The sequence below is a fragment of the Trifolium pratense genome, linkage group LG3 (genome assembly GCF_020283565.1).
Source record: "Trifolium pratense cultivar HEN17-A07 linkage group LG3, ARS_RC_1.1, whole genome shotgun sequence".
NCBI classification, from domain to species: Eukaryota; Viridiplantae; Streptophyta; class Magnoliopsida; order Fabales; family Fabaceae; genus Trifolium; species Trifolium pratense.
In genome coordinates, this window is record NC_060061.1 from 31,776,773 (window position 1) to 31,848,861 (window position 72,089).

Here is a 72,089-nt window from a genome sequence, read left to right on the forward strand (position 1 = left end):
TTATTAGTAGTATATCATATATAATTAAAAAATTTGTTAATATTGTAACAAAAAAAAAAATTGTTAATATATTTTTTTTGAGAATAATATTATTAATATATAATAATAATGTATGCATTACGATATTGTGATTATGACTGCTCTCTTCTTAATTATTTTTATTTCGAAGAGAAAGTTCCATTTTGTCACTCATGCCGTCAATTTGCGACTTTTTTCATTGTAATTTTTAACAACCAACTGGTTTTCTAAAAAAAATAAAATAAAAACTGGTCATATAAGTCTAGGCTTAAAATAATTATTATTGTGACCAACTATTGAAACTAATTTATTTTCTTTTAATGAGAAAATAAATTGGCATGCACTCTTTTAAACTATTACGTTTGATCTAGTGATGAGTGATTTTAATAGTATGTACGATATCTTAAGTTCGATTTGCAATTCCATTATAAATAAAAAAATGTTATAAACTTATGCTATGTTTGGCACAAAAAAATATTAAAAAAGCAGTAATTTAGTAGCAAATTTACAATTAGTGTATGACAAACTACTCATTATAGTAATAAGAAAAAATTACACAGAATAAAATTTGACAATGTTTTATTTGAGTTTAAAATGTTTTGCACCAACCATCAATAAGAATTCTAATTTAGACATAAAGTTGATGTCGAAGATTTAGGGCTCGTTTGGTCCAGCTTTTTTTAGAGCTTATGCAAACAGCTTATGCAATTTTTATATATTATTATAAGTTTGTCAAGGTAGTTTATGATAAAATAGCTTATAAAGTTACAATTTTCACAAGTGTGAACTTCTAAAATAGCATAAAACTTAATTTATATTGCATAAGCTGTTTGCATAAGCTCTAAAAAAAGCTGGGTCAAACGAGCCCTAAATCTATACATGTTTTTTGAATTTTTATTTTTAATAAAGATTAATTTACAAAGAAAAAAAATAATTGTTAATTAGGACTTGTAGAAAGATTTTATAAATTATTAGAAAGCTACATACACTCTGTACCAAAAAAAGAAAGCTAGCTACTCCTTGTAGTTAATGGAAGGCGTCCTTCGACTCAGATTCATTAAATAATTTTAATTAAAAAAAGTTAATTAGATTCTTATAGTTAGGATAATAAAAACTCTAATGCAATCCTCACCGTTTCAAAAGAATTTAATTTAAATAAATTCTATTTTTTGGTAAATAATTTAAATAAATTCTAAACCCCCAACCATAGTTGACTTAAATTAAATTATACCTCTTTCATATTATAATAAGTTGCATACTAGAATATTATTTTACAGAAATTAACTAATTAAAAAGAACTTATAAATAATTTGTTTTACCTTGAAGAATAATTGTTTTTTAAAGTATGTCGATATAGTTGTACATATTTTTTAAGTTTGAAGCAGATTAACTTAATTAATTATAAATAGCTGAAACACAAAATAACTTGTGAGTGTAATTCAGATGATATAGTTGAAAAAAAAATTTGGACACATATGTGAACATGGAATTACCAACTTATGTCAAAGTTTGTGCAAAAACTTAATGAAATTATAAATTTAATTTATATGCACACACATTGTTAGTGCAAAATTTTTTTACTCTTCCAATCAATTTTTTATGAACAGCAAATAATTTATTATTAATAGTCAGGTCTCTGTACAAGATGAACAACTTTTAATCAACTTTAATGGTTAGAGCATTAAAAATATTTGATGTTAATTAAAACACCTTTTAAAATCAAGATATTATGATTTATTATGACTGATGAGGTGTATTGAAATTTAACTTCCGAGATTTTTTATTTTATTATTTTTGGATTTCATAAAGAATAATGTTGTTGCTTATCACGAAGGATGCATCCGTGAAAAAATAACAATGTGTATTTTTCTAAAAATTTCAACACCACTCTCCCATGTTTTCTGCCAAACATGGGTTTAAAGTTTGGCTAATCTTATAAAAACATGACACGTATGCTTTCAATGGATCTCGTTAAACTAGCATTCGTTATATATATACATATATATATATATGTTATATATATATATATATATATCATTGCTCTTTGATGAATAAGTGATAAATACCACCGAGGCTCATACTGTTAAGTTTTGAATCGATATCAATATTATATGTTTTAATTGGCATGCATAATTTAACAAAAAATAACAAATTTGAATTAATGACTTTTTTTAACTAAAAATAAATTATATTTATTCACATTTTCTCTAAATAGATAGAACAGAAAGAACTCCTTTGGTGAGGTTGAGGTGTTTCTTGTAGTGGTGAAGAGCTTCAGGCATGCATGAAGGGGAAATTTACCTACAAAAATATTAACACTCCGACGCTCAAGTCAATATTTTACTCAAGGGGAATATGTGTATGAATTTGGTGAATCGTGTGTACCTTGAGTGTTGATGCATAGGCGTATTTATAGACAAGTTTACGCATAGATATGCATGAAGAGTGACACCTTCACTATGCGTGTGAGTGAGATTTTTTGGTATAATAGAGGGCTAAAGCCCGAAAAAGAATTATCTAATAACTGATAAATTTTCAAAACAAAATATTATAAAAAAAATTCAAAATAAAATTAAAAATGAATTACAAGGTCAGCATTGTGAACGAGCGGTAGGCTGGTGTCTTTTTCAAAGAATTATTGATATCATCATTCAAGATTGAGTGGTTCGAATTTCTCATACATATAGAGAAGCTAATTCTTGTGCTGATGCATTAACCAATATATATATATATATATATATATATATATATATATATATATATATATATATATATATATATATATATATATATATATATATATATATATAGGATGTATATTATGAGAATGACATATTTATATGAGAATATGAGAATGAATAGGTACCATCAGATTAAAAAAGAACGGTTGAGATTAAAACATCCTTACGTGTGTCTTTCTCATTCATGTGCATATTCAACTTCTTCCTTCTATGTGGACTGCAGCTATCTTTCTTTCTGTCGATCATCTCTCCGTTCCGGCGGCCCTGTCATATTAGTGCTATTGATTTCCGGTGTTTTTATTTCCAATGGTTCTTTTATAATAGATTGAAATTGGTTTGTTTTGCCATGAGATCTCAAATCTCAAGTTCTTGGATTAAAACCAGTTTCATAATTTGGGGATTTAAAAATAATTACAGGTTTCAATTTGAATAAGTGAATTAAAATTATCTTCATGTGACTGGCAACGAGGAATTAAGATTATCTTCTAGATTAAGAGAATTGCAATTAAGACGATGAGGAAGATGTCATGGAATTGAAACGAAGCCGAATTTTTTTCCAGGTTTATTGAAAAAGCGAACTTCAAGGTAATTTTAGCCTCCGTTGTATTCCAGATTCACGCCAGCGAATGACGTCGACCCTGTGAACACGCCGGTGAACAAAGGCGACAGCAATAGGAATGAAGAGGAGAAGCCAAAACTAGTGGTGGAACACAGAGAAGAAGAGCTGTCGGAAATGGGTAAGAGCCAGAATGACAAAATACTGTGTGTGTGTGTGTGTGTGTGAGAGAGAGAGAGAGAGAGAGAGAGAGAGAGAGAGAGAGAGAGAGAGAGAGAGAGAGAGAGAGTGGAACATGGTGGGAGGTGGAGACCGGGGCAGAGGTGGTTCGACGGTACTTTGATCGGTGGGTGAAAACGTGAAAAAGAATTTGTTGCGTTTTGCTGGCTACGTGGAAGAAGAAGAAAAGATGTGGTACATAGGTAAAAGAGAGGCACACGTTAATCTAAGCCGTTAATTTTAATCCAAAGGCTGAAAATTCATTGTCACATTCTCATATAAATATATCATTCTCATGTGATACATCCTCTATATATATATATATATATATATATATATATATATATATATATATATATATAGGGGAGGGATCAAATTACACCGGTGTAACATTTGAGTAATGTTACACCGCTCAATAATGATTTAACGAATACAAATTTTACAAAATCCACCGTTGGATTGAAAGCTTATATCGTATAGATCATCCATGTTGAATTTTACAAAAATCTAAAATCGTTTGATATGTTATTGAGACCGATGAAGATTAATGGTTTATGCGTTTTTATTGAATACCGTTAATCTTGATCTATCTCAAAAACATATCAAACGATTTTAGATTTTTATACAATTCAACATAAATGATCTATACGATATAAGTTTTCAATCCAACGGTGAATTTTATAAAATTTGTATTCGTTAAATCGTTATTGAGCGGTGTAACATTACTCAAATGTTACACCGGTGTAATTTGATCCCTCCCCATATATATATATATATATATATATATATATATATATATATATATATATATATATATATATATATATATATATATATATATATATATATATATATATATCATGTGATGATGATATTACTTTGATTTTATACGAACAATGTCCTACTCAGAATCAGGGGCGATTATGCCGCCAAGCATGCCCGACATGTGCCTGGGCTCCCAATTATATATATATATATATATATATATATATATATATATATATATATATATATATATATATATATATATATATATATATATATATATATATTTAGGGTTCTTACTTTAATCTGAAAATTTGAATGTTTGAGTAAAAATTAATAAAATTTAAATGTATATTCACAATCCTCATGAAATTCTAAGCAAAATGGTATATTTACTTGTCCAATTTAGTACAAGAATGAAAAATGCATTTTTTTATTTTGATTTAGAGGTTGAAGATGATGAACAGTTATTTTAATATAAAGCCATTTTAATGAAGCATTGTTTTAAACAAAATGTGCAACCTGGCCTTGGTTTGTTTCTCACATAGGGGACTTATGTTCAACTCTCACATCCCTCATTTATTTTTTTTCCCTTTGTTTTTTTTATTAAAATTAATTATTTTTATTATAATTTCAGTATATAAATAATATATATATTTTATTAGTTAAAAACGGTCCGATCTGATTGAATCCTGATCAGAAAACTTTAAACCAATAAACATTCGTGCATTTGCGGATAAAATTGTGCCCAGACTTAATATTATTTCTTGAGTCGCCACTGCTCAGAATAGTTCGATTTTCTTAGCAGACCTTGTTGGTCACTCAATTTCGCGTCTAGTGGTGCGGTAATTATTGCTTTTCTAAGTTTCGACCCTCTTGTAATAAAAAAATAAAGAGATTAATATTTATATTTGCATGCGAAAGAAATTTTTAATGTTAGAAACAAAATGATTTATTGTGTATAACTAATAAATTTTCAAAAAAAAAAAAATTACCAAAAAGAAAATTCCAAATAAAATTAAAAAATGAATTACAAGTTCTTTTTGTAACAACCACAACCACAAGATGAATTTCCATTGCAATTAACTAGGTTTGCCTTAAACGTTTACTTTCAATAAATGCGCGTGAGTAAACGCACTGGTCCATGCGTGTTTTATTCATTTGAACGCAATAGTAACTTCCACGCGCACCTGTGTCTAAAAAAACAAAAAAGTTCCACGCGCAGACACGTGTTCATCAACAGGTAGATACATATATATCCAACCTCTTCCATTTGTTTCAAACACAACAAACATTACACATTCAATCCTCTTTTTATGTCTGTTATTGTTACTTCTTCTTCTTCTTCATCTCAAAATAATTTTCTTCTTATTCTCTCTTTTCTTTTTCTCATCAACAAAAAAAACAACAACCAAAACAAAAGAATTGTAATGGGTCTCTTACTTTCAAGGACTTTGGCTTCCAAATTCTTTTACCCTTTACTTTTTTCTAAGAAAGTTCATAATTCTGATTTTTTCCATCAACAATTGGAAAACATGATGTGTTTGGTCTCTCCTAGAACAGGAAGACATTTACAACGATATGAGAAAGGCTGTCGCCAAGTTGTGGGGTGTGTTTCTCTCTCTTTTTCTTTTTTCTTCTGGATTTCTTAAAAATTGGATTTTTAATGTTTGGACTTGAGGATGATGAATAATTTTTGAAATTTTAAGGTTTTTTTCAATTGGGGTTTCTTAATGTTTTGACTTTTGATTTTTTAATGTTTGGAATTGAAGATAATGGACAAAATTTGAAATTTTTATGGTTTTTCTCAATTGGGGTTTCTTAAAAATTTGATTTTTAACATTTGGGATTGAAGATGATAAATAATTTTAAAAATTTCTAAGGTTTTCTCAAATGGGGTTTCTTAAAGTTTGGATTTTTAATGATTGGAATTGAAGATGATTGACAATTTTTGAAATTTTTTAGACAAAATTGGGGCTTTTTTCTAAATGATTTATAACTATGCCCTTTTATTTGATTATTGAATCATTGGAAGGAAAAGGGAAAAATGTAATTTTTTATTTATTTTTAAACAAAATTGCATACTTTTTTTGAATTTAATCTAAATTTGACTTTATTGTTTGATGTATTTGGATTTAAATTAATCGTTAATCTGACTTTTTTTGTTGGGTTTTGAATTGAACAGATGCATACCTTACAGATACAAAGTCAACGGAACCAAAGAAAATGAAATTGAAGTTCTTTTGATTAGTGCTCAAAAGGGTAGTGGAATGCAATTCCCAAAGGTATTTTTTTTTTTTCTCTACAATGTTAAATTTTGTTTAATTTTTCAAAATTTCAATCTTTTTGTTCTTTGTTTCTAACATGTTCTTTGTTGTTTTGGTCTCAGGGTGGTTGGGAAAGTGATGAATCCATGGAACAAGCTGCTTTGAGAGAAACCATAGAGGAAGCTGGAGTTCTTGGAAGTGTTGAAGTAAGTATTTGCAAATTGGAATCACTTTTTTTGATTTATTTCATTTTTCATTTTTCATCAAATAATAATTAATAATTGGTATTGTGATTCTTACTTGGTGTATTATTATGTATGGTTGTTTTGTTGCAGAGTAATTTGGGTAAATGGTATTATAAAAGCAAACGCCAACCCACTATGCATGAAGGATACATGTTCCCTTTGCTTGTTAGCAAGGAGTTGGATAATTGGCCAGAAATGAACTTAAGAAAAAGAAAATGGGTAAGTGTATATTACCTATTAATCATGCTTTTTCGCAATTGTAACACGGTACTTGCTATTACGGATAATTACGGTCAAATACAGCTATTGCAACCTCAATTGTAGTTGTGTAGAGAGCAATGATAGATATTTAGACACAAAACATTGACTTTATACAGACACCGTATAAAATACAGTTCGATTCAAGTATCGATTTGATCGAAAGAGACAACATAAAAATTAATAAAAGAAAATTGTACAATATACGGTGCTGGTGTCAACTTTGTGTCGAAATATAACATTTGTTGTGTAGACATAAAAAATCTTGATGTTGCGGCTCAGATTGCGGTTGCATACCGTATTTTCAAAACCTAATCCTAACCAAGTAGCATTTATATATATTTTTGTGTCCTTTTCAAATGTCAATTTATCTTTCAAATTGCACTATCTTAATTATTTATTTATTTTGTCCTAAAGTTTCTGTCATTTGTGTATCATGCAGTTGACTGTGGATGAAGCAAAAGAAATATGCCCATATGCATGGATGAAGGAAGCTTTAGATGAATTGGTCAGTAGACAAACAACCAATTCAATCTAAGTTTTTAGGTTTTACATTATAGGCCTTCTCTCTTGCTTTTGGAGTCTACAAAGTGGTAGAACCAGAAGCACTCAAAAGAGATATTATTATTAGGACATAGAAAATGAAATCAAAATCTCATGTCTTCAATTTGCTTGAGTTAGCAATAGATTATGAATTCATAGAGTGTAGTTGAGGTCTAACCATAGAAGGGATCCACTTTAGATGTACAAAGTCATTCATTCATTATTTCATTCAATTCATTCTTTGGTAATGTATCTAATAAGCTATAAGCTATGCGTAATATACACTCTTCTTCTAGAGTTTCTGGCTGAAGATTATACTTGGTATATATTATCTCACTGTTGATCATTAAATGTGTTCTTTTGTTTAAAGTTAAGATTTAATTCATGACAATGTAATTCTAAACTGTATATATATGTCATAAAACTTGAGGAAATTAACATAATCACCACATATTCTCTATTTTCTGTAAAATTAGTTTAAGTTTATATTGGTGGTGCATATCTTTTTCATTTTCTAAACTTTTTATATTGATTATGTATCAAAACCAAAGTAGCGTTTCTCATTATTACATATGTTGGTGAGTCCTTAAGAACGCTCCCAATGTTCCTCCAAATTCCTCGACAAAATGTCTAATTTTTTTTCTTTTCGATGTCAATATATATGATAATTACATATGAACAAAAGTAGAGAGAGAATAAGTTGCGCCGTTAAACTTTTATGTATAGCAAAATTCAATTTTTGAAAACTACATTCATTGATTTAGGTGACGAAACATTACTATGCATACTCTTTGAACTCTTTTCAGAAGGTTTATAGCCTCTCGTGATAGAAAGTCAATAATATCAAATGCAAACGATATAAAACGTGTTGATTGTCAAAGTATGCTTTATCATGTTTTGACAATTTTGCTTAAGCAGCTTTGAGAGCTACTCGTCCCACAGTAAAATCTATAACATCCCACAAGTGGAGAAATTTTGGTCAAATCTATACAAGCATGTTTCCCTCCCACACATCTATTAACCAAAACATTTGCAACAGTGTCGACCTCCGGTCTGATTTGGTTTGGATAAGGAGCAAGAACGGGGTTTTTTGGTGTTTGGATCAAATATAAGATGCAAGCGACTCACATAATAAGATTATTAATTCAAGTGTGGTTAATTAATTTGATACAGACTATGAATGAACAAAATATCAACATGTTCTACCAATCGTTTGTTAGTTCAGTGGTGATTGACGCTAAACTTGGTAGAGAGGTTCACGCTTCGATCCCCGCAACTGCGATCGGGAGGGGGCTGAAACCACTTGATACCAGAACTGATCCCCGAACCAGATTAAACTGGTCGTGAAAGTAATATATATATATCATATAAGATATACATATTGTATCTTATATAATTTGTGTATTATAATTTATAATTATACTTGTTATTTATCATTTATATTATATAAATAAGTATTTAATTGATATGCATTTATAGTGTAAAAATATTTATATTGTTGAAGAATTATAAGTGTTGGATTATTAAAAATATAACCTTTTAATTAAAAATAAGTTGGTCATAGTGGTAAGAGTTTTGAAGCATTTAAATAACTGGTCAAAATTTGTCAAAAAAAAAAAAAATAACTGGTCAAAAGTTCAATATTTAACACTTGCGTATGAATAAAATTCAATTGAGAGAGAATAACTCATTTTTTGTGCTACACGGATTCCTCGAAGACGATTAGCCAGTCACTGCTAACCGAACAAAGATGAAAACGTCGTAAATATAATATGATAATTAACATAATTTTTTTTTACATGGACGGTGAAAACAAAAATAATCTCTATCAATAAATAAATAAATTTTTATTATTTTACTATTTTTCGGCCCCCGATATGATAAGTTTCTGGATCTGTCGCTTTATATATATCAACATGTTCTTAAAGCATTTGGTCGGTTGTTGATCACAATGTTTGTGTGAACAACTCTAACAACATCATATGTCGAATTTTGATATTTTTAAGTTTCACAAGCATAAGTGTTTCCAGTACTTTTCCAAAGTGAAGAAAAGACAAGGTTATTGTTAAGAGAACTAACTTGTATACTAATTTTTGCATTAGCAATCATGAACTTATTGAAACAATTTTTTTAACTACTACTAAATAAAGTATACAAAAGCCACTTTGCCCCCTGGAAAAAGGGAAAAGAAATAAGCATGATGAGCCGCTTATGCCTTATTGTGCACAATTTTGATGCTATCAAACTATCAATATGCGGCCATGTTAGGTGAGTCGTACTGTTCTCACAGAAGAAAATGATCGAGTAAAGAAGATATATTTAATCTGTCTTGCTAACAAGTGACGCAATATGGTTTTTTTATTTGGGAAATTTAGAATTTAATGAAAATTGAAAATTTCAATTTTGGAGTTTAGTATAAGAATGATGTAAATAAAATGCATAGATTCATATAGTGTTGATGTTTATTTGGATATACTTTGTTATTGTTTAATAAAGAAGATTAAGAAGATAACTATTTTGGAGTCAATAACGTTGCAAAGTGTACGTTGATGAAATTTTTTTTGCTAGAGCGGACTCATATTGAATTGAATGGACTCACACTTGAGGAAGAGATTGTTCTGTAGCAAAATGTGAGGTTGGAAGTCCTATATTACTTGAAAAAGTGAAGGTTGATCAACATATAAGTCAGATGGTCTATAAATTCAATGTCTTAAGAATTTAGATAAAAATATTGTGCGAAGTTACTCTTGGCTAGGGGTGTCTCCGAGTTTTTGGAGGCTCTATGCAAAATATAAAAGTGACCCTTAATATATAAAATAAAAATTATTCTTATTGTTGTAAACATATAAATTATCAATATTAAACTAATTACATTAAATCAAATGAGACAATAAATACAAAATAATTATTTTTGTATATAACGTCAAAAAAGAACATCCTAATCTAAAATTAAATTTTATGAAAAGATTAAAATCAACTAGAACTATATTTAAGAGTATAGATAACTAATCTATTGATACTCATATGATATTTTATGAACATTAACAATATATAACTATTATTTTAGGGCCTAAAAATTAATCTATTAATATACATTTGATATTTTATAGGTATAAATAATATATAAATAATATTTGCATGATGCCGCAAGCTTTCCACATGACCTAATAGTGATATGAGTTGATGATTTAACGAATAATTTAACCAGCTTCTTGTGTCAAAATTGTTCCTAACAATAATGGTTAGGCAGCGTGTGTTTCATTAAGGTGGCAATAACAATGGTAGAGCATGTGGACAAAAAAAGCTTCCATTTGGGGGGAAGAATAATGAATTGAATGGACTCAAAGTCTCACACTTGAGGGGAATATTATTCTTTAGCAAGTGTGAGTTTTGAAGTCTCACAATACTTGAAAAGTAAATATTGATGGTAATTTTTTTAATCTCTACAAAATTTTAATCTCTATAATATTGCAATTTGTAAGAATAATACCTATTTTGAAAACTTGTTACAAAAAATGGATACTTTTGGTTAGCAAAATAGTCACTATAAAATGCTAATAGGGATAAAAATGAATAATATTTTTTTACAGAGTAAATTTAAAAACTTTTGATTTTATAAAGACTAAAAATGCATGAGAAATGTTAAACAGTGCCCCTGAACAATGATTAATGTAGGAATGATAAAAAGGGTCAATCTGCCCCGCCCCACCTCGTCATTAATCCTTTTAAAAAGGGACGGTGCGAGGCTGGCCAACTAGTCGTGGTGTATTGAAAATCTCACCACCCCCATTTTCTCGGCGGATAGCGGGAGTGCCCTGTCAATAAAATAAAAATAAATAAATCGATAAATTTGCAAAAATGTCGTAAAAATTTGTAAATAAAATTAAAAACCCGCCCAACCCCGACGTCGTCCCGTGATTTTGCGGGTTAGGTGGGACGAGGCCCGCTACTTTTGTGGATTGAAAATGTCAACCCACCCCGCCCAAAATGGCGGGTTAAACGGACCGACCCGACAGCTTGACCCGTTTTGCCATCTCTAGGTTAATGAAATAAAAATGGTAATACTCCCTCCGTCATTTTTACTTGTCGTTTTGATAATTTAAGGTTATATTTTGTCTATTATATACCCTCACGTAAATTCCAAATATTTAGAAATAGTTGTTGAAACCGTAACAAATTTAATATATATATTTGGAAAACTAAAAGCTCTGTAAGTGCTCAGAATCGCAATCAAGTAATAAAGTGATAAGTTATCGTTCTCCACAAGGATTGTGCCAAAATTACTAGTTTCACTTAGGAATTTAGATAGTTTTGAATTTGCTTTGTTTGTTTAGAGATAATTGTGTGGGTAAAAATAAATTGCACGAAAATAAATGACTATAAAAGTAAAATGGAGCGTGTGTCCACGCGAGGTGGTTAAGTGTTTTCGAATCCATCCCTTACCCCTGCTTGGTGGTGAATTTCTCTTGTTCCCCTCTATTAGGATTAGTCTTATAAAATAGGTTCATGAACACTCTTTGCCTATTTCTATTACAAACTGGTTAGAGCCTAGTTTAGGTTGCCTAAACTGCTTATTTGTACACTAAAACCGCAGATACTGAATTTAATGGTCTCATATAAGTTCTAGCGTATCGTCCTTCGATCGGGACAATTATTTTCGTTTCCTATCCGATATCCAATAATTTCCTTAGAGTTTATTCTAATGTGATTAAAATAAAGAATAAAAACCGTACAATAAAAGGGTTTATATAAGAACAATTGAATTTAAACCCAAATTATACAAAACCAAGTATTCGTAAGGGAGTTCATCGACTCCACCTAACCTAGGAAAAATAAATTACAAAGACAATAAAGAAAAGAACCTTATTGGCCTTGGAGTTCCTTGACCCTCTTTGCCTCCTCCTTAGAGTTCTCCTAACTCTAGAGTGAATATTGAATATGCTTCAATATTTCTGAATGAATAATAGTGAAAGAGGAAGACTTTATTTATAGTTTTTCAGCTGCGTTCTGGGCTTTTCTGCGCGTCCATCGCACCCATTGTGACCACGATGGTGTGTAATTTTACCTTATCGTGGCCACGATGGATCATATCGTGGTACAATGGAAGATCTTCTCCAGATTTTCTGCTTTCTTCAACCGCCTTTCATCGTGCCACATTGACAAGTCATCGTGGTACGATGGGAAAGATTTGTTGCAGATTTTCTTCAATTTAAACCGTCTTCTTATCGTGTCACGCTGAATCTCATCGTAGGTACGATGGATTGCACTGTTTATTACGTTTTTGCCATTTTTTGCTGTTTTTTCCACTTTTCTTGCTTCTGGGCCAAGTAACTTCACTTTTCCAAGTATTTGCTTGTTTTTGGGCTTCAGTTGCTATTAAAACTATTCTAAATTACTACTAAAAAATCATATAATTGATTGTCATCACATACATAACATTTTTTAGGGTACATATTATATTAAATTTATTGGAAAGAGAAAGTGTGTGCAAAAAGAAAGAAGAAATTTATTGGTGAATTAAAATAAGGGTATAATAGGAAGATAATGTGCTAAAATACACTTTCTTAATTTATTATTTTTTTTCTAAAATGACAAGTAAAAAAAACGGAGCGAGTATAATATTGAAAGTAATGCATTTAGCCTAACGACTTCCCTTGTATAAAAAAAAATGTCTTAAAATTTTTAAAAAAACTTTTTTCTACACTACTTTTACTTTTTTTTTGAGTACAACTACTACTTTTACTTTTATTTTCATTTTTATTTCCTTAACAATTGCCCAAAAACACCGTTTAACATAACTAACATATATTTTAGTTATGACAAGTAATATGAGACTCATGTTCAAGGTTAGAGTCAATCTCAAATGGTATTACGATGGATTATTTTTATTTACTTATGTTTAGAAAATGTGGAAATAATAACCACCAACCTTTAAACACATACACGATATGAGTAAATGTTTTATAAAATATAACTATCAAATAAGTGAAATACTTCCTCTCGTAAGCTTTTAGCTAAAAATCTGATTATAATTACTTGTTTATTCATGGTTTAAAGTGAGAAAATGACATTTCTATTTTAAAGGAAAAAAATCAATAGAATTTTAAATCATTAAAAAATATGATTGCAATAGACAGAAACTTCCCTTTGAGTAAAGTACAACATAAAAATTATAAAACCGTGGCTGATTTTCAAACAGATTAAAAATTACTGTGTTTTGTTTTTGGGTTCTTCCTCCTTTTTCATTGAAAAATAAATTACTGAAATTTTATTTTATGAAAAAATTACATACAGTGTTTGAAATGAGACATGCTATCTATTTATTACGAAAGAATTAAAAGAAGTAATATAAGAATAAACAATTCGCAATATCTCGAAGATGATATCACTTTAATCTTATTTGCTATTGAAAATTATGGGGATATTGAATGTAAACAAGGGTTCAGATTTATTGCTTGACCCTTGGGGAAACCTTAAAGCTTCACCTTAAATTGTTTGGTTATTGACAACATTCTACTATATGAAATTTTTTGATTCAATGTGTATATGTATAAAATTCTATTTCAATTTTGGCAATTAATTTATATTAATTGATATACTTTTAATTGAAACTAAATTTAATAATATATTTTATAATATATTCAATTTATAATTCAAACATGTGTTTCATTTAAATATAATAAGATGAAAATTCATAAATTTATATTTACTGTTGTTTATACAATGTAATAATAATAATACCACATCCGTTCCTAATTATAAGAATCTGTTTGATAAAAATGTACTATTCATTTATCTTGTTTTGACCGTATTTTTTTTAATAATATATAAATGTAAATATTAGCATATAAGATCTTGTTCAATTTGTTTTAATGAGTATTTTCAAAATATTACTCCCTCCGGTCCTTAATATAAGAGACATTTTGTTTTTTGGATTCATTGCACATTTAATGTATCTAGTCAATAATATAAACTAGATACATTAGATTCTCAATGAATCTAGAAAGTCAAATTTCTCTTATATTAAGGACCAGAGAGAGTAAATTTTTATAATTTTTACTAATAGACAATTAAAAATATTAGTAATTAAAATTGTGGATTGACATACATGCCGTGATCAAACACAGTCATATAATTAGGGATGAAAGTACGTAGTAGTAGTAGTAGTAGTACTAAGAGTAGTGCTAGGTAATAATAATAATAATAATAATAATAGTATAAAAACAAAAAACAGAGCCAGAGAATGGGTCAACCACTTAAGATGATAATAATTGATAAGGTAATATTATTAAATGATTCTTATTGGTTAAAGAAAAAAGTTGATGGTGATGTCCCAATTCCCATATGTATGTATCCCTATCTCTGTGGATCGCCCGGGGTTTCAAGCCAATGGTGTTGCTATTACTTTTTCTTTATTGTTAAATCATCAATCATGTTTTCTACGTCCCTATCTAATGATGTGGAAAAACATCAATTATGGTGGTATATATGGTTCTCATAGTATATCATAGGTGTGGTGAACAAGAGAGTTTACAATTTTTGAATTAACTAGTATTTTGGCTGTGAATATAATTTAACCGGTAGCAATATTCTTATTATATGTTGGAGTAAGTTTTAATCTTGAGATTTATTAAAATATAATGACACTATTTTTAGAATATATGTAGTTAGATTTTATTATGATGAAGTGAGATAATAGTAAAATATAGAGATTTTTATGGAGCTGGACCTCCAATTCATGTGGGTCTCAAAAAATTTATTATATAAATATTAGAAAAAAAAAGTTTATTATATAAATATGCTTCATCCAATGGTTGTGGTAATATATAGTAAGAGATAGTTCAACTCTTGCTTTTTGCTATTTATTATTTTTAAAAGAATGTGTTAGTAATTTTATTGTTTTTGTCAAGTAGTATAATGACTAAAATTTCACCTTTAAACGTGAATAAGTGGGAGTGTCAGGGTTCGAATCCCCGTTCCGCAATAATTAATGTTACTGCCAATTGAACTATGTTCACGGGAACGTTTGTATTTTAACGTTATGCTTGGACCATTATTTTTGTTTTATTTATTAGGTAAAACCAAAAAAATGTGTTTGCATTTTTACAATTTCTCTACAAATATGGACACTCTAAAGATAGAAAAAAAATGAGGTAATAAAATGAGCTAATTTTAAAATTAGACGGGACCTCTAAATTTCTTGGGTCGGCCCTGTCGATGACCACATCTCACGGGATATCAAGTCTACACGTATATATAAATATTAGGAGTAATACTACATAGTGTGTTATGTAAATGTCGTAAGTTATTCTTGTTGTGATAGTGGTGTACCATTCTTCGACGTGAAACCACTATGAACCAAGATGAGTCGAGTGCTTTGTTACCGTTAAAGGTATATCCATATGAGGATGGCTATAAAGTCGGTTAATGAGTACTCCACAAATAATGTTGAGGGACACGACCTAGATGAGATTTTCTCTCTTACATAGCAAGAGTAATATCGTGGGCGCCCATCGATAGAGTGTGACTGTAAAAATGCATGGTCATGCTGAAATAAGTCAATATGAGATATTGAACTTATTTGTTGTTGCGGAGTGAACTCGAGTATCAAAGAATATAATATTCGACTATACACCTATAATATCATGTGTCCAATATAGTTATAAGAGCAAGGAGGTAATTACTTATGATCACTGTCACAGAAATGTTACGTAAAATCATTGACATTCTTGTTACTTGGGTAACACAGATATGTTAACGTTACAAAATACTACTATCTATTTATAATATTAAATAAATCTTAAAAACATAACCAACATAGCTAATAAGTGAGGACTAAAATAACGCGGTTAAAATACTTTTTTTAATAGATAAACGAAATGACGAAGTCATGTAAACTTACAAATAAACGAAAAAATTAAAATTTAAACTTTGATCATAAAATCTATAACCTAATAATTTCGGAATTTTTTTCTTTCGGTTGAGCCGTTATAAACTCACGCGATTGGAATACATTATAATAAGTACTACGATTATGTCCAAAGAAAAATTAGTGAGTGCCACAACATTATTTAGAATCGTCCATGGTGAAAAAAAATGTAGAATCTAGAAGAACACTTTCAATAGTTTGTTTTGTTTTGAGAGACGACCAGTAACAGTGAGTCACCGGATAATGATGAGATTTATCATTTGGAATTATATGAAATGCCGGGTTAAATACGTGGGAGGAGACTTGAGATATACTTGGGTACCGTTTGGCCTAACTTTTTTATGGTCTAAAAGCTACTTTAAAATAAAGTTTAAAATAAGTGCTTTATAAATAAAGTTAAAGTTGTTTGGTGATTTCATTTTTAAAAAACTTAAAATAAATTATAATTTAAAATTTGTTTGTTAAAATATTTTATGAAATTTATAATAATATTAAAAATTATTATAAACAAATAAAATAATTAAAAAATATAATTAACAAATATTAACATTTTGTGTGCAATAATTTAAAAATATAATAAACAAATATTTTAACGAATAGTATTTTATAAAATCTACCGTTTAATTATAAGTATATATTATTTAGATCATTTATGTAAAAATTTACACAAATCTAAAAAATTTGATAGCAATGTTGTATCCCCTAAAACTATGAATCTTGTTTTTAAGAGAATTAGTTTTGCCATTTAACCGTTTGCGCCTTTTATTCATAATTTCATATGTAATTATCCTATATTTATTAATGAAAATATTATCCTATATTTATTAATGAAAATTCATTTGATACGTTATTGATATTCATATAAAATAATTTTAAATTTGTGTAAATTTTATATGAATAAGCTAACAATATAAATTTTAAATTCATTAAATATTTTATAAAATTTATATTTGTTAGAATGTTATTTTTTTATAATGTTAAAATGTTAATATGTGGCCCTAACATTATCGGTCTAATTTTATCCATAATATATATATATATTGAAATGAATAATTTTGTAGTTTGAAGAAGAAAAATACTACTATGCATGGTACTACATTTTATTTGATTATTTTAAATAATAGTAGTATATATGTGACTGTGAAAATTAATAAATTGTTCATTTTTCAAAATAATAATATTATAATAATATGAGTAAAAAAAAATTATAATAATAGTGCACATGACTTGTGAAAATTAATAAATTGTGCATTTTTCAAAATAATAATATTATAATAATATGAGTAAAATAATTATTATAATAATAGTGCACATGACTTGTGATCAAGAAAAGTAAAAATAATGGTGCACTGTGCACATATGAGTGCCGTGAATATCACAAATATATGATTTGCATTTGCTTTTGGTGGGATTCGAAGAGGTGAACCACCGAAAAGCTAATTTTACTCAGAAAAAGTTAAAAATATTAGCTTTGCCAATTGATGTATTTTACACATGAAAATAAGCAACTTTTTTTTATCAAGTACTTTTAAAAAAAATTGTTTGGCCTGACTTCTCCTTTTTTGGAGTAAAAAGTCTAAAATAAGCTGGGCCAAACAGTACCTTGGACATGGTCAATTGGTTTGTCCCGACATGTATAATTTGTGTATGAGATTGGACGAAGAAAAATTAACACAATCATTTGCTTCTTACTTTGTCAAATATGGCAGATTATAACATGGGTCATGGTGTATCATAGACATAGACTAAGATACTAATTGACCTAACTTTTATTCCTCATCTTTTTTCTAAGAAGTAAGAAAAAACTACAATTTTTAAAAGTAGTAGTAAGAAAAAACAACTTTTATTTTTTATGAAAATATATACTATCAAACATGTCTTTTAATCTTAATTATAATTAAAAAACAATTTTTAACCTTTTTTTTATATAAAAAAAAAGAAGATTTACTAAAGAACTTTAATTTTAGTTTTAAAGTTGTTTTTTCTAGCTTTATGGATAAAATAACTTCCACACCTAAAAAAAGTTGGGCTAAAGGGTACCTAATACTTCAAAATATTTAAAATGAAAAGATATATCTTAATAGAAATAGACCGTTTGATCTGCTAAAAAAATAAGGAATTAAATAGGACAATTCTAGCCGCACTTTGTTTTATTTTAAAATTGTTTTTGTGACTGGACAAACTAAGGGTCAATCAATTGGACAAAAACTGGAACTATTGTTTCCCGCTGGCCAAAAATACAAAAAGAATAACACTTTGTCCACTAAACATGATACAAAGACAAAATTTGTTTAATATCTTAAAGTTTGTCCTATGTTTTTTCTATCCTATACTATTCTGTTTAATATTTATATTTTGCAGATCAAAATGGACCTAAAATTAGAAGTTACTTTCTCTGGTCCTTTTTTATAAGAAGTGATTGCCAACCGAGTTTTCTTTATACACGTAAGCCAAGAATCGAACTCCTGACCACATGCTTAAGGGGACAAAAATTGTACAACTTAAACCAATTCATTATTGGTCCAGACTGAATAATGATAATGCTATGAGTTTTGAACACTATATCGATCATAAACTCATAACATTAACCTTAGTTTTTAAGATCGAAATATGAGGCCATCAACACTAAGAGATTTACTTTTCCCACCCTAATGGTTACTCGCGCACCCTACGCGTTTCCAATTTTATCCATCCGCTAGTTAAGTAGCGGACATTGTAAAATGAGTAATTTTTGAGAAATTTCACCCTTACCGTCCGTTACTTAAGTAGCGGAACCGTCAGTGGTCTAAAGCCCCTGCACCTGTCAGAGGTCTGCCAAGTGGCCAATTTTAATTGGCCACTGGTGCGGCCAAAATACCTATAAATAGCCACCTTCACAAAATTGAAGGCACATACCTCTTCCACTTAGGTTTTCTTGCATGTTTTTTTTTGCTTAGGTTTGTTTAAATTTTCTCATTTCATGTGTAAATTGCCGCATGGTCCTTCATCGGTGGTTAGCCAATGAAGGACTTGTTGTGTTCAAATTGGTTACGGTAAGATTAATCGAAATGGATTCTACCACATTTACACTTGGGGTAACACGAATGGGATTGTCCTATACTACTGAGCCGGTCGGTGGTAGAAGGAGCAAGATGCTGAGCCACCATAATTTATTATTACTACTAGGGGGCTCGGTAGTTTACTAGGTAGTTTATTCAATAATAAGAGCAAGAGGATTTAGATGAAATATACAAATTGATGTAATTTTTGTGTCTATTGTGTTAAAGAAATATATATATATATATATATATATATATATATATATATATATATATATATATATATATATATATATATATATATATATATATTTGACTTGCAACTTTGCAACTTTGCAACTTTGTTCATTTACTGATTCTGTTTCTGTTCTTTGCAACATGTCGTCCGCTACCTAAGTCACGAACACCTTAAGTTTTTATTCCGCTACTTAAGTAGAGGAACCGTCAGTGGTCAATTCCTCCCCACTCATGCAAATTCCTGCCACGTGGCCAATTTTAATTGGCCACGGGGGTGCGGCCAGGGAGCCTATAAAAGGACCCATTTAATGAAGAAAATTCACTCATCTCCTCTCCTACTCCTATTCTTCTATCAATTTTTTTTTAGTGTTTGTAGTGTTTAGTTTTTATCATTTCGTGCCTAAGTGGCCGCATAGTCCTCCGTCGACTAATCTTATCGCAACTACCGGTGTTGTTTAGTAACCATGGTTGGTTGCGGTATGTTATTCAACAGGGAACTTTTGTGTCCCAATATTTAGCTACAGTAAGATTAGTCGAAAACAAATGCAAAAAGAGAATCATGGACGGTTAGACCACAATAACATCTTGGTCACGATGGTATCATGATCTTCCTGCCGAGTTTTTTGTTGGGTACACTTTGCAGGGTGATCCATTGTCACCGTTCCTCTTCTTGATTGTTGCTGAAGGTCTATCGAGACTTATGAATAAAGTGGTTGGAAGTGGCTCTTTTCATGGTTACCAAGGTTAGCAATAATTTAATGTTTTATACTCTGCAATTCGCGGATGATACCATTATAGTAGGCGAAGGCAATTGGGACAACCTTTGGACTATTAAAACGGTGTTGAGAAGCTTCAAATTAGTGTCTGGTTTGAAGATAAATTTTTTCAAAAGTAAGCTTTATGGTATTAATTTGGATGATAGTTTTTTGCGCGCATCTTCGTCTTTTTTGCATTGTGGTGTGGACTCTATCCCTTTTCGGTTTCTTGGTATACCAGTAGGTGCTAATCCGAGAAGAAAGGCTACTTGGCTATCTATTATTTATTACATGAAAAAGAGACTTGGTGTTTGAAATAGTCGTCTTTTATCTATTGGAGGTAGAGTCACTCTCATAAATTCTGTTTTTTCTAGTTTACCTCTCTATTTCTTTTCTTTTTTTAAAGCGCCAGTTTGGTGAGCATTCAAAGGAATTTTTTATGGGGTGGAGGAATGAATAGATCGAAAATATGTTGGGTTAGTTGGGATATAGTTTACCAACCAAATAATAAAGGAGGGTTAGGCATAAAAAACTTGGAGTGATTTAATAATTTACTTTTATGTAAATGGAAGTGGCGGTGTCTGAATGATTTGTCTGCTTCTTGGTTCAATCTTTTGCATTTTCGTTATGGATCTTTTGCCGCTAATTTCTTGTATGGGGAAGGGAGGGTCTCAAACATGCTTCAATTTGGTGGCGGGATATGTGGAAAACAGGAGGCGCAGAGGAAGGGGGCTGATTTGTTAATAATATTAGTAGCATTCTCGGTGACGGTAACAATATTACTTTTTGGAAGGAAAAATGGTTTGGAATGATACCGTTAAGTGAATTGTATCCATCTTTGTTTCATAAATCAACTCATAAAGATGCTTGCATTTCAAATATTCATATGGAATAACAACAAGTGGTCTTGGAAGCTCAATTGGATGGCAACACTTGATGCAGATACTGAATCCTTCAATGAGCTGCATCAATTGCTTGAACAGGTTCGGCCTAATAGAGCTTCTAGCAACAGGCGAAGATGGTCATCAAATTCTGATGGTTCTTTTTCGGTTCGATCAGCGTACATGGTTTTGCAGGACAGGCGTGTAGGTACTGCTCTGGATACACATAGTGGCAGCATTAAAAGATTTTGAAAGAACAATGTTCCATCAAAAGTTAGCGTTTTCAGTTGGCGGTTGTTACTTGAAAAATTACCAACCCGGGAGGCTTTATTTCGCAAAGGTATTATCACGAATAATCATGAGAGAAGTTGTGTATTTTGCTTCAAAAAGGTAGAGGACATACAACAAATTTTTTTCACTTGCTGCATTACTTCACAAATTTGGCAGAAAATATTTATTTGGTTGAGCACTAATGTCATCCATTTTGAGGACGTTACAAGTCATTTCCCTTTGTTGGGTCACGAGAGGACAGCCGGAGGATCATCCACATTGGGTATTTTGAATAAAGTTTCGAAGCTTCGAGAAGCATCTACTCCAACTAAAAAACATACAAATGTGAAAACTGTTTACAGTCTCACTCCCTACGTCAATCTCAGTGAATCAAGGATGGTTGCTGCCGGCACCATTACTCCCGCAGCCACAGCTACCTCCGACAATCTTCCGTTGCGACGATCTCACTGTTTGAAAATTAGTTTCAGCAATGATGTTGTTACGCCAAAAAAAGGTTTTCACTTTTCACCCTATTTTTCTTGTCTCAGTTTGTTATTCTACAAAATGTAGTAAAATATATTCCCAAAAAAAATGTAGCAACATAAACATTATTTATATTTAATTTTGTTTTGAGTATTTTCTACACCGCCAAATGTAGTATCACAAACAAAGGACACCGGACTATGACGAAAAATCAAAACCATGTCTTATTAAGACCACGAAATCACAAAAAAATACAAAAGAAGCACTAAATATATGTGGAATTCACACTTAAATATAACTAAAAGAGATAGAAAACAATTTGGAGGTTATTTGGGGCAAAAATTGACCTTAAACCATCCTCTATTAAGATGAAGGGAAAAGTAGTGACCGCTAAGATTAGAAGAGGAGAAGAAGAGAGCATATATCAATATATTACCTGACCTTATATTAGTCTTGTTAGATAGTAGTTGTTCATCTATGTTAACAAGTCTTTTATTTATTTAAGTTAAGATTTAATTTGTATGAAATGTATTTGCATACAATTTAGACGCTTTGAGTTTCGAGGGCTTAGCATGGTCAACAAATACAAACAGTCATCGGATCAGGTGTGTCTCGTTGTCGGACATGCATCGGTGTTCGACATTCACACAACACTGACACATATGATTAGATTGAATTATGTTAATTTCATATTATGTCCAACACGTCAGTGCGGACGTGCTAGTCTTGTGTCCGATGCTGGTGTCCGTATCTGTGTCAGTGTTAGTCTTAGAAATTTGTCATCATATTATATATACATTTTTGTGTCATTACTTTTTTGTCTTTCATATGAATGAATCAGGTTATAATTTTGCATTTTGAAAAATCAATTTGATAAAGAAAAGTGTTAAAAGTATTGTATATTGCAGATATGGTATATTAATTCTGGAAGAGCAAATAAAGAGTTAGTCTATTTGTTAATCCTCCATAGACAAACCTGTGTTATGATATTTTTCCTCATTGTTTAAAGGACTAGTTGGATGTTATTAATTCTCATTCTTTGAGAGATTAATGTGACGCATGTGTAAAGTGAAGGAACATTTATATGCCAATTGTTCATATTTAGATGTGCAAAATGTCTAGTTACTCTTTCTATTTTTGCATTTGATGCATTGCGTTTTGCCATGAATTCTGATAGTTTATTGAATTTTTTGACAGAGAAGTTAACTACGGAGGAAGGGGAAGAAGAGAAGGAGAGACGCATTGTAACTATAAATAAATGGGAAGAAGAGGAAGAGGCCTGCAAATGCACCTCTTATTGAACTGAATCCAAAAGATGTAGAGCATTTTCTTTCAGCAGAGAGTTCTGGCAGACGCTGCGATAGCAAGGGTAGAGGAAGTGTTTATAATGCAGTTTTGGGGGATATGCTGCCATTTTTGCAGGTCCATATTATAATTCTCTTGCCCTCTTACTTATTTGTTCAAAATATGAGATTTGTTAGCAGTGCATTGTAACGAATTTTGAACATAGCACTAGGTGCAGGACCTGCATTGTAGCCACGATTGGAGGTTCTCATAGCATTGGGTGTAAGAACATAGAAATTCTTACATTGGGATCATACTTGTACTAACAATTGATTGCATCATGATTAGGTTTGCCATAAACTTGACACTGCACTTTCCCTTGAGCTTGAGATTGGGACCTGGCACGACCTCTGCCTCGACCTTTGCTTTTGCCTCTGCCACGTTGTGGATTGACATTGTAGTGTTCAGTACCAGCTTCAGGAAGATCTTAATCAATGACTGATTCAGTGGATTTGGCTTCGGTGTGAGCATCATGTGCAGAAACGCTTGGATTACTGAGTTCTTGTTTTAACTTCTCAAATTGAGCTTCTTGAAGAAGCAAAGCCTCAGCATCTGCAACAGTAGGAGAATCAAAACAACTTTAACTCATCATGACAAATGAATTGAACTCTTCTGGTAATCCTTCAAGAATCACATCAACTCGTTCTTGCTCCGAAACAACATCGCCAACTGCAACTAGAGAGTTCACAATGGTTTTGCTGCTAGGAGATACTCATTTATGGATCTCGCGAGTTTCTTCATATTCTTGAGTTCAGATCGTAACAATCGAGCACACGATTTGAGGACAGTGTTGAAGTATTTGTGGATCTTGACCCAAACTTCATGTGCATACTTGCAGCTAAGTACTCGAGGTAACAAACTTTCAGTTACAGTGGATAACAACCATGTGAATAGCATTGTCACTCGACAATAATTTTTTTTTTTTATATAATCAACAATAACGTAAGTCATGATCTATTCAAAGTCTAACATGTTCAAATGAAAAATTTGGTTTTGAAATCTTTAGTAGAGTGTATCAATTAATATCTTCAAATCCCAACTATTTGTCACCCAAAGTCTCATTCTTGTTATGAAAATGAAAATCATAAGACACCAAACAACCATTCAACTCAATTTACAAAAGCACGGAGGGAACGTTAAAATTTAAAAAATTGGAAAGGGAATCTAACACAACACTACTATAATTCAATATCATGACAATTCCTTGGACATTCCAATCTTTTTGACAAATATAGTAATCGCTCAGGAACATAACATGGTTGTAGGGCATAGTAAAATTCATCATTGAGAGCTTCACAAAAAGTGGATATTTTGCGCAACTAATAAGAACAATGTATCAATTAAGTCATTGGGTTCAGGTGGTTAATAAGCTTCACCAAAAGACAAATTTTGCAAGAACCTAGGTTCAATTCCTGGATGAAACAATTTTTTTGTCAGATTTTACTTATCTCCCAGTCGAACTCTAGACTACTAGTTTCCCTTCTCCTAGGAACTAAAGTGTTAGAAACCAAAAATAAAATAAGAACAATGTATTCAAAAAAAATTAGGTACAAATTTATAAGAAGCAGGACATGATATCATGACTTTATAGTCCAATCCTTGCATTTATGTAAACTTTCAAACCAATAAAATAAAGGATCATACTAAACAGTATCCCGAGCACTTGTTAAACATATCAAAAATAGAAGGAAAATGATAAATAGCACGACGCATTCTTGGTGCAAATCCCGCGAATGAGCTGGCACCACCACTTTCTTAAATTATTTCATTCAAAATGTCCTATTTAACCCTAGATTTTCAACTTTAGAATTCGTCGGATCAAAATCCCTCTGTCTAAAGCATTGTCCGTGCAGCACACTATCGCTAAACTCATTGTCTCCCTTACTTGCAACTACACCATTTCCCGTAGTTCTGAGCTGCAACTACACCGTCTCCCGTTCGTGTGAACCACCTCAACATCGACGTTCGCTTTACTTCTCCCTAGTCCCTAGCGGTGGAAGGATATTGAAATTGGTGGATTCAATTATTTGTTTTTTTTTTAGAGTGCTTTACCAAACTTGAATTACATGGTTGGAATTACATTGGTTTCAATAGAGAATAACTTGCTATTGTTTGGTTGGAATTAGATCAATTTCAATAAGAGTCAAAAAAGTGAATGCAAACAAATTCTGATTGTTCCCGGTGATTTTATTTTTATATTAATCATAATAAGGAAAAGGAAATTGGTGGCAGCGCAAGTGTTCTTGCAGTTTCGCGGGTGTCCTTGTCGCACCATATAACACAGCTGAAAATAGAAATTAAAGACAAAATTAACTTTGAAAAAATAACTTTTTATATTTTTAATGTATTGAATATGCAATTTTCAAGATAAAATTTCTTCATTAGTATACTTAACTAGTGCCGAGAGCATTGTTTAGTATTGTTCTGGACTAGACTAATGCTAGTCCACCTAGACCTTCACCAAGTCCACATGGCTTGCCCAATCACCTCCATGTCAGCATGGCACAACCTCTCAACCAAGATAGGGTAAAATTACTACTCTACCCACTATCTAAGGATAATATCTTGGCAGTCCCACTTAATGGGCCTTGGCTAGTCCAGCCCATTAAGAGGACCTTTGGCCCAGAGCTGGGGGCTATAAATACTCTCCCTCAAGGGAGAGCAAGGTAGAATACTATTCATTATCACAATTACTCTCTCTCTCTAACTTCTCTCTAGTATCTCTTTTGCTCCATATTCCTTGTCTGACTTTGGCATCGGAGCACCTGCAGGTACAACCCCACCCTCCGTGGACCATCTGCTCGGATTGCTGCCTACCACCTGCTCAACGGACTTCCAGCTGGCCTTCTACCTGTTCTGATCAACAGTTAAGATCAGTGGCGCCGACTGTGGGGATCTGAGTTCTCCCCTTCTTTGTTTCGAGCAAGAAAACCAAAGAACAAAACCAATCAATCACTTTTTCATCATGGCCAGTTCATCTCATTTCAACAATGACGTTGAGGACGCTGCTCCTCCTTCTTCTCCCCGTCTGTCTCCTGCTCTCATCACTGACCTCCAGGCCCTCCCCGAGTCAGACCCTAGAGACGGGCAGGAAACTTCCTGGACTTCTGAGGATGGCGACTTGGTCGTCTTGACTGAGAAGCAGGCAGGGAAGCGCCCTCAGTCCGAGCAGGGCAAATCAGCAGAGACCGACTTGTCCGCTGCTTCAGTTACCAATGCTGAACTAGCAACGCTCATAGCTGCCCTGAAACAAACCACCGAAGCTCTCCAAGGCCAGAATCGCCGAATGGATGAGCAGAATCTGAGACTCGATCGCTTGGAAAGGAATCAGCGACTCTCAAGGAACAGCTCTCCCCCGAGGAGAACTCCTACCTCTCAATCCCCTCCTCGTCAAGAAACAGTCAGACAACGACGACCTGCCCTCGAGAGGATTGAGCAGCCTGGCAAGAAAAGAGACCATGTCTCCCCTCCCCGCGAGGGTATATCTTCTCCAAATGTGAAAAAAGGAAAAATTGTGGACCGAACACCTCCTCGTCATCATTCTCCCCAGGGACTCAGCTTGATGACCAAACAAGGGCAGCCAGTAAGCCGTAGCCATCACACTGACCAATTCTCCAGGAGCCCTACTCCTAATCGTGAGGACTCACCTCCCCTAAACCCACAAGAGAGCGACGAGGAGGATCCCCGCTGCCCTTTATCTCACGACATCCTTCAAGCACCCGTTCCAAAGGGATGTGAGCGACCACCTCCTCTCCCAGCTTATGATGGACTTACTGACCCAGATGAACACATCGCATCAGTCAATGCTACCCTGAACTTCTTAAGGGTCAGCGGAGCAATTAGATGCAGAATCTTCCCAACTACACTAAGAAAGGGAGCTATGGCCTGGTACCACAGCCTAGCTCCTCGCTCCGTTATCTCATGGATGGATCTGACCGACCAATTCTGCAGGCACTTCACTGCTTCCCGCAAGCAACCAAAGACTGAGGCAGTCCTGGACGCCATCTTCCAAGCTGATAATGAATCTCTCCGCAGTTTCATAGAGAGATTCAACAAAGAAGCCGTCCAGGTAGAAACAACTGATGACATGAAGAAGTACCTGCTACAAAGGGGCCTTAGGCCAAACAGTGACTTTGCAAGAGCCGTGGGAATTGAAAAACCGCGCACCTTTAGCGACCTCCTCCTTAAATCTCAAGCCTACATCCAATATGAGGAACAACAAGCTGCAGATGCTGCCCGTTATGGGCGAGCAGGAAACAACCAGCCTGCTCCTCATTCAAATGCTGAACAGTCCAGCCGAGGAGGAGGAAGACGAAGAGGCGAAAGGCCTAGAGAGCCCCGTGGACCTCCCAGCACTTTCAGCAACTATACTCCCCTTAGTAAAACTCGGGAAGAAATTTGGAAAGAGTGCAACTCAGCTGAGTTCACTAAAGCAGGAATTAAATTTCCAAGACAACAACCCACAAAGCCTGGCCAAGACAAGAGCAAATACTGCAAGTACCACAAAGGCTACGGCCATCTGACTGACGACTGCATCCAATTGAAGGACGCCATTGAAATATTGATTAGAAATGGGCAAATCAAACAGTACGTGAAGAGGGGCAATGCTCCCCGGGCAGAAGCTGCTGAGACCAGCAACACTGAAGAAGCTGCACCAGAACGATCCGGGCACAAGCCAGTTGCCCTTGCCATCTCCAGACCTGAAGACTTCTTTGTCCCTGACTACTTGGACAACACCTATGTTGCTCCCACACTGAACAAATGGGACGCACTTGCCCAAGCTGTGGTTATCTCTGGTGGAGGTTTTGACAAACAGACTGTGGGATCCATCAAGAGAAAATTTGAAGAATTGATAGATGGCTCCTCCAACCTGAGCGCAACTTTAGATAAACCGAAAGGGCAATCAAAGCCCTTAGCCTTCTATATGGAAGAGCTGCCCGGTGGAACTGCAAACTCCTATATACCCCTGCTCATCAGAGTGGACATGGCAAATATGGACGTCCGCAGGGTACTGGTCGACCAAGGAAGCTCCTGTGATATCATGTATTCCCAACTTTTCAAAACTCTGCAACTAGATGAGACCTACCTCACTCCTTACTTTGGATCTGATCTCTCCGGATTTAATGGAGCAACAACTAAGCCATGGGGCTATGTAGACCTGCTAGTCACCGTTGGCTCTGAAGAAACCTCAAAAACCATCAAAGTGAAATTCCTGGTAGTAGACTGCCCTTCTCTCTACCAGTGCATCCTGGGCCGGACAGCTATTGCTGACTTAATGGCTGTCCCTTCAACTGCCCACCTTAAGATGAAGTACTATACTCATAAAGGCCAAGTTGCGACACTGCATGGAGACATTGAAGCTGCAAGGAGAGTCTTCAATGCCTCCTCCAAAGGAAATGAATATATCGGGCAGCTCCCCGAGTCCAAGAAGTCCAAGGCAACAACTTCCCTGCCCTTGCCAGAAATCAGCTCCATCGACCTCGACAGCCGCTTTTCCAAACAGGAAAACAAGGATGAGAAGAAGCTCCGCAAAGAGAAGAAGGAAGACGACGAGGCAAGCCAAGAGCACCGTCGTCCAGTTCCAGACGGGGAGTTCGAGCTGATGCCCTTCGGAGAAGACCCGAGCAGGGCAGTGAAGATTGGGACTGGGCTCCCCGAACTTGCTAGGAAGCAGCTTGAAGCCTGCTTGAAGGAAAATGCTGATCTGTTCTCCTGGCACGCTTCCGAGATGCCCGGCTTGGACCCCAACGTAGCATGTCACCAGCTGACTATTGATCCTACTGCACTTCCCATTGTACAACGTAGGCGTAGGCAGTCTCCTGAGAAATCGGAGGCTGCAGAAAAATGTGTAAAAGACCTCTTAGAGGCAAATTTCATTTCGGAGGCCAGGTATACAACCTGGCTGTCCAACGTTGTACTCGTCAAAAAATCTAATGGAAAGTGGAGGATGTGTTGCGACTATACCGATCTTAACAGGGCTTGCCCTAAAGACTCTTATCCCTTACCTTGCATTGATAGACTTGTTGATAATTCTTCTGGCTTTAAATTATTGTCTTTTATGGATGCTTATTCAGGTTATAACCAAATTCCAATGGCAGTAGCAGATAGAGAAAAAACAGCTTTCATGACCGAGTCGGGCAACTATTACTACAACGTAATGCCCTTCGGTCTCAAAAATGCAGGAGCTACATACCAGCGAATGATGAACAAAGTCTTCCGAGGACAAATAGGAGACATGCTCGAGGTATACATGGACGACATGATCGTAAAATCCCCCGAGGAACTCGACCATGTCGTGCACCTTCGAAAGGTGTTCGAGCAGGCCAGGAAATACAACATGAGATTCAATCCAGAAAAGTGCACCTTCGGGGTCCGAGCAGGAAAATTCCTGGGGTTTTACCTAACCGAGCGAGGAATTGAAGCCAACCCTGACAAGTGCAGAGCTTTTGCCGAGCTCCCCACTCCGAGCGATAAGAAGTCCATACAAACTCTTAATGGAATGCTAACATCGCTTTCCAGATTTGTATCCAAATCAGCACAGCATGCACTTCCCTTTTTCAAACTACTAAAGAAAGAAGCAGTCTTCGAATGGACAGATGAATGCGAGCAAGCTCTCCAACATCTGAAAAAGGCATTATCAGAGCCACCTGTCCTCTCACGACCAAATGACGAGGAGGTATTATACCTGTACCTTTCCGTCGCCTCAGAGGCTGTAAGTGCAGCTCTTATTCGTGAGACAAACGAAGGGCAGAAACCAGTATACTTTACAAGCAAAGCCTTGCAAGGTCCTGAACTAAGATACCAACAAATTGAAAAAATAGCCCTTGCACTAGTTTATGCTGCGAGGAGACTAAGACATTATTTCTTGGCTCATACAATTGTGGTCCGAACAGACCAACCAATCAAATCTTTGCTTGGCCGACCAGATATGGCGGGCAGGATGCTCAAATGGTCCCTCGAACTCTCAGAATTCGACATTCGTTACGAGAGCAGAAAAGCTCTAAAAGCCCAAGTCCTAGCTGACTTCGTCGCAGAGATGACGAGCTCCTCCCCTACAGTGGACGGAGCAGATAAATGGACAATCTTTGTGGACGGAGCATCAAGCGCCACAGGAGCAGGTGCAGGCATCATTCTTGAAAATGAGAATGGCTTACTAATCGAGGTGTCCCTAGCACTATCCTTCCCAACTTCAAACAACCAAGCAGAATATGAAGCATTCCTCGCTGGACTACGTTTGGCCGAGGACGTTCAAGCCAAGGAGATAAAAATCTACACAGATTCACAACTAGTCGCCTCGCAGGTGCTAGGAGAGTATCAGACCAAAAATGATAACCTCTCTGAATACCTAGTGCTAGTAAAGGAAAAGATCACAAAGTTCAACTCTGTTGAAATATTACATGTTCCCCGCGAGCATAACAAAAGGGCAGATATCCTGTCCAAGCTGGCAAGCACAAAAAGGAAGGGCGGAAACAAATCTGTCATCCAAGAGATACTCCATCGTCCAAGCATAGAAAAACCAAGCAAGGTTGTGGACATAAACGTCATTGGCGACAAAGACTGTTGGATGACTCCAGTATACAACTTCCTCGAGCACGGAACTCTCCCTGACGACCAGAAACAAGCAGCTATAGTCAGACGAAGAGCCTGCTCCTATGTCATCCTTGATGGAAAATTATACAGGAGAGGATTCTCCATTCCTCTCCTAAAATGTGTGGACGAGGACACAGCAGATTACATCCTGCGCGAAGTCCATGAGGGCATTAACGCCCAACACCTGCGAGGAAGGTCACTTGCCAGGAAAGCTCTACGAGCAGGGTACTATTGGCCTACTATGCAACAGAACGCCAAAGACCACGTAAGAAAATGTGACAAATGCCAAAGGCATGGGGATATGCACTTAGCTCCCCCTCGAGAACTAAAGTCTTTGTCTTCCCCCTGGCCCTTCGCCTGGTGGGGCATGGACTTACTTGGTCCTTTTACCAAAGGAATTTATCAAAATCGTTACTTAATAGTAGTAGTGGACTACTTCACAAAGTGGGTGGAAGCCGAACCCCTCTCCGACATAACGTCGCTCAGAATCCTGCGCTTCTTCAAAAGAAATGTGCTAGCTAGATTCGGAATACCACAGGTGGTAGTCACAGACAACGGAACACAGTTTACAGACAAAGATTTTCAAGCATTCCTTGTTGCCCTGGGCACCAAGCAGCACTTCACATCGGTCGAGCACCCCCAAACCAACGGGCAAGCTGAAGCAGCCAACAGAGTAATCCTAAGAGGGTTACGAAGAAGACTTGACCAAAACAAAAAGAAATGGGTCGAAGAGCTTGACAATGTACTCTGGGCCTATCGAACAACCCCACACTCCACAACTGGAGAGACCCCCTTCCGAATGGTATATGGAACGGAGGCAGTTATCCCCGTAGAGATTGGGGAACCATCTCGTCGGACTGAGCAACCTCTAGACGAGGAACAGAATGACGAAGCACTTCGAGAGGAGCTTGACCTCGTCGAAGAAATTCGAACAGGAGCTTCCTTAAAGGAGGCCACCCTGAAGCAGAAAATAGCTGCCCGGCATGACACCAAAGTCATCAAAAGAGAATTCGAAGTGGGCAGCCTCGTCCTAAGACGCAATGCAGACTCATGGTGCATACTATCTCGAGGACCTTCGAGGAAAGAAACTTCCTCGACCTTGGAACGCTCAGAAATTGAAACAGTATTACAGCTAAGTTATTGCCACACCAAAAAAGGCTGCTCGCACTTCAGGACACAACGAATCGAGCACCTTAAACAACGGAGGGCACCATGGCACACGTGCTCATCTAAAACCATAGCAGGGGAACTAATTCACCATAAGGGAAATGGAACTCCTGCTAGACGAGGATAACTCTTGAAACGAGCCCATCGTTCCTGTGCCACGACCTAGCACCCAGCTCGCAATGGGAGGTTCAGGTTGCGAAGAAAGGTACACTAGCGTGCTTATATTCGCGTAACTTAGAAACAACTCTAAGTGCTTATACAGTTCCCTAAACTGTTTAAGTCAAAACAGAGGAGACTACCCTCAATAAAACATGCTCAGTATCAAGCAGGGGAAACCTCCCTGGCAAAATAACAACGAGCGCAACATTCATAAATGCAAAAATATGATAAGCATACAAAATAGGCATAAAAAATAAACAGGCAAAACTTAGCACACCAACTTGCTCGAATGAGCATACCAGCATGCCCAGACGAGCACCTCAATAACGGGGAGGTAAGCTCCCCGGCACGAAGTTTAAACAACAAATTTCGTTAAGTTAAAAATGGGGACAAGCTCCCCGTCTCAGATTTTGAGCAAGAAATTAGCATAAAATTTGGCTAAGTTAAAGGTAGGGACCAGACCTCCCCGGTTGAAATTTTAACAACAAAATTTCATCAAAAATTTTCTAAATTATTAGACGGGGAGGCTCCCCGGTTGAAATTTTAAACAAAATTTCATCAAAAATTTTCTAAGTATTAGACGGGGAGGCTCCCCGGTTGAAATTTTAAAGAACAAAATTTCGTAAAATTTTCTAAGTTAAAGAATGAGGAAACATACATGCGAGCAGGTATAGACGAGCAGTTATAAACAAGCATAGATAAATAAAACGGGCACCTGCCCGGAATTGTCATAAAAATCAAACGGGGACAAAAGCCCACTTGTTCCAAAATTACAAACCATGGCTCAAAGGCCCCAAAAATTCAAAGAGACAAAATAAATTACAATAGAAAGGCCGGGGACATCTACTCCTCGCACCTATCTTCCAGCTCGTGCCCGTCGCCTTGCTCGTCTTCATGACCCTCCTCAAACGCCACTTCAACATCATCCTCCTCTTCATCAGAGTCGGCCAGACCAGCCGGGATAACAATCTGCCCGTCCTTGACCTGCCCGTTCACATGCATTCCCCGGGTCACCAATTCCACGTCTGGATTAAGGCACTTGATTTGCTGCACGGCATTCTCAAAAGCGTACTCAGTGCCCTCTACAAAGTCATGGGACAGCTGAGCAATCACCTTGACCAAGTCTGCTCGGGTGGTCAAGCCCTCGGCAGCCTTGTGCTCGTTCTCGCCCGGCGCCATAGCAGCAGTGAGCCTTTCAATCTCAGCCCGAGCAGCTTCCAACTCCTCTCTCCTTTTACGGTGCTCATCCAGCTGGTCACCCCAGCGTTTTTGCTTCTCCTTGAGGTCATCCACATCAATCTTAAGCCGGTTGATCCGACTTTTGGCCCGCTCGTACCTGGTCTGGGCAATGTTGAGCTGCTCGAGTAGAGACTCCCGCTCGTCACCAAGGACAAGGGAGCTCGAGATCATTCGCACCATAGCAGCCATGTCACGAGCATGCTGCTGCTTACGGACCTCTGGTTCTTGGTCAAGAATTGCTGACCGCTCGGCATCAAAGACTTCAGGAGGATATTTTTCAAAAAAATTTTCCACCGTATAGCACCGGGAAACTGGAAACTTGCTGCATCCTCCCATACCCGTCTCCTCAACCGGGGGATCTTCTTCTCTTGTCCTCTTAGCTGGAGGAGGCCGGGGAGCTGAGGTAGGGGTGCCCGAACCACCCACCGAGGTCCCAATAACCTGCACGGAAGGGGTCCCCGGCCTCACATCCTGGGAAGCTCTGGCAACAATTTTCTTTTTTCCCCGGCCAGACCTGCTCGCCTTCTCATCCTGCTTGGCCTTCAACATGCGCTCGGCAATAGTTTCCATTTTGTCTGCAAACAAATGACGAGCAGGTTAGTAAAAGACGAGGAATACATACAATAATAACAGAAATTTTTCTAAGTTAAAAAGAAAGGAAACAATACCCAAGCACAGTTTAACCTCCCCGGCATTTTTACACTTAAGGAGGGTCCTAGTATTAATAAAACGAGGAGAGGCCTTCGGCTCCCCGTGTTCATCCCTTATTGTAACTCCCTTACGAGTCGTCCAGACCCCTGGAGTAAAACCGGCCACAAAGGCCTTCAAGCTCTCGAAGGCAGTCATGTCCTCGGGGGACAAATCTGCGTCCCCGGTTGTGTATTCCTTAGGCTCCTTCTGGAAGTGGGTATACGACCAGCTTAACGGGAACTTAGGAACTGCCCGAACTATAACTTGCCCGCTGGCATCCTTACGAGCAACACCTTGCTCGTCTCTATCTTCCTCTAGCTCCAATAAACTCTCCCGGGCAGATGAAGACTCTGGCCGGACGACATAATACCTCTCTTTAAAATCCTTAACGGAATCCACAAACATTTTAAAAAGTTTAACATCCTCGTGATGCTTCAACGAAACCCAATTTTGACGAGGTGCTCGTCCTACTTCCTTCATCGGCTTGCGCTGAATCTTGAAGATCCTAAAAAAGAGGGGAAGGCTGGGACGAACACCTTTATATACGCAGAGGTGCTCGAACGCCATTATAAATGACCAAGAGTTCGGGTGCAGCTGAGACGGAGCCACTTGCAAGGCTTTAAGAACACTGGCCGCAAAAGGGCTGAACGGCAGCCTAAGCCTCATCTCCTTGAAGACGAACTCATACATAGCGAAATCATGCCCGTCAAAAGACGAGCACACCCGTTCATCCTCCCCGGGTAAACGGATCGACCAGTGTTGGGGCTCGTTCGCTCTCCTCTGCTCGACCGTAGTATATAATCTAGGATCCTTGGGAGTAAGCGCCGAAGCTATTCCCCGGGGTTCAGGAGCAACCCAATCCAGTGCAGGATCAGTTATACAGTCGACCAACATATACTTCTCTGCACCCTGCGCTTCCACAACCTCCTCGGATTCTGACATTTTAAAACCTGAAATGCAGTAAAAAACAAAGTGAATTCGATGACCAAATCCACCCTTTCACCGCAATTCAAGTGAAAGGGCGCAAGATAGGACGAGGACGCTGTCCCCGACCAAAGCCCTTTTCAAATGGCAATCAAAAGCAAACCGAGGAGGGTAAGGCAGGCAAAAACGGGGAGATAAGCTCCCCGGCACTAAGGTTGTATAACGAAATTTCCTCAAAACTTCTAAGTTAAAGACGGGGAGGTAAGCTCCCCGGCATGAAAATTAAACAACGAATTTCATGAGAAATCTTAAATTGAGGACGGGGAGGTAAGCTCCCCGGCATGAAATTTAAACAACAAATTCTCAGCAAAATTCTCCAAGTTAAAAAAAAAAGCGGGAGATAGGCTCCCCGTCACTTAATAAACTATCCAAAGTTTGAAACGGGGAGATAGGCTCCCCGTCACTTAATAAACTATCCAAAGTTTGAAACGGGGAGATAGGCTCCCCGTCACTAGTCGTCTAACCTAAAGTTTTAAAGGGGAGGAAAGCTCCTCGGCACTAAATTCATATGGTGCCCGGCACATTCATCTTAATGTTCATAAATTCATACATTCTTCATGTAAAAACGCCCAAAGCTGGGCAGGAACAACAAAAAATGGATCTAAAGAACAAAATTTGAAAGAATTACCTTGAATATGAAGAAAATCTGAAGAACGATTTGACTAGTAAGTTGGAACTTCAGAGAGATTCACAATTGAAGAGAGAGAGTGAAGAGTAAAAATGAAATTCATTCTCCTCTATTATATAGATCAAGCCAGGAAAGTGAAGAGACGCTTTGATCCAATGGTCCTTACACTCCCTCGTAAAAATCAAAGCAGTAAATGCACCCTTTCACATCCCCAACGAAAAAGGATGCTCGAATTTCACTCGAGCAATCCCTCAAGCAAAAGGCTGCGCTTTACAGAAAATCTCCTCGTTGCTAACTTCTTCGTCATAGCAACGAGCAACAATTCCTTCTTATAAATTATCTCTTCGTCATAGATACGAGCAACGAGTCCCTCTCGTAGTTATCTCCTCGCAGTAGATACGAGCAGAATACTAAATATCCTCGAAAAACCACTTCGAGCAAAACATTGCAGATGCTTGCTACGAGCAAGGCTTTGACGAGCAACTTCCTCGTCCACTTTTGTTCAAGAGAGGTTGCAAGGAGATTTCCTTCTGCACTTGGGCACACGTCTAAAGTCATCACTCCTATGCCTAGGAGCAACGACTTGGGGGGCTCCTGTTCTGGACTAGACTAATGCTAGTCCACCTAGACCCTCACCAAGTCCACATGGCTTGCCCAATCACCTCCATGTCAGCATGGCACAACCTCTCAACCAAGATAGGGTAAAATTACTACTCTACCCACTATCTAAGGGTAATATCTTGGCAGTCCCTCTTAATGGGCCTTGGCTAGTCCAGCCCATTAAGAGGACCTTTGGCCCAGAGCTGGGGGCTATAAATACTCTCCCTCAAGGGAGAGCAAGGTAGAACACTATTCATTATCACAATTACTCTCTCTCTCTAACTTCTCTCTAGTATCTCTTTTGCTCCCTATTCCTTGTCTGACTTTGGCATCGGAGCACCTGCAGGTACAACCCCCCCCTCCGTGGACCATCTGCTCGGATTGCTGCCTACCACCTGCTCAACGGACTTCCAGCTGGCCTTCTACCTGTTCTGATCAACAGTTAAGATCAAGTATTTTCCTAAAATAAATTCGTACATTCACCGTGCATGATCCATATTATAAATTTGTTAACTCACTCATCAATCCCAAGCCTCTATTGAAACCTAGTATGAGCGGCCAAATATTTTTTTTTCTATTCCTCCATTGCTTAAACTTTTTTTTGAACTTGGCAAATATATTAAACTTTTTTTGAACGACAAATATATTATTAATAAGGCTTAAATATGTAATGAGTCCCTACAGTTTCACAAATATTTGGTATTAGTCCCTGTACTTTTTTTTGTTAGCTTTTGGTCCTTGCAATTTGAGAGCAGTTTGTTTTTAGTCCTTCTGTTACACAACCGTTTAAAAAAAAAGAAATAAGTTAACGGAGTGTCACGTGGCCCAATCAATATAAGCCACGTGGCACAGTAAAAATATTCACTTTTATATATTATTATTGAAATTCAAAAATAAATAATAATTAAATTAAATAAAAAAATTGCATTAAAAAGGTTTAGGTTATGGTTTCTTCTCCGTGAGCAGCCATTGGAAATGCAAAATAGCTAATTTGTGTTCTTGTTCATCAACAACAACAAACTTCATCTTCTTCCACACCACCATCCAACTTCATATTCTTCATCAACCACACAACCACTACTACCACCACGAACACCACCACCACAACCATGAACACCACCACAACGAAGCTGTGTCCTAACTCCTAACGTAAGCAGCTTTCCAAACTCAACCAAACGCTAAAGCAGTGTTCTTAACCGCGAAATCAGTTGCCAAACAAACGATTTGTGAAACGCGATTTGTGATGAAATCCCAATTGTGAAACGCGATTATGTGAAGACCAAACTATTATGAATGATTTTTGTAAACCCTGGCCATTTACCCCTTTTGCAAACGCCATTTCATATTCCGTTCTTGCTTCAGCGTTCAGCTTCATCATTCTGCGTTTTTTGTTTCTTAGCCTTCTATTTTTAAATTTTAATAATAATAATAATAATAATATAAATAAGTAATAATGGTAAAATAAAAAATTCTAAAAGTGAATAATTTTATTGTACCACGTGGCTTATATTGATTGGGCCATATGGCACTCCGTTAACTTATTCCATTTTTTTTAACAGTTGTGTAACAGAAGGACTAAAAACAAACTGCTCTCAAATTGCAAGGACCAAAAACCATAAAAAAAGTACAGGATTAATACCAAATATTTGTGAAACTGCAGGGACTCGTTATATATTTAAGCCTATTAATAATAACCAGATCTTTGTAAAAGACAAACAAAGATATGTAAAGGATGAGCTGCAAAACATAGATGTCGTATATAAATAGAACACTAATAAAAATACCAAAATAGACACTATTTATTAAAGGTCATCTTCTAATTAATTCTTAGAAGACATTCATCAGCTTGCAAACCACCAAATAAGACATCACCAAAAGATTACCTACGTAATTAATATTGCCAAATATAAGAGTACATACGTACTATATATTAACACCAATTATTTCGATTTTGACTTTTTCAAAAGCACATGTCAATGTCAAACATTCCTCTTTCTTTGAAAACTAGTATTTAGAGATTGAGAGAAGTGATTGGTTAGTTTGTAACACACGTACATTACCACTTATTTTCTCTTTGAGCAAATACTTTATCATTTCTTATTTCGGCGTGTGTAAATCTATAGTCACCAAAATTGAAATTAAATTAATGCAACTCAATGTCAAACCTCCGCATATATGCATGCATGCCGACTGAAACTAGAGTCGAATTCACATTAAATGAAAAAATTTATAATTGAGATGACTTACATCTATAACATTTTCAATTTTTGTTAAGATTTTGTGTCCAATTCTACTTGGATGTTGCTCAAAATTCAATGTGCTGATCTTCATGACCCTCATGATTAGAGACGGATCCAGAAACTAATCGAACGGGGGGCTGACCATTATTTCTAATAAATATTACATAAAATTTAATTGTAATTTATATGAATAGAGATCAAATTATACCGATATAAAATTATTTTACACTGATTTATTTATCGGAATTAATTTACATTATAAGTATACATACAAATTAATAATAATTATATATAAAAAAACAACTTTGAAGATATAATATATACACCATTGGGGGTGAGAGGGAGGGGCCGAAGCCCACCCTTGCCACCCCTTAAATCCGTCCCTGCTCATGACTCAATGCATTGTCAATACTCCTTCTGTTGTCCATTAAATGAATTTTCTCATTGGTTGATGGATAAATACCTACAAATTATAAAGAGGGGTAGAGTAGACCTCACAATAGTAAAATGATTATACGACATTAAAAACTTGATGTCAAACAAATTATAAAGCAATTGTAATACATTCATAAAATAAAAATATAAAATTGTAATACACTAAACTTTTTTATTCTGTGCAAAAGTTATATATTATTATATATATGCACATACACATTGTAGAATATTTGAGGTAATATGAAAAAACAGTATACAAATTCACAATGTTATATAGATATCAAGGTCCAGCATTTACATTACGATCCGTAAAGAAAGAACCACTGCTACATCTTGTTTCACTAAAAGAAAATGATGATAATGAGCGAGTACTATTGGAAGCTGAAACCAAAGGAACTCTCAAACGACGACACTGCACCATTGGTGGATTAAACCGACCACTTTTAAAGCGTCCAAATTTAGCTTTAATATGAACATCGAAATCAACAGCCAAATCATTATAAATCCCGAGACGCGTCTCTTCAAAATACTCTTCAATTTGTTGATGTCCAAGTTTGATTGTACGATTCCCTTTAAACACAATTGGCCCGAGAAATGTTGTATTCTTGTGTCCTTGATCAAAGGGTGTCAAACTCACATAACCAAAATCGTTATCTTTGTACCAAGCAATTGCGGTGATTTGTCGATAATAGACTATGATGTTATCATTTGGGTTTCGTGCAGTGACATTGACTTTGAAATTGTAATATAAGGTATCGTTATTCGTAATGTTGAACTCGGTGAGAGTAGCATCGGTTATGTGGAATTTAACACTGGATGGGGAGATTACAATCCAGAGGACGGTTGTGAAAGCCACGAAGAAGAAGATAACCGTGTAGATTGTGCAATAGAGGCAGACGAAGCAGCGAAAACTGAAACACATATTGATGATGAGGATTTTGAATTTTTTTTGTGATGATGAGGTTTTGTGGTTGATGAATTTTTTTGGTTTAATGTTGTGTATTTAAAGGGTTGGAGGATGAGTTTTGGGGTATGGTGTTCTTCTTTTGTTTTTCTAGGTGATTTCCTTGCAATATACATATACTAGGGAGATAATTGAAGGTCATTGACTTTTGGTAATGAGTTATGATTTATGAAGCAAAAAAACTCAATGGTTTGATTTTAGAGATAAGTTTAGCAAATAATATGAATCCTTGTGTCACTTTATAAAGTATAATATTTTGATTTTAATTGGATTCTCATTCCTCCGCTAGTAGTGACAGTATGAATAGTGCCTCTTAGATTAGTCGGTTCTTAGTTCTATTAAAAATTTCTCCTATAAAAAATTAGATAAAATATATTAAAACTTCTCCTATAAAAAAGAATGTCTTTACAAATGGAAAGGAAATAATGAGTTGCAATTCTGGATGATGTTGATAGATGTACAAGTTAATAAAAGAAACATATATACAAAAATTGACCGCATGACATTTCAGGTGTGTAATTTGTTTGATCAGCAAGTTAAGGCAACACAATTGTATTATGTTTGATTTTAAAATTATTGTTGGGATTGAATAAATTGGAAGGGAAGAGGCTGATGTTAAATATATCGTTGATTTACCATAAAAACAAAAAAAAAATATTTTTAACTTTTAAAGAATATTATCGACCACCATAAGAAGTTTTAATAATTTTAAGCACCGCCATTTATAAAAGTTGTCTACCATAGCTATTACCTTTTTAGATATTAATTTGAAATTTCATTATGAATTTTGTTCAGGACTAAAAATCAACAATGCTTGATGGCCTAATACATCTTATGTCCATGACAACATATCCTTGTTATATCCAAGGCACATGCAACTCTATGTTACACTACCTATAACATATAAGAGACCCCTGCATTAATGGGGCCTATAAAGTTGTTATGCAAATCCACTCTAACATATATATTCGCATACGCAATCACCCACAAAAGATGCACATATTTCATCAAATTCATACACACCCATATTCGTAAAGTGGATTTTAGGGTGAGGGCTCTATTAAGTCTTTCACTGGTGTACCATTCAACTTAACCGTTAGATTAATCCAGTATATATTATCCCATTAGACATTAACACACTAGATCAAAATCTTCCTTTCAAACTATCATGGATTTGAACATGTAGAAAATATCTTCAACACAAAACACAGCCCAGAAAATTTGATCTAGTGAAAACGACAACCTCCCACAATTCACAAGTTATAATAATAGGGGGTAACTTTATTTTTCTCAAAAAATCACAACATGGATGTTTCAAAAAACCTTGCCTCTGTAATTTTTCCACGTTCTTAATTTCAATTTCATTCTTAAATTATGATTAAAAAAGGTGGATCTAATAAAAAAAAAATTGTCAAATACTTAAATTGTGAAATTATTTTAGGGCTTTGTAGATCTTGACATGAGAAATTGAAACACAATCTACAAAGTGAAGATTCAAATTGGTAATTTTCTAGCCATGAGAGAGATATGTGAAGAGGCAAGTTGTTAAAATCCGGGGTATCTCTCAAAACCCATTTCATTCTTCCACTTCCACAAAATTCCCCTATTTCTTAATTTTTCATGAACAAAATCCTAGTTTGTGTGTGTGTGATTTTTCTTTCGGTTTTAATCTCAGTTGAAGATTCATGAATGTTTTGCGGGGGAGAAAGGAAGCCTTTGATCTAGTGTGCTAATGTCTAATGGGATAATATATACTCGATTAATCTGACGGTTAAGTTGCGTGTACCGGTACATCGGTGAGAGACTTAATAGAACCCTCACCCTAAAATCCACCCATATTTAGTTGTTACTGACTTAAGGGTTAAATGGCTAACATTTTTGCAGCCCAACTTTGCCTGAAGCTTACAACCACAATCAGGTGACACCTTGTCTCATCGGATGAACCATCTAATTCTGACACCTCAAATCAATTGAGAAATCTGGTAATTAGATTTTTGAAATTTAAATATTTGTTGAAATGTTCAGATTTAAATTCATTTCTCGACTTAAATCTAATGGGACGTTCGTGAACTTCTAATAAATTGAGTTTCTTGTCAAGTCTTAAACTGAGATGAGTTCGAATAGATTCATTACCAACCTTACATGTACATTACCATCATCCCATAAAATTTTTCTAATTAACCATCACATAAATTGAGGGTAGGACTCCTATGGCTAACATGACACCAATTAAATTCAGTCATATGTGTCCAAGTCAAACATAAATAATTTTTTACTAAAAAGTAATTTTGAATACTTTAATTTTCAAATAATTATATTTTAGGTTACTACTTTTCATTAATTATATTTTAGGTTACACATATTCTTATCATTTACTAAAAAAACACTTTTCACAAATCCTATTCATCTTTTCTTACAAAATCATCTATTCTTTCTCCGTAAGATAAAAAAATTTCGCCGGCGCTTCGCTTGTCGTTGCTGCTTCACTTGTCGTCGTCGCTGCTTCAAGGAATTAAATCGACATAGAGTGATTAAAACATACAAGAGAATAAAAAATAAATCAGTGTTACCTAGATAAACCGATTCTAGAACAAACATAGGCGAAACAAAAATCTGAAAGACAATTGTGAAGAGGCTGATGATGGAGAAGTGATTCCGGAGCCTAAGGAAGCGGCGATCTTCAAGGATCACAAGTGAAGCAGCGATGGCGACAAGTGAAGTGGCGCGAAAAGCGAAGCGCCGGCGAAAAAATTTGATCTTACGGAGAAATAAAAGATGAATCCGTAAGAAATAATGTATAAGATTTGTGAAAAGTGTTTTTTTATTAAATGATAAGAATATGTGTAACCTAAAATATAATTAATGAAAAGTAGTAACCTAAAATATAAATATTTAAAAATTAAAGTAGTCAAAATTACTTTTTGGTAAAAGATTATTTATGTTTGACTTTGACACATATATGGCTGAATTTTTTTTTTTGGTTTTTCATCACCAATTTAATCTGGTTCGGAGGTTAGTTCTGACATCAAGTGACTGAATTTGATTGTTGTCATGTCAGCATAGAGCATATACCCTCAATTTATGTGAGGGTAGAGAAGTAGTCACCTTAGTTTTTGAGATACAACTTATAAAAGTGATTTTTTTTAATTACAAACAACTTTCTTCTTTTAACATTTCTTCTCTCTCTCCTCTAAAAAATTTTATTATTTTATAAGCTATTCTTAGAACATCTTCAATGGTGATCTCACTTTGGGTATCATACATTACTAACAAATGGTCCCTACAATGTCATGTAATATTTATGCAACTCATACATATTTTGCTCCAACGGTGATACCACTTTTTGAGTATCATACATTAATAAAAAGTGGTCCCTTCTATATTTATTTTTTTATTTTGTCTAAATAAAAATAAAAATTATTTAATTTAATAAATACGTAGATAAATAAATTAATAATTAAATATAATGAGAAATACATGACAATAAATAAAAAAAGTTGAAAAATGCATAAATATGACGGGAAATATATAATGAAAAACATAATAATTAATTTTGATTATTCTCTTGTCCGAAACGCTCTCATATTAGGATCCATTTGATAGAAAACAAATAAAATATGACTTGAGAACAAAACAAATAAAAATTGTGTAATATATAGAATAATATGAAATATCATCAAATTAACATCCAACTACAAGAAGAAAAAAAATATTTTATGCACTGTTGTTGAAGAAATGAAATTGAATGAAAATTCATGAAATGATAGGCAACAAAGAAATAAAACCTTCCTATAGTAAAAGAAAAAAAAAAAAGAAAGATCTGGTCATTGAATGTCAATGGTAATATTTTGACATATTTGGAAGCTAATAATAACATTAAATTGATGATACGATACCTTATTTAAGGTACCGGTATCATTAATTTTGATACCATATGTGTCACGTTATGGAACTCCAATGATAAAAAAGTAAGGTACCGTATCATTAGTCTATGAAACTCTCTTAGATACCCTTATTAGAGATGCTCTTAGTAGCTTCTCATTTTTAGTTGTTTTGTGATTATTTTTATCTTCTGATTATTTTAAAAATCTATAACAAACAGACACAAAACAATTAAAAGTGATTATTTTTATAAAAAAATAATTTTTTCTAAAATAAACTATAACAAACGGCCTCATGATATCGCAATTGATTTTTTTTTTTTCAAATGATTCACTGTTTTTTTTCTATATTATACAATTGGTTTTTTTTTTTTCAGTTTCTTCAACTTGCGTTTTTTTTTACAACATTATTTTTTTTTTGGTAAAAACAACATTGATTTTTTTTTTACTAATGAATAATTTTTTGAAATCTTAAAAGGACAAAACTTATATGCATTTCTTTAGATGCTGTTTTTCCTGTTGCTCTCACAAAAAAATAGTTATTTATATTTTTTAATTAAAAAAAGAAAAAGAAAAATGTTTTTAAATAAAAATAACTTCCTCCATGTATTTAGCACAGTAAAAACTGTGTATATGAAACTGTATATAAGTTTGGTCAATCTTAAAAATCTCTAATACAAATCTATTACAATCCTACGTTAAGAATCTTATTGTAAAAAGTCTTTTAAATTTTATTTTTTTTGAAATCTCACAAAGTCAATATAATTCCATAAAGGACAAAACTTACATGCATTTCCATACATGCATTTCTTACTTTTCCACTCACAAAGAGGTGGTTATTTGTGTTTTTTCATTTTGAAAAAATAAATGAAAATTATTTTTTAATAAAAAAAAACTACCTCTTTATGAGAGGAAAAGTAAGAAATGCATGTATGGAAATGCATGTAAGTTTTGTGCTTCCATTAAATCCGTTAAAATCTTTGGGATTTGTTTTGCCAAAATTGTCCATCAAAATATCAATCCAATACACCCCTAAATTAATATGCCACTCTCATCAACCATCACCTGATATATTAAAATTTATTAAACTGCTAGTTGCACATAAATTAATCAGTTATTACATTTTTGACTTTTCAATATGTCAGCGTAAAGTATTCCGTTCTCTTTGAAAAACATATATATTAATTTTGAGGGAATGATCGGATAGTTGTGTAATTGTAATTGTCATCCTTGTCCTTGTGAAGTCTAGAGAAACAAAAATATACACGCATTATTTTTGTCAAAAAAACACACACACACACATTGTTTCTTAGTATGTTCAAGCGTGTGAATTCTACAAGTCACAAAAATTGAAATTTAATGCAATTCAATATCAAATCTCCGCATAAAAATTATTTTCTTATAAACTTTTATCAAAAATTTAAATTTGATGTATATTTTTTTAATAAGTTAAGATCATCTAAGTATCAAAGATTGAGTAGAGATTTCAACTAAGTTGGTATATGTAAAAGGGTTTTCCTAACTTGTGCAACATTGCACACGAAAAGAAATGAGTAATTAATGCTTTATATCCTCTTTCTCCCTTATTTTCTCCTAAAATTATTAAGTAGCAATTAATGTCTATTTTTTTTTTTTCTTTCTCTCTTCCAATCTTTCTCTCAAATTTGAATCTCACGCTCTCTTCTCATCTTTCTCTCAAATTTGATTGAGAAACACAATAAAAACAAAACAGTAGATAAAAGAAAACAAACAGAAGAACAAAAAGATAGAAAATTAAAACGAAACAAGAGGTAATAGAACAATTTTTATTTTTTTTTTGTTTTGATTTGTTTGTTTAGATTTCCTTGTTTGAGGTTTGATTTGTGTTTAAAAACAATAAATAAGTGTTTAGGAGGAATTTGAGTGATTTTGTGGTTTTTTTTTTGTTTACTATTCATGATGAACACATGAATGTGTTCTTGAGAGAAAGAAGAGATCGTGAGATTAGAGAGAGGGAGTGACTGAAGAGAGAGAAAGAAAAGAAAAAATAGACATTAGTTGTTTCTTAATAAATTAATTAGGAGAAAAATAAGAAAAATAAGGCATTAATTACTCATTTCTTATCTTGTGTAATGTTACACAGGATAGAAAAATCCTATCTAAAAAACTCTCATGCTATACCATTAACTCAATAATATAAATAAAAATAGGAAAACAAAATATGTACAAAGGAAATTCGTAAAGAGCTCTAGCTTTTGCTACCCTATATGCTCCGAGGCAATTATTTGTTCTTTTGACTTTTATTAATAATAAGAGTGAAAAGGTTCTCTCACCTTTATCTATATCAGCCCAAGTTTGTTTAAGCACTTCAAGATCTGCTCTGACCCCCTCATCAAAGTCCTCATTTGGCACTATCACAACGTTTTGCGTTGTTTCGGGTATAGCGCAACCGGAGGCATCACTAAGCGTTGCGTTCTTTTGTGCCAACACCACCACTTTCATAGTAGTGTTATCCTCCTGTTTTAGGACTTCAGATTGCATTTGTAGAATCACATACGATGAGTTATCACTAGAATGTTATTCCCTATTTTCCACTGTTGTTGTCATGGCTTTGTCCACCAATTATAAAACAAAGTTGTTGGTAGATGACTCACTGTTTATAATCTCATCTATAAAATTGTGAAGAACCATCACTACAAGAAAATATGGATTTAATTACTGACAGAATTTTACCCTCAATAAGTGATCCGAAAACAACCAATATGTTCAAACTTATCAGGGAACTAATCTGTCAATAAATTGCACGCCAGTAAGTTTATTGGTGGAAAATTACGCCACAAAGTTGTCCATTACGAATTTGTCAACTCTTATTGGCGGAAATAAACCGCTAGAAAGTGAAAAGCACAAAATTAGTAGTTATTGGTGGAATAATCCGCCAGTATTTGATTACTTTGTGGTGAAAATATCCTCCAATAAGTGTTTTTATTTTTATTTTTTATCGCAGAGTATTTTTATTGCCGCTTTGACTGCCACATTGATTGTCGTAATGTCTAAGAAATGCATCAAAAAAATTGTCGCTCATCATATCAACATTGATCTTTCTGAGGGTGGAAGCGGTATTTTTTTTTTTGAACAAAGGGTGGAAGCGGTATTAATTGGTGGGAGTTGACTCGTCAGCCGATTCAGATCAACATTGCTTGAACCAGCTAAAATAGAAAGCATTAGGACAAGTTCAAAAATTACCTAAGCCATGCATAGATCAATAAAACCACATACAAGAATGAAGATTAGGCAATAGTCATAGTCATGAAGTCATCAAGTATAGGTTCCCAAGTTAGAGTCTTAGCCTCTCTTTCACACCTTTGTTCATGACTAGCCTGCCGTGTAGAGTTTCCTGTCAATCCCCTAGTCCCTTTTCATACTCTTCTTGACTGATTTTTATGCACAAAGCGTCCCTTTTAATTGCTGGTACATGGAGTTGGCTGACCTTAATCTCGCAAGACTCGTTAAGGACTTAAGCATATATATGTTATATGTTATAATGATTTTGTGTTTGCACATGTTAATTATAATGATAATAATTGTGTTTGCTTATCATAATATAACATATGCTTAAAATGAAGGCATTTTAATCCTCATTTCGGACTAGCTATAGCACCGAAACCGAAGTCTATTTTGCCACATAATGTTGGAACAAAGAACACATTATGTGTGAATTGAAAATAAAATGTTTGAGTCCCAAATCGGGTACAAGAGCATACTAGTATGTATTATATACTAGTGTGTATTTTGAGAATAAAAATAATGGAAATAGACTATGTTGCAGAAACTCACTTAAGTTACTAGATAATAGGAAGAGCAGTAGAAAAGGTCACAACATATTTTCCTATTTACACGACCACCTCACTAATTTTTGAGTCATTAGCATCATCTCCTTTTTTATAGGAAATAAGTTGGTATTAGAAGCACATGTTATATTCTCTTGATATAAAATAAGTCTCTTAAGAAATAACCCTTATGAAATGGAAAAAACAACACCACGTTACAACTGCCGCCAAACCTCAACATATACATATGAACACTCATGTAGACCTTATGAATAAGATGAACAATGAAGTGAATAGAAATCCTTCAAACATACTTATAGTGGCTTGTGAAAAGAGTTCATCACATTAACGATGAGATGTACATGGCATGAGATCGACTAGGCTTGAAAGAATGCGTTCATGTGAGGAACAAAGTGTCAAAGTTGCAGAAACATCAATATTAAGAGAGGTTTTGTTTTCTTTACCTTATTGCACTTAATACCACAAGATTTCATATGTCTCTTAATTGTGTTCAAAGAAATTATGTGCAATTTCCTTTTGGCCGAGCTGTCAACAAAGTTGTGACAACAATAATTATCTTATTGTTATTGTTGGAATTGTGTTATTTTAAAATCAGAATTAGTATGAATCAATTAAACATATTAATTGGTTTCTTTATTTGGATATGCAAATTAGAAAGATTTGTTTTAAACTGTGTTCATAATTATATAGAAAAGAATAAAGTCTATTCTTTGTATTGTGCGATACTAATACAAGTTTAGTATTAATTTGTTTTGAGAAGTGATCATAATATCACTAGTTCCTTCAAATTAAGAATGATGATAGTATCATTATCCCTTTGATTTAAGAATGGTCCAAGTACCATATAAGAATGGTCTCAGTACCATATTAGAATGGTCACATAGTACCATATCAGAATGGACTTAAAACCATAGCGCAATGATTTTAGTACCATATTTGAGGGTGTAATTCTTGCCCGATATCTACAGTGCAGTATTTATCGGTATCAGTAGAACTGGGCTGTTTTATCCTGGGGACTTCGTGGTTGATCGTCTGCCTTGCACAATTTTGGGCAGTGCCACGAAACGTCTTAAAGAAAGCGTATCGACCCGCGACTCAATCCAGTAATATCTTCGGTGGCTGAAAATTATTTTTAACGATTTTGAATCACGGAAACAACAATTTTAAGACGTTTCTTTTCTACCATGTCTACCGAAGAAATTACTGGCTCAGATTATGATATTGCGGACTAGAACAAACCGTTTCGGTTTGATGTAAATCACTTCAAATATAGGCAACAAAAATTATGGTTTTATAATAACAAAAGAGTTGCTACTTTTGAAGAAAGTGATTTCAATTTTACTTTAAAATTGAATAAGCTATAAGGATAAAATGACTAAACGATATTCCCTCGAATTTCTGATAACATGTCTTCGTTTTGAAGAAGAAGCTAGAAAGCAAAATCAGAAAAATGAAGTGCTTGTTGTCTTGAACAACAACACTAGAAAGAAATTCACAGGTCTGAAGCCAACTGGCAAATTATTCAAGAATCAGATACACAATGTGAATTAAAACTCTATTAGAAACAGAAAATATCATCACTTTTATTGATGACTGTTCAAGTTATATTTTCATACATCTTATGAAAAATAAAAATGAGTGATGTTTTTGACATGTTCCAATTATATGGAACTGAAATTGAAAAGTAATTCAATGAGAAAATCAAATGATTTTGATAGAGGCACAAAAGTATGATTCCCACAATTTTCATTGAGTATGAAATTATCTTGAAACAACTGCACTTTACTCTTTTGAGATGAACGGTAAAGCAAAAGAAAAATTTTATTAATTGATTGTTTTGTGCTAAGTAAAGTGCCTAAGCACAGGAACAAAATTTCTACTTTTGAAATTTTGAAGAAAAGACAATTTAATTTGTCTTATTTTTGAACTTGGAGTAGTTTAACGTATGTTCAAATTCCTAACTCCAAGAGAGTCAAACTCACTAGTAGAGCCTATGAATGTGTACTCGTTGAGTATATAATTAAAAGTAAAGCTTATAGGTTTTATGACCTATATGCTAAAGTGATCATAAAATCAAATGAAGTTGATTTCTATGAAAATGAATTTCTCTTTAAATTGAGAAATAGTGGGGGCACTAGTGGGGGTATTGCAACTTATCACACTCTAGTGATCAGAAGCAATGATGAGAACATCAAACAAGATGTTATGAACCTCGAAGAGGTAAGATAGCAATAGTTGCTAAAGAGTGTGAACCTTGTTACATGGTTTATACATTAGAAGAGAATCTATAACTAGTTTTCAAGAAGTGTTGTCTTCCTTGAAGGCTTATATATGGCAAGAGGCCATAAAAGAGAAGATAGATTCTTTAGGGTCTAACAAGACCTGACATTTGATAGACTTGCCTCCTGATTACAAACTAATGGGTTGTAAATGAATTTTGAAAAAAAAAAATCTAAAACATTATGGAACTTTTGATAAATACAAGGCTCACCTTGTAGCCAAGGGTTTTAGATAAAAGAAAAAATATAGATTTCTTCAAAAAAATTTCTCATGTCACAAGAATAACATCCATAATGGTACTAAAATCTCTTGATTCTATTTATAACTTAATAGTACACCAAATGGATGTCCAAAACTGTTTTTCCATTGTTTTTACGGTGAGTGGAAGAAGAAATTTATTTAGAACAACCTGAATATTTTGTAACTTATGGGTGGCAAAAAAAAAAAAAAAAAAAATAATTTAAGTCTATAGTCATATAGTACTTTATATGGTCTTAAATAAGCCATAAGAAATGTCATGAAGATTTTGACAATTTGATGATATCAAATGAATTAAAAGTGAATGAAAGTGACAAATATATTTACTATAAACCGGTAAATAGCATTTGCATTATCATACGTCTCTATGTAAATAATTTACATGTTTAGAGCAAACATTCATATTGTGAATAGATTGGAATCATTGTTGTCTAACAACTTTGATAAGAAAGAGTTCGAAAAGGTAGATGTAATCTTAGTCATTAAGATTACTAATTCATAAATGAGAATTTCCTTAAATCAATCTCGCAATGATGAGAAAGTTTTAAAGAAATATATTTACTGACTGCAAACTTGTTTGCATACTATATGATCCAAGTGTAAAAAACTATGGAAGAACACTGTTGAAAGTGTAAGACAATCAGAATATGAAAGCATTGCCGACTGCATTCGGTATGTCCTTGATTGTACTAGACCCGACATTGCATACGTTGTGGTACAGTTGTGTAGGTTATGTAAACCTTATAATGAGCATTGGTGTGCTATTGAGAGGTTCATGAAATACCTTAAAAGGGTCATGAATCTCAGATTACATTTGCAGAGATTCTCTGTCGTGTTTGAAGAATACAGTGATGTAGATTGGAATATATTATCATATGATTCCAAAACAACTAGTAACTATATTTATTATAGTAGAGAAACTGTATCTTGGAAATAAAAGAAATAGACCATATTGGCTCAGTCCACTATGGAAGTCTGAAATGATAACATTAACGATTGTTAGTGAAGGAGCAAGGTAGTTAAAATACTTGCTAGCTGAAATTCCTTTAAGGAATAATTTATGCCAGATGTGTTGATCCATTGTGATAGTACCGCGGCTATTGCATAAATTGAGAATCGTTATTATAACGATAAGAGACGTCAAATAAGAAGTAAACACAGCGTAGTGAGAGAGTTACTCTCAAAAGGAGCTGTAAGAATGGGTCATCACTACTAGAAAAGCTGTTTTTAGCGTCGGACGAAAGCCCACTCTAAAGGGCTAAAAACCGACGCTAACACTCCTTTAGAGTCGGATTAGCGTCGGTGTCGGGGTTGATGCTAAAATGCTTGAAGCTAAATCATAGCGTCGGTCAACTGCCATCCGACTCTATATTAGAGTCGGTCCAGCCGATTCAAACTCCGACTCTATCAGCATCCGACGCTTATTATATCCATTTCTGAAAAGTCAACAAAATCATGTAGCCTCGGTCTGGCCGACTCTAAAGTCAACATATGAAAAGTCAACAAATTTGGTAGAGTCGGATCTAGCCGACGCTATACTGCATAATTATTTTCTAAAATTTATAAAAAAATACACCTGATAACCATTATTGCATCTAATACAAATAATACATCAAATCCAGCACAAAAAGTCATAATGCACAGTTAGAGTAATAAAATCTTTAGTAAGAAACTAAAGATAACAAGGTACGTACTACTGGCACTAGCAAATTGATGTCAATTGACTATGTTCAAACTTGTTCAATCTCAAAAGTAAGTTGCAGCCATACTTTAATACAACATACACATAACCATCATGAATAAAAAGCTTAATAAAATTACAGTATATGGTAAGCAAGATTTAGTGTAACTGATGTACACCAACTAGCTCTCTATAAGAAGAACAAATACCTTGTAACATATAATCTCCCGTCAGTTCTTATATATACATTAGGAAAGTCCTGACTTTTTCATTGCGATAAGCTTGAATCTGAACATGAACAATGAAGAAGAGTATTAGCAATAGGGCAGAGAGCTTCAGTTAGTTGAAAATGAAATATAAAGGTGGTTAAATGTAGTGTTAACAATTTGTAAGGCTAATCAAAAGAAAATCATTGATTCACTTGTTTAATGAAATCAACATCACCTAAGGCGAAGGAAAACTAGCTCGTAAATAATTTTTGTATCCATTATTTTCTCTTGATAAACTACCTATAACCCTTTTATAAGCTCCTAAAATTGTGACAACTGCTGTCAGATAATTCCAATTATATGTTAAACACTAGTTACTAATACTCATATAATAATACGTAATAAAGTTGTGTAAATTGCATATCATAGGTGCAGAAAAACGAAAGCCTGTTTTGGCCATTCATAATATAAGCTACACAATTACTACTACAACTCTAATCATATAATAAAGCCATTGTTATTATTAGTGAATTTGAGCTTCAAGTACTGTGATAAGAAAATAAGATCAAAATTGGCTATGAAGTTTTATTAGTACAGCACTATAGCTTCAAAATAAAACAGCACCTATAAGATTTTTAGCGTGTAGAGACAACCAAATAAATTACAATATACTGAATCCTACATAACAAATAATGATCATATTTAAATTAGGATTTGTGATCATGCAATAAGCATTGTATCAAGCTATCTCAAGGCAGAGGGATATTCATGTGCAGATCTGACTATGAAATGAACATAACAGAAGATAAAAGGGTTTTTTTTTACCTCTATGCTTGAACCATCCTTGGATTTTTGTTCTCGCCGAAAATAGCAGCGGTATTAATTCTCAATAAGAAAAGATCTTTGAATCAGCCCAAGAAACTAGCAATGAATAATCTGAAACATTTCCTGAAAATGGAAGGAATATTCACAATGATTATCTGTCAAAATTTAATTAAAAATAGAGAGAATGCTTTACTCTTAGCTCAAGGAGAAAGAAAAGAAAGCAAACCAGCAATGTTTCCTAATGCATTTGAAGCATACATTAAGCCAAGTTGGATCAAATTGCACACTACACACAAATATCAATATGCATACATGAAGCTTATCAATAAGTTAGAAAAAACACATAGAAAACTTAGGTGTCAATGATAACCAAGGTTCTTATCAAGAATAAAATAACAAACAAAACAGCACAACGCAACACAACATAGAAGTTATATCCTAACCTTCTAGTGACTCTTTACACAATATTTCACATTTGTGGTATATGGATTAGTAGGGTTTACACATTACAAGCATAATTAGATTATGTAGTGACATATTTCAATACCATGCATCTTCATGAATCTAGGAACCATTGGCTTTGAAACTCCATGCACAATTTTGTTGAGGATCATATTCCAACATGCTTCATATTCTCAAAAGCTGCATCAAGTTGTTAACTTGAAAAGCCATAGCTTGGAACCAAAAACTTATAAAAGTTTACATTACTAGATTAGGCACTAGCTAGCATCACTAACCTGTTCATACAAACAACATTAACCTGTAAGAAAAACATAAACTTTTGCATGTTAATGGTACACTATATATAGCCTTTTTATGCAGGGTGTTACAAAAGTAAAGAATGATCCCTACATATAAATGGCTAACAGGGGAATCATGCAAACAAAGAGGTGAATAGATAATTAAAGCTAATTTGTGCTTTTGTTAGTTTATCTTCTTTTCACTTCTTTCTAAATTAAATTAAAACAATACACACAAATGTCATGGTAGTTAAAACAATATACACAAAATGTTCATCCTACGAGAGCTAATGTGGGCAACAACGAAAACCATTTATACATATATAAGAGAAAGAGGCGGCAACCACCTAACTAGATACCAATTAACTATTAACTAATATACAAAGAGGCAAGGGGCAAATGAATCAACTTAAATATAAACATTACCATTCTTATGAAAACAATAGTGTTCCATACCTATATAAACTCGCTAAAGGCGCAACGGACTAACTTATACTTAAATAGAATGAACTCAAGGAGTAGTTTCTTAGTTAATAACAAAGAGTGATTATTGAGCACAACCATAACAACATAGAGACTGCACAAAACGGGGAAAACAATTATTAATACTTAAATTATTGAGAAGAAAAATGTAAAGAAAAAAAACCATAAAACTTCAAAAGAACTGAAAAATGACAAAATGAACAAAAAACATGCCTAGACAAATGTAATCAAGAGTTAACTAAGACTGCAAAGTTCTAATATCAACCACCTACAATCCCCAAATATTACTATCAAATATTATTATCAAATACAAGGTCATTAGTGAAATTTTACAAGTTACCGAACACCAAATGTGCATAATAGTTTTTGAATGACAACACAATCATCTCATTAGCTTAAACAAAATGAAACTTCTAATAGCCTAATACACTAACATAAAAAGGGATGAATGAATACTAAGCTTATTTCAAAGGTATGTAAAAAAATTTCAAAATAGAGAAACTAAAAAATTTAAATAAGCAGCAACATAAGTAGACAATGAACGATTGCATTAAAAAAAAAAAAAAAAAAATTCATATTTTTCACTAAAACCCTAGAAATAGAGTTTACTAACCAATAAGCGGGAAATATGAAGGATCTTTGAATCAGATTTAGAAGGATAAGAATTGCTAGACTGATGTAGTGATTTGGCTGATGTTGTGGCTAGGCGAGGTCGGAGATGAGCGAAACAGATGAGGTGTTGAGGTACGAGACTGTAGAGATGTACGATGAAGATGACGCAATTTAAAGATGGTGGGGTTGAGATTCTTGCATACACGGTGGTGTGTATTGGTTCCGGAACGCTCCGACGGCGAGATTTTGTGATGGATGTGAGAGTGGAGCCGTATCGAGAGATACAGGGAGGTGAATGTGTGATGGATATGAGTTAATTTTTTGTCAAATTAGGAATAGGAATTAGGGTTGATTAGATTAGATATATTCTTTTTAATAAATTTTTAAAATATAGAGTCGGTTGGGCCGATGCTATTTGTATCATTCCTCAAAAAAGAATAGTTTTTCAGTAAGGAGAAGTAAAATTTTCCGAAAATTAAAATTTAATAGCTAGTGTGGGCTTGACCGACGCTAATCCGACGCTAGTAGCGTCGGTGTCGGGGTCCGACGCTAAATACAGACTCTAAAAACCTGTTTTCTAGTAGTGCATGTACACACTGATGAAAGTTTAGCAGATCCTTTGACGAAATGAATAGCTAAAATGAAGTCCATAATACATCCAAGAAAATGAGACTAATGCCTACTGCGAATTACTTATGATGGTAACCCAACCTAAAAGACTGGAGATCCCAAGAATTAGGTTTCAATGGGTAAACAACAAGTCGTGAGTAATAGGGAATGATCATGCAAATAAGAGGCATGAATCCTGAAGCGAAAAGGATGAGGTAATAGAAACTCTTAATGAGATCTATACTCTGGATCAGAGGAGTACCTAGCTTCAGGGGTACTTTAGATAGACTCACCTATATGAATGTGGAACTGAGGCCGGTTCCTATGGAGTTTTGGGGCGAACTCCTAGAGCGTTCATGAAACTGGGATAGACGTGCAGGGCCATTAAAGCACGGGCTTTTAAGATACACCTTAGGAAAGGTTGTGTGCGGGTTTGAGAAAAATCTGAGATAGAGTTCAAGACAAGCGTCACTCTTGTTAAATCGGGATCTTACTCGCTATGTGAAGGTTCAAGACAAGCGTCACCTTTGCTTATGCACAATCTTATAGAAGCATTATATGCTACTTTGGAATTTTCTTTTAAATTCAAGTGGGGGATTGTTGGAACAAAGAACACATTATGTGTGAATTGAAAATAAAATGTTTGAGTCCCAAATCGGGTACAAGAGCATACTAGTATGTATTATATACTAGTGTGTATTTTGAGAATAAAAATAATGGAAATAGACTATGTTGCAGAAACTCACTTAAGTTACTAGATAATAGGAAGAGCAGTAGAAAAGGTCACAACATATTTTCCTATTTACACGACCACCTCACTGATTTTTGAGTCATTAGCATCATCTCCTTTTTTATAGGAAATAAGTTGGTATTAGAAGCACATGTTATATTCTCTTGATATAAAATAAGTCTCTTAAGAAATAACCCTTATGAAATGGAAAAAACAACACCACGTTACAACTGCCGCCAAACCTCAACATATACATATGAACACTCATGTAGACCTTATGAATAAGATGAACAATGAAGTGAATAGAAATCCTTCAAACATACTTATAGTGGCTTGTGAAAAGAGTTCATCACATTAACGATGAGATGTACATGGCATGAGATCGACTAGGCTTGAAAGAATGCGTTCATGTGAGGAACAAAGTGTCAAAGTTGCAGAAACATCAATATTAAGAGAGGTTTTGTTTTCTTTACCTTATTGCACTTAATACCACAAGATTTCATATGTCTCTTAATTGTGTTCAAAGAAATTATGTGCAATTTCCTTTTGGCCGAGCTGTCAACAAAGTTGTGACAACAATAATTATCTTATTGTTATTGTTGGAATTGTGTTATTTTAAAATCAGAATTAGTATGAATCAATTAAACATATTAATTGGTTTCTTTATTTGGATATGCAAATTAGAAAGATTTGTTTTAAACTGTGTTCATAATTATATAGAAAAGAATAAAGTCTATTCTTTGTATTGTGCGATACTAATACAAGTTTAGTATTAATTTGTTTTGAGAAGTGATCATAATATCACTAGTTCCTTCAAATTAAGAATGATGATAGTATCATTATCCCTTTGATTTAAGAATGGTCCAAGTACCATATAAGAATGGTCTCAGTACCATATTAGAATGGTCACATAGTACCATATCAGAATGGACTTAAAACCATAGCGCAATGATTTTAGTATCATATTTGAGGGTGTAATTCTTGCCCGATATCTACAGTGCAGTATTTATCGGTATCAGTAGAACTGGGCTGTTTTATCCTGGGGACTTCGTGGTTGATCGTCTGCCTTGCACAATTTTGGGCAGTGCCACGAAACGTCTTAAAGAAAGCGTATCGACCCGCGACTCAATCCAGTAATATCTTCGGTGGCTGAAAATTATTTTTAACGATTTTGAACCACGGAAACAACACATAAAACACCGCGCACGGTATCTTTATTGATTCAGTTATATATGCAACACAAATACACTTTACATAATAGAATATATATATATATATATATATATATATATATATATATATATATATATATATATATATATATATATATATATATATATATATATATATACAAATTCACATTGTTATATATATATATTAAGCTCCTGCATCTGCATCACGATCTGTAAAGAAAGAACCACTACTACATCTTCTGTTACTAAAAGAAAATGTCCATGATGAGTTAGTTCCATTGGACGAAAAAACTAAAGGAACTCTCAAACGACGACACTGCACAACCGGTGGATTAAAACGACCACTTTTAAAACCTCCAAATTTAGCTCTAATTCGAACATCGAAATCAACAGCCAAATCATTATAAACCCCAAGACGCGTTTCTTCAAAATACTCGTCAAGTTGTTTACGTCCAAGTTTGAACTTTGTATTCCCTTTAAACTCTATAGGTCCAAGAAAAGTGGTATTCTTGTGTCCTTGATCAAAGGGTGTCAAACTCACATAACCGAAATCGTTGTCTTTGTACCAAGCAATTGCGGTGATTCTTCGATAATAGACTATTATGTTGTTGTTGGGGTTTCGTGCTGTGATATTGAGTTTGAAATTGTAATATAAGGTGTTGTTGTTGTTCGTGAGGTTGAACTCGGAGAGAGTAGCGTCAGTTACATGGAACTTCACACTTGTGGGGGAGATTACTATCCAGAAGATGATTGAGAACATCATGAAAAAGAACATAACTCCGTAGATTGTGCAATATAAGCACCAGAACCAATGTGGTCTGCAACACATGTTTGTGAGGTTGATTTTTTGAGTGATGATGAATTTTATGGAATGAAGTTGTCTGTTTTTAAAGGGTGGAAATTGATGAATTTTTGGGTATGGTGTGTTGTTTTAGAATTTCTAGGTGATTTCTTTGCAATAGTATATATGTAGAGAACAGAGTAGCATTGACTTTTGGAAACGAGTGATTAAGAAAAGTTCAATGGCTTGAATAACAAGGAATGTGGGAGGGTTTAATTTGGTCTAGAGACAAGCTTATAAAATATTAGATTGGATTTGTAGATAAGAACGTGTGTGAGAGACAGAAAAGATATATAACACTTGTATTAAAAAAATATTACAAGGTGTGGAGGAGTGCCTGTGAAATTTATACTGAAAATTGTCTCTTCTAATTCCTTAGTTTTTACTTAATTTCTAGCTTATATTCATGTCATTGCTTTGTAAAATCGAGGATTAAATTTTTATTTTTCTCTATTTCATAAGAGGTGTGTACTTGGTTGGCAAGAAAAAGAGAAATTATAGTGAAAATAACCTATGCAGCACAAACACATCATGTTAAAGACATGTCCCAATGTCCAACTTTTGTTCACGGTATCTCACACTTGTATGATATTTCTTATTCACTTTCTTTACATCATTTATAGGTTCTATTTATAGGTAAATAATATGAGTCAATAACCTATAAAGACAACCACTATAATATTCATATCACTTTCCTTTGGATATTCATTGATGATATGTCTTAATAAAACCTTACTAGAAAGGAAAAAACAACGCGAAAAAAATTCTAAACATTCTATAATATTCATAACACTTCATCTCAAACTTTGTGTCGAGTTCTCATTTTTTTATTCCTAGTGTTGTTTTTGAAGTAATAATGAAGTTCATGGTTATGTATTTACATGTTTTTCTTTTTAAAAAAGAAATTCAACATGAATAGGTGGAATGTTTGAGATTCAAACCCGACCCCTATATATAATGCAATGTCTCACCAACTGAGCTAAGTTTACGGAACATGGATTTACATGTTTAATCAATATTACCATGTTTTTATCATATCATCTCTTTTTTTTTTTTTTCTTTTTTTTTTTTTTTGTGATGACAAAAGGGGAAGAAGAGAAAAGTATTAAAGTCTGAGTCTATTTCTTAAATTGGCAATGAATCAATATGTTAAGTTTGACTTATTTTAAATTTATGTTCTTAAGTTTTTAGGGCCCGTTTGGTGCACATGATAAGAGACATGATAGGATAACTGTATCATATCCTGCCGCAATCCAGTGTTTGGTGATACAGCAGGATATGATAAGTTAATCCTGAAGCTTATCCTATCCTGTCTCTCTAGTTATAATTCTTATCCTGAATTTGAGCTGGGTTACCAGCAGGATAGGATAAGAAAAAAAAATACTGATTTATTTTATAAAATATATTTTAAAATACATAAAATAAAATTACTAAAATATAAATAATAAAACAATTAATTTTTAAATATATATGTGATTTTCTCACAGGGGTAATTTTGTAATTTACATATTCTAAAAAATCAAAATTTTACTAAAATTACAATATTTTAAAGTAAAACGATTATTAAAAAATTGACAAATAGGGATATTAATTTAAATTTTGTAAAAAATTAAATATAATTCTTTTGCAATAGTAGTTTTATTATTTACGTATGAGATATATCATATATTTATTTGGCTTATCTAACATGTATATATTATATATTGAGTTATTTATTTGATCATGATTCATATAAAAAATTAAACTTGATTATTTTCTCATGATTTTTATTTTAAGTTATATAAAGTTATTTGTTTACTTATTAATATTTTTTATTTATAAAATTCAAAGTATTACAAAATAATTTTAAAAAAATAAAAATTGTTTTACAAGAGTAATTTTGTCAATTAAATATGTTATATATCTTATCATATTATTATGAGCAAGTATGTATTAAAAACAAAATATAATAGTTATCATGTTTGTTATCCTGTGTGCACCAAACACAGGATATGATAACTGAGTATAACTGTTATCCTGCTGTTATCATATCCTATCCTTATCCTGTTTTATATCCTATCCTGTCACTATGCTATCCTGCGCACCAAACGAGCCCTTAATGAACTGGATAAAATCTTAGGGAGTTTACAAAATGCATAATAAATAAAACCCAATATAGTAATTATATATCTAAAATCAATTTTGGTCTAAATCATCCAAACAACAAACATTGATATGAATCATTTTGTCTTTAATCTATCAAAACATAAATTAATTTACATTTAAATCACTTTTAATTAAAATCATTTTAATCAAAATTAACTCGGTCAAACACAATTTTTGGCACCGCAAACCAAACACTCATGTACAGTATATATATTAGTGCCACAAGGATTATGGTGTACAAATCAAGAAGCTACTTTATCTAAATCACGATCTGCAAAGAAAGAACCACTGCTGCATCTCTTTTCACTAAAAGAAAATGTTGATAATGATGAGTTGCCGTTGGAAGCTGAAACCAAAGGAACTGTTGCTTGTGTCCTTGATCAAAGGGTGTCAAACTCAGATGACCGAAATCGTTGTCTTTGTACCAAGCAATTGCGGTGATTCTTCGATAATAGACTATGATGTTGTTGTTGGGGTTTCTTACTGTAACGTTCACTTTAAAATTGTAATGTAAGTTATTGTTTGTAAGGTTAAACTCGGTGAGAGTTGCGTCGGTTACGTGGAATTTCACACTTGAGGGAGAGATTACTATCCAAAAGATGAATACAGTAATCATGAATAAGAACATAACAACGTAGATTGTCCAATACATCCACAAGCAACAGCTACGACAGCTAGCTACCCATATTGGTGTTGAGGTTTATGAATATTTTTGGTTATGATGATCAAGTTTTGTGGTTGATGAATTTTATGCAACAAGGTTGTGTTTGTCTGTGATGCTTTAAAGGGTAGAAATTGATGTTGCAAAATACTACAGTGAGAACAGAGTGGCATTGATTTATTGAAACAATTGATGAGGAATAAAAATTCGATGCCTTGAGCAACAAGAAACTGTAGTTAACTCATTTACAATATTTATTTATTTATTTATCTATCTTAAATTTTATTTTATTTTTGGTACATTTATCTATCTTAAATTAATTCTCGCATTATAATATTTGTGGCCGGGGTACTATACTAGTATTAATTACTATATATTTGGATCATTGGTTAATAATCGCTAGTTGGTTTTGACGTAATGACGTTGAACTTGATATGGAGGACAACAGTTCGATCCTTTGCAACTACAATTGTGAGAGGATTGAAATTATCATATGTAGGAGTTGGAATTTAAACTTTGAACACTTGAATAATTTAATTTATTATATAAAGATGAAATACTACACGTTCAAAGCCTGGATTACACATTTCACAGCACAAACTACTCAACATCATCATCAAGCCACAATTCAAATTGTTCCATATCTAAAACTATCTCCAGCACATGCAGTGACAATTCTCAGAGTTTCCTTTCTTATTTTAACATGCAGTGACATGGAATGTTATTTTATTAACAAATACTTCTCCCTAATTTTGTTTTATATATAAATTTGTTACTCTTTACACTACAAAATACAGTGGAGGATATAAAAGCAATAAATATCGATTTATCCTTTCGAAAAAAAACAACTCGGTTTGAGCATAACCAGCAGGGCCGGCTTGAAGGAGTAAATTATCGTAGGATTTAACTCCCCAAAACACTGTTGTATCATCTATTAAAAGAACCATAATGCCAGACAATGATTAGGATACATAATGTGTTGGAAAATATTAGGAGTAGTACAAAACAGAAAGAGTGTAACACAGATTGGAAGTTTGTTGTGCCGTGAAAAATCACTACCTTGAAAGCAAAATTCGGCTAGACCTTGATGCAATCTATATTGCCGACTGCCCCCCAAGGTTAACACAACGAGCCTATGAACACGTGCACTCGTGGCCTTAGGCTATGGAAATCACAGAACAATTGCCCAGAATTTTAGTAGTAGAAAACAAGGAAAAATGAGTGAAAATCAAGAGATCTTTTTCTGTGACTATGACAGTCCTTTTAATAGCCAAACAAGCAGAAAACGTTTTTTTGCTTTCCTTGTCAACAGCTCTTTGTTATTATTAGCTGATCATAAAAATTTGACAGTTAGAAAAATAGCTAATAAAGTGGAGGTTTTGCAATCTGGTTTATAGCTAATCAAGAGCATTAAAAGGAATAATTTGTTATAAGGAATAACAATCAAAACTGATTGAAATCAATTAAGGAAATTTGAGGAATAAAGTAAAAGAATATTTTCTACCAATGTGGGACATCACAATGCAATTCAGTTTGCCATTGTCCAACAATCCCCCACCAATGGTAAAACTGAAGGTAAAAGAAGCAAATTTATGGGCAAAAGAGAGAGTAACACTTAAGTATCAATATCATAATGATTGAATTGAAGCATAGTGAAGTGAGGCAACAATTGTGTCTAGGTAGTGAATTACTCTTGAACTACCAAGTTTTCAAATGAGACCCTTACAACACATGTATTTCTCTAATATCTGTGATTTCCGCGATATTACAAACAAGCGCTTTTAATGGTCATGCGCACACCTTGGATACTAATGAGTGCTCTAGAAAGACAGCCTAATTCTTTCATAGAAGGCGGCCTACCTTCACACTCACGTAGATGAATCCATCAAGTGCGTCTCAAAAGCACCACCAAAGAGGCTATGGATTTATTAAGAGCAAAAGAATGCTCATCTTTCAAAATAACAAGCGGTGAGTCCATCAAGTCCAATTGACACGGACCACCCAATAATTAGGGCTATGAACTCATTAAGAACTAAAAGTTCAACCTATCAACACTGTATTACCACATGTCATGGAGATGGGAAATGTAATACAATAGAGTAATCACATGGTTTCGTTTGACCATTGATGGGATCCACCATACTTTCCTCAACACAAAGGCTTAAGCCCCATCCCCCTCGACGATTCAAGTACTACTTTCTTTGTTAGACCTTTAGTGAAAGGATCCGCCAAGTTTTTCTCAGATCTAACAAACTGTAAAGAGATCACACCATTTTTCAACAATTCTCTAATTGAACTGTGTCTAATGCGTATGTGTCTCCTTTTTCCATTATAAACACTGTTCATAACAACTCCAATAGCTGCTTCAGAGTCACAATGAAGAGAAACTGGTATAGACCGTTTCCCCCACAATGGCACATCTGCCAACAAGTTTCTCAACCATTCAGCTTCTTGACCTGCTAAATCAAGAGCAATAAATTCTGATTCCATAGTGGAACGTGCTATACAAGTTTGCTTCGAAGACTTCCATGATATCGCACCTCCACCTAAAGTAAAAACATATCCACTAGTGGAACTTACTTCATCATTATCAGTAACCCAATTTGCATCACAAAATCCTTCTAACACAGCAGGGAATTTATAAAAATGCAAACACCACTCTATAGTACCTTTAAGATACCTGAGTAAGCGACGAAGTGCAGTCCAATGTTCATTACCTGGATTGTGAGTATATCTGCTTAGTCTACTCACGGCATATGCTATGTCAGGTCTAGTGCAATTCATGAGAAACATAACACTTCCTATGATTTTAGCATATTCAGTTTGTGAAACACTACACTACTACAAAAAAGCCCCTTTAATAGCGCTTTATTTTACTTTTAATAGCGTTTTAAAGCGCTATTACTGATACTGCTATTATAGGTTTAATGCCTATAATAGCGTTTTAAAACGCTATCATATGTCTACATTTAATAGCGCTTATTAAAAAAACCGCTGTCGTAAGTTGTATACGCTACCTGGAAGAGCTTTCGGAGAAGGCATTTATAGCGTTTTATTTAAGAAGCGTTATTATAGGTAATATATTTAATAGCGCCCGAGAATAAAGCGTTATTATAGTTCTTCAAATACACACGCTTTAATAGCGCCCGCATTACCTATAATAACGCTTTATTGAATAAGCGCTATTAAAATTCCTTCTTTTTTTAAAAAAAAAAAACAATTTTTTTTATTAGGCTATACGTTGAATATAAATTAAAGAGCCAACAAATTTCATTGATTATAATCAAGCACCACAAAAGGCATTCAAACACTGTACCATACTAAGTATTGATTAAAAAATATGCTACTCAAATCTAATTACAAATTACTAAAATACAATATGGATATCTTCAAATCCAAATACAATTTGCATTTAAACTATAATCAATATATGAATTACAGAGCATATAGATGCATTGCAAAGCCTTAGTAAGCAATGAGTTGGAAAAATCACAAAACTAACTAAATAAAAAAAAAAAAAAAAAAAGACACCATTGATACACCAAAAATACCTATGTCCTAGACCATGAGTTATTATTGACAGCCACAAACTCCAGTAAAACACCTGCTGATATTATAGTCTAACAAAGCAGAAAATTTGCCGCAGAGCAGAGAAAAAAGAACAAACTCTGCTGCACCTGTGAGGTCCCAACTAGACTGAAGGGGAGCGACTTTGCTGAGAGGGTTTTGAGCTACTTCCAAATGCATGAACTAACCACACTCAAATCAAACAAAATAAAGTGAGATTTTGAAGTGATAAAGAAAGAGAGTAAGAGTCTAAACTTACTTGACGTCTTCGACGAAGGTGCGAGCAATCTCCTTGTGTGGCAGTAGCTTCTTGCTCTGTGTGAGAAAATAAAGAAGGAAAAGGAAAACAAAATTGAGTTAAAATTCAGGAAAAAAACCATAAGTCAATCTAGTTAAACATTTTCACATTTAAACAAAAGAAAACAAAGATGAAAAAAACCACCAACACCTTTGTATTAGTTAGGCCTTTACTTAGCGTAGCTAGAAACAAAGGACCACATTGCAGAAAACTAACCAAATAGTTGCCAAAGAAGCATGTTTAACACCACCTCCAATTCCCTAACATCATCAATATTTAGTAACAGATTAATTCTAATCATCATATCATAGAGACTAAAACATGCTAAATAAAAAATTAGTGATTTTGCAACAATTAAAGTATCACAACTTATCGTTATCCGGAACATTAATCGTTCAAAAAAACCTTCTAACATGTTTGAATATGTAAAATGATTATAACATCATATGCAAATCAAGATGCAAGAAAAAGTTAACCAAGACCACGACACCTAACTCACCCTTAAAGCACCACCAAATTGAGGAGGTCAAATTGTCTTGCATTCTTTTCCCTCTGCTATTTTCCAAACAAGCCAGCATGCACCTTTCTCATGTTAACCAGAAGTTATAATGCAGAAATTCTGCAGCAAGCCATCCAAAAAGCGCAAAAAAAATATTAAAATGAACATATACAAAACAGCTCCTTTAAAGACCAAAAAAATCAAACAAGAACCGACTGCTATTGTTATACTTAGGCTTAAATCAACCATTTGAGCGAAACATAATGTGTTTTCTCAAATGAATTGAGCCAAAAAACTGAAATATTATATCAATTCAATTTCATATCTTAGTACTTTTGGCCCGTTGATCACATTAGTGATAATATAGACAACTCATTCCTTCTTCACCACATCTAACATATCCCTAGAGTATGTACGAGATTAGTGGGAACCAAAGTAGCACAAGTAAAAAAAAATAACATAAAATTGAGTTAGAAATGAATTTCAAACTAATTCTTAGGAAACTATTGCACTAACATAAAAAAACTTGTCTCAAATTTTTAAAATTGTAAACATAACATTACTAAGTTCAATCCTTAAAAAAATTATTAAATTCCAAGTAAACATAAATATATAATACGTTAACTGTATGCTATAAGTCCAACATGCATTAACATGTCATGTGGTAGCTTTTAGAAGACCCAATCACCCAATTAGAACAAACAGGATTATAGTGGTTTAAGAATTCAGTTTAGCTACATTAACCAAATTACTTGATCTTGTTGCAGCTGTGCAACAAAGTTGTGTTTCTATTTTAGCAAAATTGAGAGCAATGTCAGACATTTATTTTCAGGCTGATAATTGAATGGAAATGCAATTAATTGGGGAGATGATGTGATAAAAATTTAATGTGAAACTTACCACATACAGAAAATGATGAATGGATCGATTAACTTAATCAATTTAGGAGATGTGCTGTGTAAATAGAACAAGACTAACTTAATATCTTCAGCTGATACCTACATAACACAATAAAAATATATGTTTCAAATGTACTATAGTAAAACTTTGCTTTGACAAATTTTTAGTTAGCCAAACCTTAACTATAAAAAAACTGTGAACTAAGAATCTGAGCAAGCAATATCCTCCACATAAATAGTGCGCCAGCTAGGTGTGATAAAAAAAACCATAAAGAAAGTCATTAACCTATACCTTGTGAAAGGAAAGACATCTCACAAATTTCAACAAATATATCGCTGGGATGCCTAGTCATGCAGAACCTGACTACAATGCAAATATTATACATTACATAGAAGCAGGGACGGATCCAGACGTTTAATATCAGTGTGGCTAAACATAAAATAAAATTTGCAAACTAGGTTACTTGTTTGTCCTGATTCCTAAAACAATTTTTGTCTCTTATTAGAAGACTGTATGAAATTAACAAGCATATTGATCTTACCGAAAAAACCACTAACATCTTTGCAAGTCTTAGCACAAGAAATAGGTGTCAATTGAAGTTGATGGGCAAAACCATGCACATAATAAGATGGATTCTCATTTTGGATTAAAGTTCTAAAACCATCAAACTTACCTCGCATATTGCTAGCTCCGTCATACACTTGCCCCCTAATACTAGACAAACTCAAGCCACTAATAAACAACAACTTCTCAAATGTCTCCTTAATAAGTGACTTAACACTTGTTTCTTTAACACTTACAATGCCAATAAGCTAATTCAGTGAGGTCTAGTGCAACTCATATCAATTCCTTAGAATTGTTCTATTCTCTATTCTTAACAAATCGGGGCTCTTTAGTTGTGATTTTAAATTGAGTAAAGTCAAGTTATTTTCCCGTTATTACTGTGATGCCAATGTTCTTTTATTGTTGAACTCATGGTAAGGAAACATTACAACACTTGAATAATATAGCAGGACACTATCCAAACAAATAACCATATCATCAAACACCAAAGCAGACTATCAAAGCTAGAGGAACAAATTTAAGGTATATTAACAATACAAAGTAATGCAATCATACAATAACCTACTGAACATAACAGATCAAAATCACAACTAAATAACTATTGTTCTTCACACCAATTGATTATAAAGGTACCCATTTATGAGAAATTGAGAAAATTGAAATTTTAACAAATTGAGGTTTTTGGTTTACCATGTCGGTGGTATATGAAGCTATATATTTAGCCAGCTAGCTTTTAAAGATCAGTGGATAAGCTTCCAACTACTACCACACAGAATGAAATAAAATCACCAAGGGGTATAAGGAATTAGGGTTCGACGGGAAGGTGGAGATGGAGGATGGAGATGGAGGATTGACAAGATGGCGTTGATCAGGAATTAGAGTAGAGAAAGAGGAGAGTTGGAAGTTGGAACCAAGGAACTGTGAGTAGGAACGATGCAGTTGTGTGAGAGTAGGAGATAAGTTTTTTCTTAAAAAAAAATTGATCTGTTTTTTTTTATTATTCATCAACCAAGGGGTCAAAGGTTCGATGTAACACCCAAACCCGTTATTTAATTAACTCTGCCTTTATAAAATCTTTTTCGAAAATACGCAGCGGAAAAATTAAAAAAATCTGATTTATAAAGCGCTGGTTTGAATATCACAAACTTCATTCAAAGATAATACTAATACATTTATCTAGTAAAATATTCGAATGAACTAAAAACAAAACCTCGCATCGAACGATGCGTTATTAGTTATACAAAACGGATACTTTTCAAATGAAAGCTTAAGACCAACAGAGTATACTAAGAGGACTACATGCATATACATATAAAAACCCCTTTTTCCCGTGTCTCAATCAGAGCAGAGCTTCACCATTGCGCTCGGACGAGGCTAACACATAACCTGTCAACCTGGACCCCCAAAGGTCCAGCAATTAACACAAAGCAGAGAGTTAGAAAACATAAACATAAATATAAGTGTGAGTAGTATACTACACACTTCACACGCTATCATACATTTCTAACTCACGCACATACATCGTCGAATACGACTACCAATTAATCATTCATTTACAAACACACCAATCATATAGTTTCACGTCTTCTCGGACACTACCAAAGTGTTCATTTTATAGTCATGACGGACTCTACACTTGTTCATTTTATAGTCATGACGGACTCTGCTCATATACCAAGTCATGGCAACAATCACAGTATTAAACAATTAGTAAATACCAAAGCTTAACACATACGGAAAACACATTACAATCCAATCGGATATTGTCACATAACAATTATCAAATACATGTGCATTTACCCTAATGCATCTAATGCCAATTATCCAATGTCATGTCATCCCTAGACACGACTAATGCATGTGGTACCAATTTACATTGTTCAGATTTCAGTCATGACGGACTGTTCAGTTTTCAGTCATGTACGGACTGTTCAGATTATAGTCATGTACGGACTGTTCAGATTATAGTCATGCACGGACTCTACATCTGCAGTTTTACATCATGCAGGATAAGCGTCTCACCAATGGTGGACCAAACCAGTTTTACATCATGTTGGATGCTGCTATTCACCCCATTTAAGATGAACCCAGTTTTACATCTTGTTGGATGCGTCGGAACTTACCGAACCACCTTATCTCCCTTGGATAAGCTCAATAACAGTTTTATATCATGTAGGATATGGTTATCATCAACCATCTCTCCCATAAAGAGGAGTCACACAGTTTTATATCATGTTTGGATATGGGTTCCAGATCTCGGATAACATAATCCCATCTTCGACCACTTTTCATAAACATAAACCATTTTCATCAATTATTGGAATTCACATGATTCCCATAACACAATTATTCATGAATGCATGATTACTTTTAAACACATCAAATACATGACGCTATCTAGCTCGAAGCTATTCATTCACTGATGCGGAAACACAATTCCAACATCTAACACATTAGGATAACACAATATCCTATCACTCAAATCATAATTATTCACATGATAATTATCTGCATAACCATTTTTATACACATAAAGTTTCATTTACACTTATGTCATAAAACACACATCATTTCCTTAACATTGCAAATTAATGCTAAAACATAAACATAGTCACTTGAACTACAAGTCATTGCATACGCGTGCGAATCATATAACGATTAACAATAAGCATTAACAACATCAACATGTATCAACAAACATGTAAGGATACCCTTAAACCATGTTACAAGTGCCTAATTGCACTTAAAACAATTATCAAAAGTTGCTGTCACAGTGCTGTTCGCTAAGCGAATCCGTAGCGAACACGTTCGCTGTAGCGAACAGGTAGCGAACTACATCAGAGGGTTACAGGTACATGGCGAACAGATAGCGAATCCGTAGCGAACACGTTCGCTGTAGCGAACAGGTAGCGAACTTATTCGCTAAGCGAAGCTCAGTTCGCTGTAGCGAACTACACCAGAAAGAAAATCTGTTCTTGAGTTTTCTAAGGCGGTTTAACATTGAATCAACTCAAAAATTCATCCAAACATGTTATAAATTCATATAAACAGCCATTCCAAACATATATGGTATCAAGGAACATTAATCATCTCTTCCAAACATCCAAATACCTCAAATAATCAAAATCATGCCAATTTCTTGGGTTTTAAGCAAGTTTAACAAAACATGCAAATCATTGATCAAACATCTACATATACCCACTTTCAACTCCCCAAAGTTGTTTACCTCATCTACCATGAGTTCACTACACATGTTAGGATCAAAAGAATCCAATTTCCATTAAGAAAATCACCCACAAAACCCACAAGAAAATAGAGTGGAAAGAGTTTGGGAATGGAGGAATCGACATCCTCCCCTCTTTCGAATCACTCACGAATATGTAATCTAACTCTCGTACCTTAGCTCGACGAATCCACAAGCTTGCTCTTCTCTTTCTCTCCCACGAGCTCTCCCTCTCCCTCATGAGCTCCTCCTCTTGCTCTTTCTCAAGAATTGCAACTTATGAGATTATTCATTGGTTTGACTTGCTACTTATAGCTCTCTCTATTCTCATGGATCAAAGCCCACTTGGCTTAGGCCCAATGCCTATTCCACGCCCAAAGGCCCAAACAACGTAACTTCTCGCTCATTAACTTACGTTCTCGCTAAATGATTATTCGCCGCTTAATAATTTAATTATAAATCACGCCCTCGCGTAATAAAATAATTAAATAACGAATACTAAATTTTGGGTCGTTACAACTCTACCCCCCTTAAAAGATTTTCGCCCTCGAAAATTACCCGACTAAAACACAACCCCGGATAAACTCCCTCATCCGACTTGCTAATTCCCAACTTGCATTCTAACCAACGGGTTTTCTAGTCATAATACCTTAACCGATACGGTCTCTTTCACAAACTCCGATTCAAATTCACACTTCTTCCGGATTCGTACCAACAAAACATACAAACTCCAAACCAAACCAAGTTTGACAAAATCAGTCAATCCCAATCGACACAATCTCGTCTACTCATCAACAATAGATCAAGGACAGCTAATCCCTTGATTTGTCGATAGATAGTCAACAATCGTGATGATGGCATAAACCATTCTCATCAAACTACTTAAAATTTTAACTTAACCTCTTACGGTACTCGCAGCACTACTCCAAAACAAAACCTCTCCACTCGAAATACTCCGAAAGACCCTTCCGTTGCATACTTCACAACTTTCCAAATTCCATAAGTTCTCAACTGCGTCGAATCTCACTCCAACCATTCATTCGGTAGCACAACTTCTACGCTCATCTGCTGTCTAACTTCTCAAATTTCTTAACACATGCCAAAAATATACTATCCAACCGTCAAATTCTTTTTCCTTGCAATTCCCCAAATCATTGCGTCGAACATTCAACATAACTGTTTTATTTTCCAAATAATCTCTTATCCAATTTCTGACTTCCTTAACATGACCTTCCCGATATCATTTCCCGTCGAAATATTCTTATCCAAAATATTACCTTAAGTCACTCGTCGACTCACTATCATCCCACCGTTCACGACGAAAATATCCATAATCATTTATTTCCTTCCCACATGGTATTACTATACTATTCCCATAGATACGATGTGTCCGACATCTCTAATCTCCACCGACTTTTCCATTTCATAGTTAACTTTTTCCAATTGCTACAAAACATCATTTGACACTTACTTTGAGCATTGCTTCCAAATTCTTAATACACATTTTCCAAACACAACAATCACTTATGTGTGAGATAGTCCTTTCCGCAAATTCTTACTTGACATAAGTCACTTTCTTACGTCTCTCTAATACTCGTGCTCGACACGTTTCCAAAGGCTAACTTTCTTATCCCCAAACATCCAAAGGTAACACTTCGCACTTAGCTTCTCAAATCCTTCCAAGAAATGTGTTGGATATTTGAATTGGCTTAAATTTTGCTAAAACAAATATACTAACAAGATGTTGGAAAACATGTTACAACATCATAATTATTCAAGGAAATCTCGCGCATTTATGAGAGCATCTGCTATTTATGG

At 34.1% G+C, this 72,089-nt stretch overlaps 3 protein-coding genes, 1 long non-coding RNA gene and 1 pseudogene across 8 annotated transcripts; 2 read left to right on the forward strand and 3 right to left on the reverse strand.

Moving 5' to 3' along the window:
* Positions 1 to 5,585: 5,585 nt before the first annotated feature.
* Positions 5,586 to 7,938, forward strand: LOC123915655 (nudix hydrolase 18, mitochondrial-like). The gene is made up of 5 exons (XM_045966854.1): positions 5,586 to 5,908; positions 6,485 to 6,584; positions 6,689 to 6,772; positions 6,902 to 7,030; positions 7,512 to 7,938. Exons 1-5 carry the CDS (start codon positions 5,616 to 5,618, stop codon positions 7,605 to 7,607), a joined length of 702 nt encoding a protein of 233 aa, XP_045822810.1. The 5' UTR covers positions 5,586 to 5,615; the 3' UTR covers positions 7,608 to 7,938.
* A 13,496-nt stretch (positions 7,939 to 21,434) lies between these two features.
* LOC123914962 lies at positions 21,435 to 23,640 on the forward strand (annotated as a pseudogene).
* A 15,824-nt stretch (positions 23,641 to 39,464) lies between these two features.
* Positions 39,465 to 40,262, reverse strand: LOC123913001 (NDR1/HIN1-like protein 10). Its single transcript, XM_045963602.1, has one exon. The coding sequence runs from the start codon at positions 40,201 to 40,203 to the stop codon at positions 39,562 to 39,564; it is 642 nt and encodes a 213-aa protein (XP_045819558.1). The 5' UTR covers positions 40,204 to 40,262; the 3' UTR covers positions 39,465 to 39,561.
* An 11,954-nt stretch (positions 40,263 to 52,216) lies between these two features.
* On the reverse strand, positions 52,217 to 55,368 carry LOC123918457. 5 transcript variants are annotated; one of them, XR_006812783.1, is made up of 6 exons: positions 55,043 to 55,368; positions 53,754 to 53,943; positions 53,433 to 53,492; positions 53,207 to 53,329; positions 52,617 to 52,702; positions 52,217 to 52,460 (listed from the first exon to the last, which is right to left on the reverse strand). It is a non-coding gene; the product is annotated as an uncharacterized LOC123918457 (long non-coding RNA). The 5 variants fall into 5 exon arrangements; XR_006812784.1 differs by having other exon boundaries at positions 52,617 to 52,717; XR_006812782.1 differs by lacking the exon at positions 52,617 to 52,702.
* Positions 55,369 to 57,735: 2,367 nt separating this feature from the next.
* LOC123916750 (NDR1/HIN1-like protein 10) lies at positions 57,736 to 58,564 on the reverse strand. The gene has a single exon (XM_045968278.1). It carries the CDS (start codon positions 58,400 to 58,402, stop codon positions 57,758 to 57,760), a length of 645 nt encoding a protein of 214 aa, XP_045824234.1. The 5' UTR covers positions 58,403 to 58,564; the 3' UTR covers positions 57,736 to 57,757.
* Positions 58,565 to 72,089: the final 13,525 nt, after the last annotated feature.

Bases quoted from the DNA above. Each gene is read 5' to 3' on its own strand.
- LOC123913001 (XM_045963602.1), bottom strand. From the start codon at position 40,203: ATGTGTTTCAGTTTTCGCTGCTTCGTCTGCCTCTATTGCACAATCTAC.
- LOC123915655 (XM_045966854.1), top strand. From the start codon at position 5,616: ATGTCTGTTATTGTTACTTCTTCTTCTTCTTCATCTCAAAATAATTTT. The intron at 5,909-6,484 runs GTGTGTTTCTCT...TGAATTGAACAG, and splicing joins GGCTGTCGCCAAGTTGTGGG to ATGCATACCTTACAGATACA. The intron at 6,773-6,901 runs GTAAGTATTTGC...GTTTTGTTGCAG, and splicing joins GAGTTCTTGGAAGTGTTGAA to AGTAATTTGGGTAAATGGTA.
- LOC123916750 (XM_045968278.1), bottom strand. From the start codon at position 58,402: ATGTGTTGCAGACCACATTGGTTCTGGTGCTTATATTGCACAATCTAC.